Source organism: Pelobates fuscus, chromosome 1, assembly GCF_036172605.1.
Source record: "Pelobates fuscus isolate aPelFus1 chromosome 1, aPelFus1.pri, whole genome shotgun sequence".
Taxonomy (NCBI): domain Eukaryota; kingdom Metazoa; phylum Chordata; class Amphibia; order Anura; family Pelobatidae; genus Pelobates; species Pelobates fuscus.
In genome coordinates this window covers 131508961-131581049 of record NC_086317.1, presented here as the reverse complement: position 1 = coordinate 131581049, position 72089 = coordinate 131508961, and the positions used below count along the sequence as shown (strand labels likewise).

At 43.7% G+C, this 72089-nt stretch overlaps 1 protein-coding gene across 1 annotated transcript; it reads right to left on the bottom strand.

Annotated features, from left to right (window-relative positions):
* Window positions 1-21227: 21227 nt before the first annotated feature.
* LOC134588933 (transcription factor ETV6-like) lies at window positions 21228-54830 on the bottom strand. Its single transcript, XM_063444302.1, has 6 exons — window positions 54503-54830; window positions 39009-39138; window positions 32936-33100; window positions 32007-32132; window positions 29084-29254; window positions 21228-21885 (listed from the first exon to the last, which is right to left on the bottom strand). The coding sequence occupies exons 1-6, from the start codon at window positions 54545-54547 to the stop codon at window positions 21878-21880; spliced, it is 645 nt and encodes a 214-aa protein (XP_063300372.1). The 5' UTR covers window positions 54548-54830; the 3' UTR covers window positions 21228-21877.
* Window positions 54831-72089: the final 17259 nt, after the last annotated feature.

Genomic DNA, 72089 nt, shown 5'->3' with positions numbered 1-72089 from the left:
CGTATTCCCTTATAACACTCTGAAGCGCTGTCATCGACTTGATTGGGTTCGTAACTGTGAGGAGGACATCGTCTGCGTAGGCGGACACGGTAAATTCCTCCCCGCCGACTTCTACTCCATGAATATTCGGATGCCTGCGGATCGCCTGTAAGAGAGGCTCTAAGGCCAGCACGAAGAGGAGGGGGGAGAGAGGACACCCCTGCCTGGTTCCGTTAAGTAGACGGAACGGATTAAGCGGGGCCCCCGAGATCTGTATCTGAGCCCTAACGTTATGGTACATTGCCCTCGTGGCTTGCAGGAACTCATCCGGGAATCCCAGGTGTGCCAGCACCGCAAATAGAAAATTCCATTTAACCCTGTCGAAAGCCTTCTCGGCATCTATAGATATTATCAGGGAGGGTGCACTCGTCGCTACTTGTTTCCAGATCAAATCAACCGTTCGCCTGGTGTTTTCGAACAATTGTCGGCCTTGTATGAACCCCACCTGATCGGCATGGATAAGAGTAGTCAAAAGTGGGTTCAGTCTGTCCGCCTGTATTTTGGCCAGGATCTTCACATCGTGATTGATCAACGATATAGGCCTGTAGTTTTCAGGTAGACGTGCATCCTTATCTGGTTTGGGTAATAATACGATCGTAGCTAACGACATGTCAGGGCCCAAACGTCCTCCCTGTCTTAAGGAGTTAAACAGCGTCGCCAGGTGAGGCGCTAGCTCCTCCCGAAAGGCCTTGTAGTATGAGCCATCATATCCATCAGGGCCAGGTGCCTTGTTCCCCTTTAGGCTCGATATGGCCTTATCCACCTCCTCAGTACTGATTGCCGCAGCTAGGTTCCCGGCAGCGTCCCTTGACAATTTAGACAAGCCCAATCCGTCGAGATAGCGTGATATGCCTTGGTCCTCCTGGCCTCCCATTAAGTCTTCGTGCGGTGAGTGATTATACAATTGTTTATAGTATTCTTCGAATACCTTTGCAATGTCTGTCGGTTTCGTTTTTGTCGTACCGTCCGGGTGTCTGATGGCCGTAATATGAGTCCGTTGTTGCCTGGGCCGAAGCGTCCTGGCTAATAGTGTATCCATTTTATTAGCTTTGTCAAAATAGGTCCGTTTGGACCATGTCATGGCTCTGGCTGTGTCATCCAGTAGAAGTGTGCGTATGTCCCGTCTGACTGCTTCCAGTCTACCGAGTACCTCAGCGCAGGGCCGGCGCGTCCATAAGGCGGCACAGGCGGCCGCCTTAGGGCGCCAGAGGAGGGGGGCGCAAAAATCCGAATCTCCTGCCACTGGCTGGAGACTCGGATTTGTAATCTCACCTCTCTCCCTGCAGCCAGCACACAGCAGGAGCCTGGCAGTGAAGTCAGCCGTCCTCCTCTGATGATGTCAGAAGGGGGCGGGACTTCTGCTCCCAGACTCCCCAGCGGTCCTGACTGCAGCTCCAGCCGACCACCAGTTGAAAGGTTCTCCCTCCCTGGCCCAAGGTAAGCTTCTAGGAGGGGAAGGGGGTGGGGAAGAAGCATTTTTTTTTTTTTTTTTTTTTTTTTTTAAATCAAAACGTTTTTTTTTTCAGCCCCTTTCTACAGCCCCTGCCCCCACTATACTCCCCCTGCCCCCACTATACTATCCCTGCCCCCACTATACGGCCCCTGCCCCCACCATACGGCCCCTACCCCCACCATACTCCCCCTGCCCCCACCATACTCCCCCTGCCCCCACCATACTCCCCCTGCCCCACTATACGGCCCCTGCCCCCACTATACGGCCCCTGCCCCCACCATACGGCCCCTGCCCCCACCATACGGCCCCTGCCCCCACCATACGGCCCCTGCCCCCACCATACTCCCCCTGCCCCCACCATACTCCCCCTGCCCCCACCATACTCCCCCTGCCCCACCATACTGCCCCACCATACTCCCCCTGCCCCACCATACTCCCCCTGCCCCACCATACTCCCCCTGCCCCCACCATACTCCCCCTGCCCCACCATACTGCCCCACCATACTCCCCCTGCCCCACCATACTCCCCCTGCCCCACCATACTCCCCCTGCCCCCACCATACTATCCCTGCCCCCACCATACTATCCCTGCCCCCACCATACTCCCCCTGCCCCCACTATACTTCGCCTACTATACTATCCCTGCCCCCACCATACGGCCCCTGCCCCCGCCCCACCATATGGCCCCTGCCCCCACCATATGGCCCCTGCCCCCACCATACGGCCCCTGCCCCCACCATACGGCCCCTGCCCCCACCATACGGCCCCTGCCCCCACCATACGGCCCCTGCCCCCACCATACTCCCCCTGCCCCCACCATACTCCCCCTGCCCCACCATACTCCCCCTGCCACCTCTATAGCCCCTGCCCCCACCATACTCCCCCTGCCACCTCTATAGCCCCTGCCCCCACCATACTCCCCCTGCCACCTCTATAGCCCCTGCCCCCACCATACTACCCCTGCTACCTCTATAGCCCCTGCCCCCACCATACTGCCACTGCCCCCTCTACAGCCCCTGCCCTCCAAACTTCCCCACCATACTACCTCTGCCCCCTTTACAGCCCCTCTTTAGCCCCTGCCCCACCATACTACCCCTGCTACCTCTATAGCCCCTGCCCCCACCATACTGCCACTGCCCCCTCTACAGCCCCTGCCCTCCAAACTTCCCCACCATACTACCTCTGCCCCCTTTACAGCCCCTCTTTAGCCCCTGCCCCACCATACTACCCCTGCTACCTCTATAGCCCCTGCCCCCACCATACTGCCACTGCCCCCTCTACAGCCCCTGCCCCTCCAAACTTCCCCACCATACTACCTCTGCCCCCTTTACAGAACCTCTATAGCCCCCACCCCTCTATGTCCCTCTATAGCCCCTGCCCCACCATACTGCCCCTGCCCCCTCTACAGCCCCTCTTTCCCTCTAAAGCCTCTGCCCCACCATACTGCCCATGTGCCCCCTATACAGCCCATGCCCCCCTCTACAGCCCCTGTCCCCACTATACTGCCCATGCCCCCCTCTATTGCTTTTGTGCCCCCCTCTTTATCCCGTGTGCCTCCTCTATTTCCCTCTACAGCCCCTGCCTCTGCCCCCTTTCACACGCCTCTACTGCCCCTGTCTCCCCCCTCTACTTCCTCTACCCGCCTCAACAGCCCCTGTCCCCCCCTCTACTTCCCATTTACCCCCTACCATACTGTCCCTGTGACACCACTTTATTGCCTCAGTGTCCCTCGTTACAGCCTGTGCCCACACCATACTGCCCCTGTGTCCCCCTCTACTGCCCCTGTTTCCCACCATACTGCCCGTTTCCAACCACATTGCCCCTTTGCTCCTTTGCTCCCACCACAGCCCCTATACTCCCTTCTACAGCCTCTAACTCCCTTACTTCACATCCCTTCCACTCCCTTTTACACCCCATAACTCCAGTACAGCCCCTATTCCCTTACTTACAGTCCTTACCCCCACTACAGCCCCTCTGCCCCAATTGCTGCCCATATCCCCCACACTACAGCCCCTGTTCCCACTTGCAGCCATCAACCTACTTCAGTCCCTAACCCCCTACTACAGCCCCAATTCCCCACTACATTTCCTAAGCCCCCAATTACAGCCCCTAACTCTCAACTACAGCCCCTGTCCCCCTACTACAGCCCCTAACTCCTCAATTAGAGCTCCTATTACCCCACTGAAACTCACTACCCCCCCCCCCCCCCCAAAGATTAGGTTCTGGATCTGCCCCTGCTCTGTATACCTGTCTACATGTCTCTGTATGACTATGTCGGTCTATGTCTGTGTCTGTATGTCTCTATGACTGTGTCCGTGCGTTTCTGAATGTCACTGTATGCCTGTGTCTGTATGTCTCTGTATGACCGTATCCATATGTCTCTGTATGCCTTGTTCTGTATATCTTTGTGTGACTGTCTGTGTATATATGTCCCTGCATGCCTGTGTAAGTATGTATCTGCATGCCTGTATGTATCTTGTATGCCTTGTTCTGTATGTCTCTGTATGCCTGCATCTTCATGTCTCTGTATGTCTGTGTTTGTATAAATGTGTCTTTATTTATCTATATGCCAGTGTCTGCATGTCTCTGTGTGTGTGTCTGTATGACTGTATGTCTGTGTACCTGTATGTGTTGATTGTATGACTGTTTGCCTGTATGGCTGTGTTTGTTTGATTGTGTGCCTGTATGTGTGTGTAGCTATATATCTATGTCTATATGGCTTGGGAGGGAAAAGTTACACAAAGGAGCCTGAGGGGAAGAGGGACACACAAAAAACAGGCTGAGGGGAGAGACCCACAGAAAAGGGCTGTGGGAAAGAAAGACACACAAAGGGGCTGCGGGGGGGGGGAAGGAGATACACATGGGGGTTGTAAGAGACATACAAGTGGGTGTAAGACACACTAAAAGGGGGTACAATACACTACATGGGGATTTCAAAAGGCTGGATATGAGACACCGCTAAAGATACATCTTATTGGGGGGGGGGCGGCAAAATTCATCTTCGCCTGTGTAGCCAAAAATCCTTGCACCGGCCCTGCCTCAGCGTCCAGGGTAGCTTGGTGTCGCTGCTCAAGGTTCCTCAGCCATTTAAGCAGGGTTTCCAGGTGTGAGTGTTTCAGTCGTTTCTTTCTTGTGGCCAGTTTAATCAACTCCCCCCGTATGACCGCCTTGTGTGCAGCCCTGGAGCTCCTATCTATCGCCGGGCACGGTGTGGCATTAAAATATCCTCCCATAAGGACCATGCCATGCGGGAGCGCAGCGACCTTATCACGCAGTGTAGACCAAAACCCCGCATCCGGCTGATTCGGGGCGTAAATGTTGATCAGGTGCATGACATGAGAGTGGAGAGTTCCGGTAACTATAACGTATCGTCCCCCCGGGTCCGCATCCTGGGCTGAGAGCTGGAAGGGGCAGAAGCGTTTGATTACTATAGCGACTCCATTCCGTTTACGATGCGACCTGGCCTCAAAGGAGCCCGTGTATACATGGTCACGTAATTGGAAAGTGGCCTGTTTAGGCAGGTGAGTTTCCTGTAGGTAAACTACGTCCGAGTTCATCCTTTTCAGGGCCCTAAACATTAGACGTCTCTTTTTAGGGGCGTTGAGACCCTTGACGTTTAAAGTGGTGATCTTAATCGCCATCGTGTAATACGGTACCCACTGCTAACACTCTGCGGCCACTGTTAATATTAGGGAGAACTCCTTGAGCGTCAGGGATCAGTGTCGGATTGGTCCACTCGTCCGCCCCCCCCCCAGGAGCGATAGAGGATGGGAAGGGTCAGGATGGGAAAAGAAAAGAAAAAGATAGAAGGAAGGAGATAACGAAAAGAAGGGCATCCGGATACAATCCGATGCAGTGAAAATTCTGGTCTTACCACTTGCCAGAACATATTGGGTAGCGAGAGCCCTCGTCCCCTTCGCGATCAACGCTTGGAGGATACTGAGGATCCCTAAAGCCCCGCCCACCCGCGCCCCACATATTCTACAGAGACCTTACCAGTATAGTGTTACCCCACCCCATACCCATCTCGGATCCCCACCCTGCTCAAATAAACTATATGTCTTGAGTAGAAGAAAACTCATATTATCATATAACATATAAGGATTCAGGCTTCAAAACTAACCTTATCCCTAAACTAAGATATATAGCCCCCCCTATGCTGCTTGAACGGGCCAGTAACGCCAAGAGGGCCCCCTAAAAGACGTTCAATGAACGTCGGACAGGTGAACGTGCGACTTAGGGCACAGAGTCTTAGCGCAATAAATTGACACGCGTGTCACACCCAGGGTGTAACAGCGGCCACCCGTAGTAGATAATGTTACAATATGAAATAGGATGTACCCCTTACTGCTCGGTTGTCCGGCGTGTAGTTGCGTCATCAAAGTGTGATTTAAGAAAAATGTTTATATGCAATTGGTCTACTATTATTTTGATATTTTTAATTTTATTTTTGTTCTTTGGGGATTCTTAGATTGGTAGGGTTCAAATGCTAGAGTATAACCTATTGATATAATAGCGAAAAATATGTACACCCTCCACTGGCGCCCGCATTGACTAAAGAATGCCAACCCTGCCGTATGCGGGTGTGCGTAGGCGGTAGGGCTTTGGGCCTCGCCTAAGAAACCGACTGGGGAAAAGACAGGGGGCCACTAATATCATGTATTTCGCACCCCACAAGGGGACTCAGCCATCCCTCGACCCCGCCATTTCCGTAGCTTTCCCCCTCCCCTCTACAAAAAACAAGCCCAAGGCCTGTCTAGACAGAACTAATTAGCCGCATATGGGTCCACCCGGGAAGTATCTTACATGCGGATTTTAGGTCTCAGAACGGGTATAGATGTCGTATTAACAATATCCACATATAGTTTTGCTCTTTTGTTGCACAGGTTTTACCCCCCTTTTTGTATGCAATTTCTGATGAGTGAAATGTAGCTTGGCCAACAGCACGCAACAGGCTATCAAACCGCTTTGCACTTTGTCCCCTTTGCTCCAGTTTAACTATACAATTTTATCATCTACATATATAAAGTTTGTTTATGTTGTTTTTGTTTTTTTTTGTTTTGTTTTTTTTAAGCTAAGCAGGATGTAACTTGGCAGAGAGCACACGTCAGGCTATCAAACTAGTTTGCTCATTGTCCCCCTTGCTCCGGTGTCATCACACAATTTTATGATGAACGTATGTACAGCCGTGTGATGAGAAGTAGAACGCAACCGGGCGAACGGGACACATCAGGCCACCTAACTGCTTTGCACCCCTTCCCCTGCTCCAATTTTATCATACAGTTCTATCATTAACATATATACATTCTATTTTTTGTTATTGTTTTTTGTTGTTTTTTTTTTTTTGGCATGCAAAAATGTAACTTGGCAAACAGCACACGTCAGGCTAAAAGACTGCTTTTGCTCTTTGTCCCCCTTGCTCCGGTGTCATTATACCGCTCTATCATAAACATATATACATTTTGTGATGATAAGAAAGTGTAACTTGGCAAACAGCACACATCAGGCTATCAGCTCCGGTTCTATCATACAACTCTATCATGAATACATTTTGAATTATTATTCAGGGTATAACCATTACATCCTATATACCGCAAGGGTGTAGCCATCGCCTCCCCTACAACCCAGCCCTCTCCCAAACCCCCTCCCAAACCAACAGCAAACCCCCCCGGGTAAGAAAAACCTTGCGGTGACAAAGGAGGGGAAGGGCTCTCCACATACCACCCGTAACTCGAGGTGGGTGACCCCAGAGGCCCCAAGGAAATGGCCGGGCAGCAAATACAGGGGGGAGGGGACCAGGAGAAAAAACAGGCCCGACTCCCACAACTTTAGGCTCCGTCCCATACCCCACCCCAATGAATCATGACGGGCCAAAACCCCCACAGCCTTCCGCAAGGCACTCACTTCCCGGGATAGGGGGGGAAACGGCCCAGTGTTCAATGATAGGCCCCCCCAGACGCCCAAAGGGAAGGGCCATAGGGTGGATCAGGGAGGTGAGGGCAGGGAGAAACCACGACCCAGGCCGGGCAAAAAGGCCCCAAACAAGAGCCCCCACCCAAAAGGACCAGAACACCCACCCTCAGGCAGTGGCGTACATACCGGGGTCGCAGGGGTCGCGGCTGCGACCGGGCCCGGCCCACCAGGGGGCCCGGCCGCCCTGCGACCCCGGTATGTATGTCACTGGGCCAGCCTCTTCTCCTGGGGGGCCCAAGAGCCGGCCACCTCAGGGCCCCCCGAGGCTGGCCCTGCTGTCACCCGGCTGGCTGGTCCTGCAGGCGCGCGAGGGAGCACTGTCTCCTGTGTGCTTCCTCTTCAGCTCCCTCGCGCACCGCACTGATACCGGAGCCGGAAGATGACGTCATCTTCCGGCTCCGGTATCAGTGCGGCGCGCGAGGGAGCTGAAGAGGAAGCACACAGGAGACAGTGCTCCCTCGCGCGCCCGCAGGACCGGCCAGCCTGACTGCTCGCCGGGTGACCGGCCCCCCAGGAGCCCAGCAGCACCACTGGACCCCAGGGAATCCCCTCAGCTCTCCCACAGGTAAGGAGGCTGGGGGGATTTAAAAAAATGTGTTTGTGAGTGTTAGTGTATGTTAGTGTTAGTGAGTGTGTGTATGTTAGTGTGTGTTTGTGAGTGTGAGTGTATGTTAGTGTGTGTGAGTGTATGTTAGTGTGTGTGAGTGTATGTTAGTGTGTGTGAGTGTGTTAGTGAGTGTGTTAGTGTGTGTGAGTGTGTGTTTGTGAGTGTGAGTGTGTGTTTGTGAGTGTGAGTGTGTGTTTGTGAGTGTGAGTGTATGTTTGTGTGTGTGAGTGTATGTTAGTGTGTGTGAGTGTATGTTAGTGTGTGTGAGTGTGTGTGTTAGTGAGTGTGTTAGTGTGTGTGAGTGTATGTTAGTGTGTGTTTGTGAGTGTGAGTGTATGTTTGTGAGTGTGAGTGTGTGTGAGTGTATGTTAGTGTGTGTTTGTATGTTAGTGTGTGTTTGTGAGTGTTAGTGTGTGTGAGTGTATGTTAGTGTGTGTGAGTGTGTTAGTGTGTGAGTGTATGTTAGTGTGTGTTTGTGAGTGTGAGTGTGTGTTAGTGTTAGATTGTGTGTGTTAGTGTGTGTGTTAGTGTTAGATTGTGTGTGTTAGTGTGTGTGTTAGTGTGTTAGTCTTAGAGTGTGTGTGTGAGTGTATGTTAATGTGTGTGTGTGTGTTAGAGTGTGTGTTAGTGTGTGTGTCTGTTACTGAGTATGTTTGTGGGCATCTGTTAGTGAGTGTGTATGTATGTCTGTCACTGAGTGTGTGTCTGTCAGTAAATGTGTGCGTCTGTTCATGAGAGTGTGTGTGTCTTAAGCACTTACCTTTCTCCAGCGCCGGACTCCCTTGGCGCTGGGAATCTCTCCGCCCCGATCCGCCTCTCAGCTCCGAATGCGCATGCGTGGCAAGAGCCACGCGCTCATTCAAACCGCCCATAGGAAAGCATTATTCAATGCTTTCCTATGGACGTTCAGCGTCTTCTCACTGTGATTTTCACAGTGAGAATCGCAGAAAATCCTCTAGCGGCTGTCAATGAGACAGCCGCTAGAGGCTGGATTAACCCTCAGTGAAACATAGCTGTTTCTCTGAAACGGCTATGTTTTCAGCTGCAAGGTTAAAACTAGAGACCTGGCACCCAGACCACTTCATTGAGCTGATGTGATCTGGGTGTCTGTAGTGGTCCTTTAAGTGTATGTGTTTATGCATGCACTGGCGTACATACCGCGGTCACACAGGTCGCAGCCCTGCGACCCGGTGCCTGCCGCCATGTGTTGCGGCCCCAGCCCGCACAGAGTAAGCGCGCGGGGGGGCCCACGGATCAGTTTTCGCACCGGGGCCCCATGGGTTGTGTGTACGCCACTGCCCTCAGGGCCAGGACCATCAGGGGAAATGGTGAGGGAGACGATGGAAACAACACCATACCCTTCGGAGACAGCTATCGGTGCGCTCTCGATCCCGCTCCTCTCCACTCCGACTGCAGTAGGGGAAGGTCATCCGGGAACATCGCCACGCTGGGAAGATCCGGAGGTGGTTGGACGCCAAGGCCACTCAGCAAGCGATGAGGATCCCCTCCTGGCGTCAGGATATGCGCCCGGTCTCCCCGGAACACCATCAATTTAACCCCTTAAGGACCAAACTTCTGGAATAAAAGGGAATCATGACATGTCAGACACGTCATGTGTCCTTAAGGGGTTAAAGGGGAAACCCCAAGCATATTTGATGCCGGCACCCCGCAGGGCCTCCGTGATGGGACGCCAGTCCCTCCTCCTCTGCAGCGTGGACGGGGCCAGGTCATGGTAAAGGGAGATGATCTTCCCGGCATACCTTATGGGGCCCTCCCGGCTCTTCTTCATGAGTGCCTCTTTGGTGCGATAATGGAGGAAGCGGAGGATTACATCCCGTGGGGAGTTGGCGTCGGGCCTCGGACTCCTCAGAGCCCTGTGAGCTCTCTCCATATGCCAGTGTTCCTCCGGGACGTGCGGAAGCAGAGGCTTCAGAACGGTGAGTAGAGTCCCCTGTAGGTCCTCGTCAGTACCCTCTGGCAGGCCCCGCACCCGGATATTGTTCCTCCTGGACCTATTAGCCATGTCTTCGAGGGCTAGGTCCATTGCAACCATGTGGGCAGACACGCGGTTCACCCGGTCGACCACGGCATTGTGGGCCTGTGTAGAGGCCTCCGCACGTTCCTCCAATCTCGCGGTACGCTCCCCCAAGACCCCGATCTCAGCCTGGAGCACCGCGGTGGATTTGGCTATTTCGCTGGCCAGGAAGGACCGCACCTCCGCCAACTTAGCCAGGACAGAATCACGGTCATCGGGCGATGTCTACCTTTCCGCACGGGGGGAAGCTTGCGGGGACGTCCCAGCGCCATCTTGGGTCACCTGACGGGTCTGCCTTTGCGCCGACATAAGATCCAGGACGGAGCCGCCGGAGTCAGCACCCCGCTTGGGTAACTTTTTGGAGAGCCTCTTCTCCATGCTAGGGACCTCCGTGGGGGAATTAATAAGAGAAAAGGTCGCTTTTGTAGGCTTCTAGGGCGCGTTGGTCGGGAGCCTCAGTGAAACACGTCTAGTCTCATCGACGGTCAGACCACGCCCCCCCTTAAATCATTTTTTACAATACAATATTGCAGATTTTTTCCCCATTGTTTAACCTAGTCCCTCTATGAGGAGCATTAAACTGGAGTTTTTGAAATGTTGGCATTGCAGGAGGCAAATCTCAGTGCTGAAAAATAGGTAGGGGTCCAAGGTGGGACCCTGAATCAAAATAAAGAGGAGAATACTATAGTGTTATTCCTTTAAAGCAATGGTTCTAACCCAGTCCTGAAGATCACCAAAACTACAGGTGTTGTCACTGTGACAAACGCTCTTTACCATGGCTATTAGCCATGAACTCCTGGAGGAGTGTGGAAGCTGGCCTCCTGCCCAGCAACTATGCTCCAGGTCGGAGACCCCATTCGGGAGTTACCTCCCCAGCCGCCATTAGCAGCTTTCCCTGGCTGCCCCTGGTTCGGCACTTTCTCTTCATTCAAATGGAACCGAACGTTGGCTCCCTGGCGGACATTCACATTGTCAGGATCGGGACAGGGATCCAACACGCAGAGTACGAACAGGAGAGGAGTACGTATACCGGACCTTAGAATGGCCGGACTAACGTAAGGAGAAAGCAAAGAATGGTCAGAGACAAGCCGAGGTCGAGGGAACGAGAGAACAGGTAAGCGAGAGACAAGCCGAGGTCAAAGGACACGAGAGGTAAACAGGAACGATAGTACAAGCCGAGTCAAAACCAAATAGAACAATAGACATAAGAGCACTGAGGAACCAGACAAGCTAGAACCACGACAGGGCAATGAACCATTACACACATCCCTCTTTTATACCCTGGTTCTTTAATTGATGACTCCGCCCTTGCCGAGCCCTGATTGGTTGTTCCGAACTAGATTGACAGGTCGGGATGTGATTGCCGTCATGACGTCGGCTCCTGAGCGTCGTGTCATAAAAGGAAGCGGGGCTCTCGCGGCCGGCGTGGGAATGACTATGAGAGCTGTGAGGATTGGATGAATCAGCCCCGCTGAGAGAACGGCCGTCGGGAAGTCTAACCTCCTCCGAGGTAGAGACTTCAGGTACCCTGACAGTACCCCCCCCCCAGAAACGCCCACCGGGCGGAAGGAACCGGGGCGAGACGGAAAGCGAGCATTAAAAGCCCTGAGAAGGCGAGGAGCATGCACATCCTCCTGGACCACCCAAGACCTCTCCTCAGGACCATATCCTTTCCAGTCAACAAGATATTGCACCTTCCCCCGAGAAATCCGAGAATCGAGGATGGAATTGATCTCATACTCCTCCTGAACCTCAACCTGGACAGAACGAGGGGAAGGCACAGTGGAGGAAAATCTGTTACATACCAAAGGCTTCAATAAAGAAACATGAAAGGAGTTCGGGATGCGTAAAGCAGGCGGATATGCAACAGGATTTATCCGAGACAGAACCCTGTAAGGACCTATGTAACGAGGAGCAAATTTCATGGAAGGAACTTTCAAGCGGATGTTTCTGGTACTCAACCATACCCTATCACCCGGAGAGAATACAGGAGCCACCCTTCTGCGTTTGTCAGCGTGTCGTTTGGACACCATGGAATTATGAATAAGGATTTGTCGAGTCTGATCCCACAACTTCCTCAGATTGGCAACATGAATATCAACCGACGGTATCCCCTGGGAGCGGGAGGCCGACGGAAGAACGGAAGGATGAAAGCCATAATTCATGAAAAAGGGGCTAGAACGAGTAGAATCGCAAACACTGTTGTTGTGCGCAAACTCCGCCCAAGGAATCAGACCGACCCAATCGTCCTGGTGTTCAGAAACAAAACAACGCAAGAACTGTTCAACCTTTTCGGGAGAAGAGGGCAATTTGAGCAGAGGTACAAAATGAGCCATTTTGGTAAACCTGTCAATTACTGTGAGGATAACCGTATGTTTTTTAGAAACCGGTAAATCAACGATGAAGTCCATAGCCAGACAAGACCATGGTTTCACAGGAATTTCTAGGGGGTGCAAAAGCCCACATGGAAGCGTATGAGGTTGTTTAGTCCTCATACAGACATCACATGCCCCGATGAATTCCTTAAGATCCTTACGTAATGAAGGCCACCAGAAATCTTTAGAAATCAGAGAACATGACTTGCGTATGCCAGGATGTCCGGCAAATTTACTGTTATGAAAACACTGCATAAGTTCCAGTTGGAGTTTAGGAGGAACGAAGTAACGGTCCCCCGGAATAGGTCCGGGTGCCAGATGTTGTAACTTCTTGATCTCATCCAGCAACGGAGAGTGAATCTTGATGCTAGTGCTGGCAATAATATTACGCTTGGGAACTATAGAAGAAAAAACCATATCAGGCATAGTAGAAGGTTCATGTTGGCGGGACAATGCATCGGCCTTAGAATTCTTAGAACCAGGTCTATAAGTGAGAACATAGTTGAAATGAGTAAGGAACAAAGACCAACGAGCCTGCCTGGCAGATAATCGCTTGGCTTCCCCTATATATGACAAATTCTTGTGATCCGTCAAAATAGTAACCGGGTGTAAAGTCCCTTCCAACAAATGTCTCCACTCCTTTAAAGCCAAAATTACCGCTAACAGTTCCCTGTCACCAATATCATACCTGCTCTCAGGCCCAGACAATTTCCTGGAAAAAAAACCACAAGGATGCAGTGGTTTATTCAAACTTAACCTTTGGGACAGAATAGCACCTACACCTGTCTCTGAGGCGTCTACCTCGAGTAAGAAAGGCAAAGATGTGTCTGGATGAACTAATATCGGTGCTGAGGCAAACTGTTCCTTGAGAGTACTGAAAGCAACAAGCGCCTCCGGGGACCATGTCTTAGTATCAGCACCCTGTTTAGTCATGTTGGTAATAGGAGCAATAATAGACGAGTACCCCTTAATGAAGCGCCTGTAGTAATTCGAGAATCCGATAAACCTCTGAATGGCCTTGAGTCCCTTGGGCAATGGCCAATCCAAGATAGATTGGAGTTTAACAGGGTCCATCTTAAACCCCTCACCAGAAATAACGTAACCAAGAAAGTTTACCTGAGATTGGTCGAAGCTACACTTCTCCAACTTGCAATACAACCCATGCTGTAAGAGTTTGTGCAATACCCTTCTGACTTGTTTGTGATGAATCTCAGGCTCTTTAGAGTGTATTAGTATATCATCCAAATAAACTATAACACATTCATGTTGAAATTCCCTAAGAACCTCATTAATCAAGTCCTGGAATACAGCAGGGGCATTGCAAAGCCCGAAGGGCATTACCGTGTACTCATAGTGGCCATACCGGGTATTGAAAGCCGTTTTCCATTCATCGCCCTGCTGAATTCTCACCAAGTTATAAGCTCCCCTCAGATCTAACTTGGTAAAAATCTTAGAGCCTTTAAGGCGATCAAATAGCTCAGTAATTAGGGGAATCGGATAAGCATTTCTGATCGTTATCTTATTCAAGCCCCGATAATCAATGCAAGGCCGTAGTGTGCCGTCTTTTTTATCTACAAAAAAGAAACCGGCTCCGGCTGGAGAAGAGGATCTCCTAATAAATCCTTTGTCAAGATTCTCCTGAATGTACTCCTCTAAGACTAAGTTCTCCTTAGTGGATAGAGGATATACATTGCCCCTCGGAGGCATAGTACCAGGTAGGAGATTAATCTTACAATCAAAGGACCGGTGTGGGGGTAAAGTATCAGCCTTCCTCTTATCAAAGACTGCCTTTAAATCCTGGTACTGGGAAGGTATCTGTAAATCTGTGGGCTTGTTAGAGTTACTAGGTGTGTCCACTACGCACAATGGTGAGACTTTCTGTACACAACCTTTCTGGCAACCCTGACCCCAAGAGACTATTTCACCTTGCTCCCAATCAATAGTAGGGTTATGCTTTTTAAGCCAGGGATACCCCAAAACTATAGGAACTGAAGGGGATGAGATAAGCATGAGAGAAATCTCCTCCTCATGTAAAATACCAATGGTTAACTTAACTGGTATAGTTTCACGAGAAATCACAGGATCTGATAAAGGTCTACCATCTATGGCCTCAACGGCCAATGGAGTCTCCTTTAGCTGAGATGGGATAGGGTGGTTTTTGACAAAGGTTTGATCAATAAAGCTTTCAGCTGCTCCGGAATCTATTAATGCCATAGCTTTAAGTACTCCCTTTTCCCAAGTTAAAGAAACCTGTAGTAGTAACCTATGATCCCTGTAATCATATGTAGAGGACAAAATAGAAACACCCAAGGCCTGTCCTCTGGGGAAACTTAGGTGCGAGCGTTTCCCGGACGGTTAGGGCAATTTAGGCGTAAGTGACCGCCTACTCCACAATACATACACCGACCCTCCCTTCTCCTATATTGTCTTTCATTCTCTGAAAGGCGAGTGTTACCAATTTGCATAGGTTCCGGGAGAGCTAGTATAGTAGATTCAGAATTCTGAAATGCGGGAGTTAGTCTTAAGGAAGGTCTATAACCATTATCAAGAGTGTTCTGCCTCTGTCTCATGCGTTCATCTATACGAGAAATAAATGAAATTAATTCCTCTAAATTTTCAGGAAGATCCCTTGTGGCAACCTCGTCTAAGATCGCATCTGATAATCCGTTCAGAAATACGTCCATATAGGCTTGTTCATTCCACTTGACCTCTGCCGCCAAGGATCTGAACTCTAGCGCATAATCTACAAGGGTTAAACTATGCTGTCTAAGACGTAATAGTAACCTAGCTGCACTGGCCTTTCTCCCTGGGGGATCAAAAGTCCTCCTAAAGGTAGTAATAAACGCATTATAGTTATAGACTACTGGATTATCATTTTCCCACAGAGGGTTAGCCCATCTAAGAGCTTTGTCAATGAGTAGCGAGATTATGAATCCAACCTTCGCCCTGTCAGTAGGGTAGGCGCGGGGTTGTAATTCAAAATGAATCCCTATCTGGTTTAGGAAACCTCGACAGGTATCCGGAGCACCGCCATACCGTAAAGGGCAAGTAACACGGGAAGAAGTTCCCACTGTGGCTACCTCTAGGCCTGTGTTAGCAAGAGAGATAGATGGAGTACGCATCTCCTCTGCTTGATTACTCGGATGGGACAGTAATGCTTGCAGCGCTAGGGCCATTTGGTCCATTCTATGGTCCATGGCTTCAAACCTCGAGTCAGGCGGACCAAGCTGAGCGTTTGTACCTGCAGGATCCATGGCCCTGTCGTAATGTCAGGATCGGGACAGGGATCCAACACGCAGAGTACGAAGAGGAGAGGAGTATGTATACCGGACCTTAGAATGGCCGGACTAACGTAAGGAGAAAGCAAAGAATGGTCAGAGACAAGCCGAGGTCAAAGGACACGAGAGGTAAACAGGAACGATAGTACAAGCCGAGTCAAAACCAAATAGAACAATAGACATAAGAGCACTGAGGAACCAGACAAGCTAGAACCACGACAGGGCAATGAACCATTACACACATCCCTCTTTTATACCCTGGTTCTTTAATTGATGACTCCGCCCTTGCCGAGCCCTGATTGGTTGTTCCGAACTAGATTGACAGGTCGGGATGTGATTGCCGTCATGACGTCGGCTCCTGAGCGTCGTGTCATAAAAGGAAGTGGGGCTCTCGCGGCAGGCGTGGGAATGACTATGAGAGCTGCGAGGATGGATGAATCAGCCCCGCTGAGAGAACGGCCGTCGGGAAGTCTAACCTCCTCCGAGTTAGAGACTTCAGGTACCCTGACACACATGAACCAAACCCGTGAATGGTCCTCAACGGTACTTAGCCGTAACCATTATGGAACTAATTTCGGCATGAGTGGTACTTAGCCGCGAATGTTATGGAACTGTTTTCGGCATGAGGTGACCGTACGGTTCTCGGACAACTTGGTTCTGGGTTTTGAAAGACTTCTGCTAGGAGAGCAGTTTTTGGAGGGAAGGTGCTTGGGTCTAAGGGGAACAAATGCTACCTGAGAGCCAGGCGGAGCACCCTGTTTTACGGCCGCAGGAGCTCCTGAAATTTGACCGGCAAAAGCATAAGACCACGTGTATGGCTGGTCAGAACTTTAACACGGTGGCATTTCCCCTACACTGCATGGATCTGAGTGCTATTTGGAGAACTTGGGTGCCCAGATCTCGGCTATTTGGGAGTGTATTATTTGTGAGGTTATTGTATATTTTTATGCTGTTTTGATGTATTTTTAGGTTTTATATTTTTGTGTTTGACTCTCTGTTCCTGGGAGATAATTAGCTTACCAGTCTTTAGCTTAATTATCTCCCAGGCACAGAGATCTTTGTGAGGGGCTTGCATTGTATTGTGTAGAAACCCCCTGCTGGGGTTGTGTATATAAGTAGGCAACTTGACCATAATAAACCAGTTCCTTTTCACCCTTCACTCAGTCTGGGCTAGTGTTTGGGTGGATCAGCTTTACTCTCCGCAGGATAGCTTAATCACTTGAAGCTGTACCCAGGACCCTTTTCCAGGGAGGGAAGCGTAGTTGAGACCCCAGTGAAGCTGCGGCGGCTAGGGGCTGAAGCATTACTGTGTCCCAGAGCAGAGCTAGGAAGCAAGCTTGACGGAGGTACCCAGTAGAGGTGCCAGGCAGTCCATCACAGTCACTATGGTCATTAGAACAGAAATAGGAAATTCCTAAATCCTAGATTGTTGGTGGGTCATGAGTTGGTAACTGACTAGTCTACAGTGTGAGTTATTGGAAATTTAAAGTGAATTTCAAATTTTAGGCCCAAATAGCTTAGTTATCCTCCAGTGATCTCCTGCTTAACCAGTGAGTGTCAGACATTTTCAATATTAACTCAGTATCTCTTATAGCATGTTAAAGGGCCAACGCATTCAAAGGAATAGACGTGATAACTTAATTCATATCCAGTAGCACTGTGTGCAGAGAAGATATAATCTGCTGAGTTTTGACAATGGGGAAACTGTGGATGTGTTTATGGCAAGCAGAAGTATTTTCCCTGTACCTTACAGGACACCCAGCAACCATCTCCTAACCCAATCATTTGTTCACTAAGATTCAAGTTCACCCCCAACTACATTTAGTAAAATGGATATATTCTATACAATTCATACCATTGTTAATGGGTTATATACTGATTATCTTCAAAGACATTGGCACAAAGATTGAGAAAATAATTTAGTACTTAAATGGAGCAAAATATATCACTGCACCTTTATTCAAAAGAATAAATAAAAATGTACACATACAAACATGTCAAAACAATTAAAGTATAACCACTTAAAACATTATGAAAAACAAACATTATCTTGAAAAAATATTCACCACTGTTTTAATTGTTTAAGACACTCACCATAATTTCTTCATGTTTTATTTTAATCATCAACATTGAATTTTCTATTTAAAAGAGCTGCCATTTTAAGCTGTCATGGGTCATGATGCCATGATCAGCCTCACTATCCCCACTACTGCTCATTTACAGAGTGATAACATTACCTGTCGAGACTCTGTAAGATGAGCATTGAGGTGTCGTGAGTACACTAGTCTCAGTTTACAGTAGACCGTAGATCTCAAAAATGAATTCTAATCTGTGTTCAGCATAACATTAGAGTTCTAGTTAAAACACATGTTTAAAAAAACTTTCAAATGCTGTAAAGCAAAATTTTAAATTAATTTTATAGTTGCCGAACACTGCAGACAAGCCTACTATGTATATAAGCATGCCATGCATCTACCAAACTCCGCAGAGCACAGTATGTCAGACCACATTTGTGTTCCATTATAAAAACAATTATTCCTTATCAGGATATGTCAGAAAGGCTTTGCATGCATTATCTTTTAAATATCATTTACCCTGTCCCTCACATCGAGAGGTGTTTGCATGTATACCATTTTAAAGGAAAGCTACAGGCAACCAAAACACTTCATCTCAATTAAATGGTCTGTGTACCATGTGCCATCATTTTAACCCAGCACTTCAAAACATTGATGTTCTGCAGAAATGGCAATGTTTACATTGCAGGGATAACCTGCTTTTAGCGGCTTTCAATATGACAGCCACTAGAGGTGCTTCTGTAAAATAGTCTTTATATCCCCTAAACTACAACTTTCATACCCCTACACTACAGCCCTTATCCTCCACCCACCTCTATGTTACAGCCCCTATCCCCCTCTACACTACATCTATTTCCCTTTACACTACAGCTCCATTCTCCCACACTACAGCCCCTATCCCCCACAAATACACACTAACATTGTAGCCCCCTATGCTGTCTCAAACACACAATACAACCTCTATCCACACACAGACTACAGCCCCTATGCTGCCCCATATAAATATACACACATTACACCACAAACAGTTCTCTCCACTCACAACACCACAAACAGCCCCATCAACAAACTCTCCCATAGATATAAAATATCGCAAACGGCGTCCATACAAACATACAATACTACAAGCAGCCTACAAACACAACACCACAGACAGCCTATGCCCACATATGCAACACCTCAAATAGCATACTTTTTAGACATAGACAAGAAACAAAGCAAGCAAGTGTGACATTTTGAGCTCTTCACTAGGACTCTGTGCATGGACTGAATGGAGATGCCCACCTTGGAAGAGGCATGCATGTCATTGGTGATGCCAACATTTATTTAAAGCAAAATTCTAATCTAAGACCAAATTAGCCATAGGCAACTTTGAGAGTATTTACAGTTTTTACTATTTTGGCCTTAAATTTTAAATTCAGTTTCAATTCCTGACAATTCTCCATTTAGACAATAACCTTGTAAAAAGTACATTTTGGTGAATTTGCAAACATAATTTTATCAATTCACCTCAGCAGATATTATGGTATAAAAATTATATATATTATTATATTAATATTATTATTATTATTATTATTTTAAAAATCCTCAGTCAGGAACCTGCAATCTTCAAGGACTTGGAACTGGTTTGGGGAGAAGGGAGATATGCAAATAAAGGACTTGCACGCCCAAGCACCACGTGACCTTGGTACACCTCTGCAGAGAGCTGGTGAGAGTAAAACTTTTTTGTTTTTTTTGTTTAATAATGGTAATTAAATTGCTGCTCTACAACCCTGAGACTCTGAAGCCTTTAGACACCCCCACACCCTAAAGCCCCTTTCCAGCCTCTGGAACACACTGCAGCCCCCATGTACAAACTAGAGCCTCTATACACATACACAAACACACATATGACAGTCCCTAAACACATACATTTCACAACCCCTATACACACATTACAGCCCATAGATGCACACTACAGCCCCAATACATACATTACATACTCCAGAAACAAGCTATAGCCCCTATATAAACACGGTCCATTGATACAAAATGTATACACACATTAGAACCTCTAGATACAAGTTTCAGCATGTGTGTGTGTGTGTGTATATATATACACACACACACACACACACAATAATTGGATTCAATATACAGCCATTATACACACATATTACAGACCACAGATACAGGCTATAGTCCCTATATACAAACAGTCCCCAGATACTAGCTACAATCCCAATACACATACAGTCCCTAGATACAAACTACATCCCATATACACACACAGTCACAAGATACCAGCTACAGATCCTATACACACACAGTTCTTAGATAAAAAATACAGCCCCTATACACACAAAGTGCAGCCCCTAAATACATACAACAGCCCATATAGACACTCATACATCATAGATTTAAAAACAGTGTTAAGTATTTAGAGAAATACTCCAAGCACCATAACCTTTATAACTCACTGTAGTACATAGGTCCCACGGGCGTCCATGCTGCATCCAGTCTTCTCCTTCAAAAGATGCCGGATGTCTTCATAGAGCTACATCATGGCCTATGCAGTGGCATGATCATTGACTGAGAACACTCAGCTGACGCTCTCAGCCACTGAGTGCAGCCCTGCTTAGTTCAGTGGATGTTCCTCTAAGGACATTAAAATAGGGGCTGCAGGTTCGAGTATCAGATAAGACCCTGTTAAAGGACCACTATAGTGCCAGGAAAACATACTCGGTTTCCTGGCACTATAGTGCCCTGAGGGTGCTCCCACGCTCAGGGTCCCCCTCCCGCCGGGCTCTGGTGTGAGGAAGGTGTTAAACTTACCTCTTTCTCCAGCGCCGGGCGGGGAGCTCGCCTCCTCCTCCGATCCTCCCTTTCGGCTGAATGCGCATGCGCGGCAAGAGCTGCGCACGCATTCAGTCGGTCTCATAGGAAAGCATTTACAATGCTTTCCTATGGACGCTTGCGTGGTCTCACTGTGAATTTCACAGTGAGAATCACGCAAGCGCCTCTAGCGGCTGTCAATGAGACAGCCACTAGAGGATTTGGAGTTAGCCCTATTATAAACATAGCAGTTTCTCTGAAACTGCTATGTTTATAATAAAAAGGGTTAATCCTAGAGGGACCTGGCACCCAGACCACTTCATTAAGCTGAAGTGGTCTGGGTGCCTAGAGTGGTCCTTTAAGTTGTTAAACTATTCTAAAACAGTATGACAAGTTACACTAGGAGTTTGCCAGAGTAGTCCTGACACCATAGCCCTGCAGAGTCCTGTATTGGATATAGTGTTTGGAGTGTTCCTTTAATAAATATTCACCTTATATAAAATAAATCTAAAAATAATTACATAGTACTTTCAAGTGCTCACCCCTATGCTTCCATCCCATGTTAACGTAGTCTTAGTTATGGTCCATTAAGTTGGCCATATTCTCATTTTTTTTTTCGAATGTATCTTTCTTCATCATCTACATTTTGCATTCCGGTACCTCTATAATGGATAAAATAAGTACATTTCATAACTTCCTCTGTATCTCCCAGCAGCAACTATACACAATATCATGCACTTGCCATGATGTTTGCTCTACTTGCGTTCTGAAAACCTTAAGGGAATGAGCCCTATAATAGTTTCCAGTGAACTCCTCTCTCTGTTGGTTTTCTAAGGACGTTATATAGTATTGAACAGATGGATCCATTCTCACAAATCACAGATTTAAAAAAAAAATCCTATACAATTTGTTATTTTAATATGACAGTTAGTGTAAAAATCTATCTGCAAATCTGGCAGGTATTTTTCCCCGATACCTGAGACATTTTTCTCTCTTAGTACATATTGTAAATAAAAATATTTTTAAAATATCATCTCTTGAGCTGTTCTTTGCATATTTCATGCTTTAAAGAGCCATGTTCATATATAAACCATAACATGGTTAGTTCTTTAAAAGTCTTGGCTTAGAGTTTCAATCCCATCACCAATAGAGTCAGGTGCGTTCTGATCTTGAGATTCGAGAAGGAGCAAGTTTTCTGATTTCAATTCTAATATTTCCCCTGGTGACTTCAGAAACCTAAATTAAAAGATAAAACATGGGTTTATTATTAGTCAATCCCTATATGTTTCCAGTTATTGAATATCAAGGTATTTATAAAATTATTGCACTTAGCAATAGTTATAATGATCACCTTTATTTCGGCTTTTCCCTTTACGCCAGCCTGTGCAACAAAATGCACAGCAATGTTTCGACCTAACAAGAATATATTTTTTTATTCTTTATATATTTTTTATTATTTTTTTTATATATATATTTTTTTATTATTTATTATTATTATTATTATTAACTTTATTATTTATTATGTATTATTTATTTTTGATTCTTTATATATTTTTTATTTTTCTTTATCTATTTTCTTTCATTACTCGGATAGGCTTTCTTCATTAACCTTTTAGTTGTCTTCAATTAGCATTATTCGGTTATTTCCCAGTGGATGTAATGGCTATATTGCTGAGGTTCTTTTTTGGTGCATGTAATTAAGTGTTCTACATATGACCAGTTATTATATTGAGTTCTATTCGTGTCTTTGCTCACATGCTCCTGTTCTCCGTTCGTGTATTTGATTATATTGTAATACAATTATATTCTGTTTGTACATTCAGCCATTAGACTAAGTGCCTTTCGTGCACGTGTATGCATGCTCTGATAAGCCGTTCATTTAATTTAACACAAACTGCTACTATTTTTTTTCCAATGCTTGCCTGTAGGAAGGAAGTTCACTTCCTTGCGTTCAATGAATCCGATATGCGTTCGCATTATTCGGAAATGAGATATATTTGAACGCTTTGATAGGCGTTCTTACTTGTTTAATGTTTATTATTTTCTCTTTTCTTTTTCTTCTTTTTTTCATTTTTTTCGCTTATATGTTTTTCTCTTATATTCTTCTTTTATATTTCTTTTGCTGTCTCCTCTACATGGCACAAATGGGTAAGCTCATGTTGTGATTGTTACACTTGTTATATGATTATATGTATATAATACATCTTTTGTGTATTTTATAATAATTGTGTATTTTTGCATCAATTATTGTCTCTTGTTAATGAATTTAATGTATTGAGTGATTTTCTTTCTGACATATTTTGTGGATTTTAGAGTATTTGTGTATTTTGCACTAATTCATGTTTTTTTGTCAACGAATTAAGTGAATGATTGATTTCCTTTCTGGCACTGTTTGCTATATATGCACTTTATTTACAATGTGGTGTTAGCTTGACAAAGACCTCTTGTTAGGTCGAAACGTTGCTGTGCATTTTGTTGCAATAAATCTGCCTGTGTCTTTCACATTTGGAGTGCCTGTGAATTTTTCTTATTGCCTTATCGTATAGGGATTGCTGGTCCTGTTCCAGAGCACCCGTGGCCGTTGGGAGTGAGTGCGGTTTCTGCAACCAACCTTTGCCATTTCTCCATTATGTCAATCCCCCTATGTAAGCCTACTTAAGCTTTCGGTTACTGTGTCCTTAAAATCTGTGCTGTTTCAGTAATAAAAAGAAGTGTACTATGAATTTTAGGGCTAGATTAAATTAAAAGATACAAGTATACCTTGGATAATTACAGTTGTGCTTAAAAGTTGGCGTACCCTTGAATAATTGGTAATATTTTTAAAGAAAACACGAGTGAGCAGGAAAAAACACATTTCTTTTATTTCTTATGAGGTTCATATTCAGCTGTATGTTTTAACAAAATGGCACAATCATGAAACAAAATGTGGCAACAAAGGAAAAAAATTAAATGGCCCCTGTTCAAAAGTCTGACTGGCATTTTCAAGGCTTTGGATATCTTTTTATATCCTTTTCCATCTTTATAAAGTTCCATTACTTTGTTACACAGGTCCTTTGACACTTCTTCTGCTCCCCATGGCTCAGTATCTAACCTGCTTAGTGCATCCATGTGAGCGCAAACAAACTCATTGACTATTTATACACAGACAATTACAATTTAAAAAACCACAGGTGTGGGAAATTAACCTTTAATTGCTATTTTAACCTGTGTGTGTCACCTTGTGCATCTGTAACAAGGCCAATCATTCAAACTTTTGATCAGGGCAATTTTTTGTGATTTCTGTTTTCATTAGAATTTAAAAAGGAGCCAAACAACTATGTGATAATAAATGGCTTCATATGATCACTATCTGTCAATAAAAGACATTTTCTTTTGCATGATATATATGCAAAATATATTCTTGTTGAGTCATCTTTTCAAAATCAATGCCAACATTTCACAACATTTGAGCACAACTGTATATTGATAATGCTTAATAGAATTTAGCATTTAGACAAAAAAATACAGAACACTTTATCACAGGTTACCTAAATAGTAAAATCCGCCCAGACTCTCTTTTCGTGACACTAAATTTGTAGTATTGCATTGCTTGGGACATCTTTTCGTAAGTCATGTTTGGGTCCTCCTAGATGAAAAAAATGTGTTAACATATTTGCATTCTATTGAATATAAATTATACCTATTAGTTACTGTATTGTTTTTCCTATTTAAAGGGTTAAGCTATTACTAAGAATCTCAATAGAGGAAATCTGAAAAAAATGATTTGTTAGAACAAAAGAAAACTGAGAATAGCCAACCATATACTTAATAAAAAATAAAGTATAAGTGTATATGCACCAATTTGTCATGCAGGAATAAATAGTTATACAATAAATATTTATACCAACTTTGGAAACATGATAGAACAGAACTGTTCAAAAAAATGTTCAGCTTCATTAAGAATAAATGGAGCACAATACTCCAGATGGAAGAAATAAATAAGCAGAAAATGGTACTAACGCGTTTCAACCTCCTCACGGGTCTTTTTCAAACTGCATGTAATCCTTGAACTCATAAGTCCCCTTTTTAAATCATTTAAATTTGTATCTGTGTGCATTTACATCTGTAAGTGTGTCAGTGTTTGATACACGTAGTGACCCACATGCAGATACCCAATGCACACATACAGATGTACAGACAAACAGACACAAACATTCCCATTCAGTGTGTCTGTATCTGCATGTATTTCAGTGTTTGTATTTCTGTGTCTCTATATGTATGTGTGTCAGTGATTTTATATATATCTGCATGTGTGTCAGTGTGTGTATCTGTATCTGATTGGCCAGAGTGGCATTTGGCTCTGCCCTTGGCCCACCTACTTGGCTGAGATAATCAGAATTGACAATCTCAGTCAGTCCAATGCTTTCCTACGGGATTGAAGCAGTGAAACTGCAGGGGCATGATCTATACTCTAAAACTGGTTCGGTAAGCAAAAGTTGTTTTGGTGACTGTAGCCAGGGCCGGCCTTAGGGGTTTGCGAGCTGTGCGGCCGAACACGGCGCCATGGAGCAGGGGGCGCCCTGTGGCCGACACAGCTCACACATTGCCGGCTACCCGGGTGGAGGATTTCATTATTCTTCACCCAGGATTAAAAAAAAACAAAAAAACATTGCGGCGGAGGCGGGGTTTAGCATGTGGCGGAGGCGGGGCTTAGCGTGGGTGGGGCGGGGTTTATCGTGCAGCAGGGGCGGAGCTAGAAGTACCAGGTAATTGCTGCATGGGAAGCAGGAAGGAGTACCTGCTTCCCCAACAAACAGCCAGGAGCTGCACTACTTCCACCTCCATAATGAATAGAGGTAACTATATGTGATTATCTTCCTGTGTGTGTGTAACTGTGTGTGTGTGTGTGTGTGTTTGACTGTCTGCCTGTGTGTGTGTGTGTTTGACTGTCTGCCTGTGTGTGTGTGACTGCCTGTATGTGTGACTGTCTTCCTCTGTGTGTGTGCCTGTGTGTGTGACTGTCTGGCTGTGTGTGTGTGTGACTGTCTTCCTGTGTGTGTGTTTGTGTGTGACTGTCTGCCTGTGTTTGTGTGTGACTGTCTGCCTGTGTTTGTGTGTGACTGTCTTCCTGTGTGTGTGTGTGTGCCTGCCTGTGTGTGTGTGTGTGACTGTCTGCCTGTGTGTGTGACTGTCTGGCTGTGTGTGTGTGACTGTCTGGCTGTGTGTGTGTGACTGCCTGGCTGTGTGTGTGTGACTGCCTGGCTGTGTGTGTGTGTGTGACTGCCTGCCTGTGTGTGTGTGACTGTCTGCCTGTGTGTGTGAGAGTGACTGTTTGCCTCTGTGCATGTTTGTGGCTGTCTGCTTGTGTGTGTGTGTGTGTGGCAGTCTGCCTGTGTGTGTGTGTGTGTGTGTGGCTGTCTGCATGTAACGGTATATCTGTGACACTGTATTTGTGGCTGTATGTACGTGACAGTCCATCTGTACCTGTGTGTGTTTGTAATTGTCTGCCTGTAACTGTGTGTGTGTGTAACTGTCTCCCTGTAACTCTGTGTGTGTATGTGTGTGTAATGAATATTTATTTTTAAGTCATTATTAATTGAAGAAATCCCCTATACAATCACTACACTTCTGAAACAGATTGAAGATCCTTGCCTGTTTTCGTGTGGATATTACAATACAGCAGTTCGGGACTTCTAACATATTCCCTATACGAATACAAGCTACCGAATACCGGACCACCCTGCTGTTTCATTAAGTGGTTATTTTTCCTCCCTGATCGGCACATTCAGCTTTAAAGGGAAACGCACGAACGCGTTGTTTCAGTTCCTAGGTGCCCGCCATTTCGGGACTTTTCCACATGTTCGCGGCCATCTTAACTCCCGAACAGCGGTGTTTTGCCGTTGAGCGTCTGGAACTAAAATCGGACACTCGAGTAGGCAAACACCGCTGAGACCTCCATAACACCGGAACTTCGTGCCAAAACTACCGAACACCGTGCCGTTCGGTAGAAAGACTTAATAGCCTATGGGGATACTAGCGAACGTCGAGTTTTGCACGGATGGCAAGCCTTTCTGGGACTTTTAACACACGAACAAAGACCGACCGCAAGGCCAAAATTCATGGAACTATTTTCGGCTACTTTGCCTGTGCGGTCGGTCAAAACTTTAAAGTCCCATATCTCCCGAACCACTGAACCGAATGGGCTGATTTTTTTTATATGTTGGTCCCCCAGAATAGGGCTATCTAGGTATGTGGGTACATCCAGAACTTGGGGAAAAATGTGTTTCTGTTAATTGGGTTACAAGCTTATCTGAGGGGAGGAGATGTGTGGAATGTACCTTATGTTTTATTGGTTGTTGTGTTAATTATAAGTTCTTCTTGACCCTTCAAAACGTAGCCTCGTCTCGTTCTTGGAAGGGGATTTGCTGCATAATCACCTTGCTATTTTAACAGCTTTACCTGACTCTTCTCTGGGATCTCGTGGATGGGAATAAGCAACTCCACTACTGCACAGCAGCTTGCCGGGAAAAAGGATGTCTCCAACGGCTGATACCCTCTCATTACTAGGGTAGCCGTTTCAACTTCTATACACACACTATACATGGATGACAGGGGAGGGGGAACACTGCGAAGATGTTTCGCACAGGGCGCCTAAAGGCCTAAGGCCGGGCCCTGACTGTAGCAGAACTCCATGTACCCCGGCTGGGTACCTCCGCCAAGGACCGCTTCCTAGCTGGAACAGCGACAAACCCCAGCACTTTTGACCACAGTCGCCGTGGCATGACTGGGGCCCTGGAACCGCTCCTTCCTGGAGCTGAATGGGGAATTAGCTCTAGTCCTTACAAGGACTTTCCCCGTTGAATCCCCTGCAAGCTGGAATAAAATACACATGAGGAAATCTTCTTTCCCTCCAATAACAGGACGACACACAGTTTTGGAGTTTAAGCTGGAATAGGATTTTAATGGAGGCACACTGGCCTTTTATGCAAGTTTCCCAACAAGGCTGACACCCAGGTGGACCTTGTTGGGCACAGGGACACAAAGTGAATAAACCAATAAAAACAGAGTCATAGAGTGAGACACTCCCATACACAAACAATAGAATCCCTCCTCTGTGCTTGGGAGATAATTGAACCAGGAACTGTACATCTAACCCAATTATCTCCAAGCACAGAAAAACATACAATTTTATGAAACCCCAAAAAGTACCTTAAAACCACATAAAACCCCATAAAAGATACATATCCAAAAATTACGCAGATCTGTTCAGGGGTTCAGGAATTTCCTGGAAGTCATAGTTTTGACCGAATGTGCACATGGTCCTAGGCCCAAAACAGTTCCAGGGAAATCAGTGCTAACAGTCGGTTAAGTTTGGTAGTCTTTTACAGGTTTCACTGCAGGGCCCATAGTCCGTGGGCAGGAGGCTGGCAAGCAGGCTCCTCCAGGAGCTCGTGGCAAACTCACTTGGAGAGGGAAGTTTGTCACAGTGACTATAGTGTCCCTTTAATGTAAAGGGACACTCCAGACCCCTAAAGCACTTAAGTTTGCTGAAAAGCGTTATGTGTGAAAAGTGTGTCATCCTTTTTTCATTTTGCTAAATGTGCATATTTCAGTAGAAACTGGCACTTTTAGAAATTAACCAGGTTACACTCCCTTGGCTTTCAAGCAGACAACAGGTAATGCTACTTCCTGGTTTTGTTAGCTCAGTGAAGCTAAACTCAAGAGACAGCAATTGCCCAGAGCACCTGCCTTCTCATTGAGCTGCATTAGGAAGTCTGTTTTTATGTATACCCCCAATGAAAAAATACATAGTTAAATGCAGGCAAGTTTACATTTGGCATATATTTATTGAACAGTGATTTTTATTTATTTTGTATTTGAGCAGTGAAGTGTCCCTTTAGAACAGTTTTGTCCATTTGGGATCCTCATACAGCAGAAGATGTTTAGTGCCTAAATAATCAGATTTGACTGAACATACAGGTTAGTTGTACGTGTCCTGCTTGTAGAGAGACAATAATTGTTCTGCCAACAAAACTGTTAGGGGAAATACTTAGTTAACCTAGTTTTATCTGCCACTCACCATATTATAGCAGCAGCCTGCAGGTTATGGTGATCTGTGTCTTTGTTTGTGCTCTATGTTATTGTTACAGCTAGAGGTTGACTGTTGTGGGTTCTAGCCAGCATGAACTGGGTATAATAAAAACATGAATAAAGTGCTATTGGCCAGCTGATGTTCTGTAATGTTATAGATCAATCTTGTCACTATCTAGTGGAATTCGACCAGCTGGCATCTCTAGTTGGGTATCTTGAATTTTAATAAAACTTTTACCTTTAGCATTTATATTATTTTTATAGAAAGTTCAAGGTGTGGTTTTACGCAGTAGGGTACATAGTACTCTCCAGAAATAACAATAACCTGTTTATTGACTATATCTCCTTCAATCCCATGGTTTACCTGGTTTTGAGCCATTGTATTGATTCACATTTTCCATGTAGCATACAATTTCTTCATCCTGGTCTTTGCTTACTCTGTTTGATAGGTTAAGAGGTCCATCTTGATAGTGATTTATATCACTGATTGATGATAACATTGTAGTTATATCGCTCGTATGACTTGTTGCTGCGCCTGAGGGAGGTATATACTCATTCAGTAGTGATTTTAATATGATCTTAATGGACATCAATGTAATGTTATAAAATATTGGATATTTTGGCTAGATTATCTTGGGTTCTTATCTCTCAATATTGGATTTTGATCAAGGGAGTCACTTTTTTCTTGTTAGAACTATTTCAGCTTTTTCACAGTTTTTTTTTTTTTTTTTGTAGTTCGTTGATAACAACACTGACAGGTAAACACATTTTATCATAACCATATAAACGGTAGAAATATAAAAGCACATGTCGAGATTACTGCACAATTTTGCATCTGCTCATCTAACTAGAGAATACCAGACATAGAACTGCACTAGATATGCATAGTAGTTTGGTAGTTATTTCACAAGTTGCAAAATAAGGCGATTATATGCAAAGTAATAAAAGAAAACGAGCGGCATTAAAACATTAGCGTAATGGAAATAAAATGAATGTAGCTCAAATCTAAGGCTTTGAATAGACAAATATGTAAACCACAGGGAGGTTAGTCAACTCGGGTTTGCAATGATGTAGAGGCCCAAGGGGAGATTTAAAATCACAAAAACACCTAAATAGGCCGATCAAAAGGACACTCAAGATTAATAGTCATCCTATGCCCCTATTGGGTAAGAGTAGGGAGATTACACAAGTCTCACACAATGGCTACAGGAGTAGTAATGGACCCCCAAAAACACGCCATGCAAGCCCCAGTCCTGAAACGGAACCTTTACATAAACAGTGTCCAGGTCTTTTTGCCAGCAGAGTGATGCTGCATATTTGCAGGTGCAGGCTGGGCCAGGGGGCAGGGAGGCAATTGCACCCCAGACCGCCCTAAATCATTTGAAAAATTACTGCTGCAGGGCCTTCTGGTGCCACGCGGAGCAGGCTGATGGCCTGCCACAGGGAGCCCAGATATTGGCCAGGTGGTCACCTAAAGACGCACCATAGCAAGTCAGAGTAGGCACCTGCATGTCCCCAATGGCAGGTGCCTACTCTGCAACAATACATCGGCCAGGTGAGGAAGGAGGCAGGAGGTGGCGAGGGAGCGCTGACTGTGCTGATGATCTTCCTGCTCACTCGCGCGCCCTCTCTGGTGATGCCGGGAGCCGGAATATGACGTCATTCCGGCCCCGCATCACTAAACAGTGCGAGGGAGCAGAGAAGAGCAGGAAAATCATGAAAGCCACTGGACCCCAGGGAAAGAACCCAGAGGACTCCTAAAGATAGGAGCAGCAAGGAATAAAATTAATTTGTGAGTGCGTGTGTGTGTCTGAAAGTAAGTGTGTCTGTCAGTGAGTGTGTGTGTGTCTGTCTGTCAGTGAGTATGTGTGTGTCTGTCAATAAGTGTGTGTGTGTCTGTCAGGGCCGTCTTCCCGCATGGGTATGCTGTGCAGTAGCCCGGGGACCCCACAGGCATGGGGGCCCCATCACGCTGCCCATCGTGCCCGGCTGACAGGGGAGATATTACATCCAATGTTATACAGTTGACAACTCCTTTAGCAAGGACATGATTCATACTGGACACAGGAACCCACATCTCAGGCATTAGGGACCAAAGCATATGTTAACTTAAAATGTGGGGTGCTAGAATGAAAGTTCTCCCACCCCTCCAGGTGTGTAATGTTGTGTGTTTTATATAAGAAGGTCAAAAAGACCCCATTGTCTAAGGGTAACTACTGCCAACTCTTCATATGTATAATTGGCTTGTATATTCTCCAATAACTCTTGGAGAGCTTTGAGCTTTTCCAGTTGGAGGCAATATATCTAGTTGTTAATAAAATTTGGTTGCTGATACCCTATCCGAGAAAGCTATAGTTTTGTCCATCTGTAGACGAGGAGAAACCTCCAAGGAGTTAGAATGGTGTGTAGAGCACAGGAAGCAAATAACACTAAACACCCATGACCAGAATGGCTGAAGTGTTGCACAGCTCCACCATATGTGCATCATGTTGCGTAGATTGACACCTCCAACATAGTGGCGATGTCGAGGGGAATATCTTATGGACCCTCTCCAGAGGAAGGTACTTTGGGTATACCAGATTTTGGTGGGCCTCTACGTGGTTGTAATAGGCACTGATTGCTTTGACCTATTCCTGAGCTGTGAGAGCCCGGACACCTTCAATTTCCCATTTAAGCATATTGGACTGTTTTTAAAAGGGAAACATCCATGTATTAAAGTGTAGCATTTCATAAGTAGCTTAGATTGTGTGAGAGTGACAAAAATATATATATTTCAGTAATAAACTCTTCAATTGTAAATAATTATATATTTGGTTTTTAAAGATAATTTCTGTTTAAAATATTCAAATTAGAGAATCGCCCTGTTGTGTATCACCTGTGTAAGATATGTGCTGTTTTTAAAAAATAATTTAGATATATACGATATGTAATTGTTTAAGAGACTACTATTTCACTAGACACTCGTGCTTCCATACATTGTGGCTAGCAGAACATAGCATGTGAAATGAATTTCCAATCAAAGCAATGTGTAGGATGTATATACATATATAACTCCACAGGGCACACACTCAGTGCTTCAGTTTGTGTTTGCCAAATGTGCTATCTCCATCCCAATGTATAATCCACAGAAGGAGGTCTTACAAATATTTGTAAATGTATTATTCCACTGAAGATCAACATTTCGGTCCTTAACAGGTAATCTTCCATTACTAACTTAAGAGGTCACAAATATAGACTTTAGCATGATCTTAAACTTGCATGGTGCTCACGTGAATTTTAATACTTACTGCTATTAATGCACACATTTATTTTCTCTTGGTGCATTTGTCTCATTGAATGCCTGAAGAATGGGTGACTTAACAGTGATTTTCTGTGTGTTTTGATGCATGATAATAATTCATACAAAACATCCCCTACAATGAAAACAAAACTATAACACCCATATTTATTTCTTCTACAAGACATGAGAAGTGCATTTAAAATACACACAAATACACGTTTGGGATAATTCTGTTGTTCTGGGGTAAAAACTACAACATTGGCAAGTCTGTGTATCTAACAAAAACACACAAAGATATGGCATGAGAACATAATACATATATGGACTTCAAGAACGCAGTGTAAATATTTGTATCAAGATCAGTATTGACGTACGAGTGAGTTCAGTGATTTGACATAAGTAATAAAAAGTGAAAGTGCTGTAAGATTAACTGGAATGCTGATATATTTTAGATAATATTGTTCTCAAATCCATGGCACAGAGCCACGGTAATTGCTGCTTACTAGTGTGCCTTTTGTGAAATCCCAACAGACAGAATGTATATATTGTACCACAGTTTGAAACTAACGAGACTAACCGATCCCTCTGCATCCTCCCAATAAAATATTGGGAAGTGGAGGTTATAGCAAAAACCTTGCTTGTTTAGTTTGACAAGCAAAGTTTTTGCTATAACCTCCACATGCCTGATTATAAGACATATCACAACATACATTGCCATAATAGAAAATATGAAATGTCTACAACTAAATAAATATAACTAAATAAAAAATACTACTTCTCTATTTAAGCAGTTCCCGATGCACCCGAGCTAATTAGTATAACCATTCTAAAATAGTTTGACTACTTACAATATTCTGACATTAAGGCACCCTGGCACCATAACCACTACAGTGTCCCTTGAACATTGCAAATAAAAATTGCTATTCTATGTCCAACCTGAACTTGGAGACCGGTTCTTAAAATCACTCTTTGTAAGAATGCAGAGGCCCCTTCCATTCATTACAAACTTGCTGTCATCAGTCCTCCGCAATGAATATTCTTCCTCGGCCCATCTTAGCCAATGGATGACATCCTCTTTACTCCACAAAAATGGATGAATTCCTGAATGATAGACAAAAGGAAAAACTGACTCTGTACATAAAATGAATAATTTAAGAAAGAAATAAGCAAAATTTGAGCATTCTATCATCTTCTTGCTAAACTACTGCCACTCCGTTCGTAGGTGAAGGTGATGAGGGTTTTGTAAGCAGATTTCAAACTTATGAATTTCGATCCGTGTTCTATGATTCCCACTTTCCTTATCCTTCCTCTTGTTGGTTCTTTTCCAAGATACACAATAAGAAAGAAATGACATCATATGTAGACATATGAGTAATTATGTACAAAGAACACACCTGAAGCTAATTCTAAAAGTAGAGAAATCCGCAGTAACATTCCTTTGGTTTCATGGTGATTGATACATGTGTAAATCTTTCCTCCAGAATTGCTCTTACCAGAAATGTTAATTAACAGGGTTGATCCATAAAGTGAGAGAATTCAAAGTGAATTTCAAATTTAAGGTCAGAGAAGCCGAACTAAAAGCATAGCTGAATTAGAGAATTTTTTCAGTTCGGCTATTTTGATCTAAAATTTGAAATTCATTTATTCCTTGAAATCTCACTTTAGTAAATAACCTTGTAAGACGTGCAGGGAAGAGTTCTTAACGTTTTTTTTCCTTTTGGTTTTTGTTTCACAATGATTTCACCATTAAAAGGAAATTATTACAAAGCATGTTCTAGGAAAAAGTTACACTCCTTGGCCCTAATTCTTTACACATATTTAAAGGAACAGTACAGCTCTAAATTAAGTTATGCTTGTACTAAAGAACACTTATATGCAAGTTCAACAGGAGCTTTCACTAAATTGTGAAATGTTGGGAATTCAAAGTGTTTTTCATATTTACATAGCTGACTTTATCCAAGTTGTCTACTGTTGCGTAGCATTTTATATTCAATTTGAATTCATGAAAAATTTCCTGCATTATTATTATTATTACTATTATTACTTTTCTAATTGGGGCCAACACCAATGGGTGCACATAAGTGGGGGCTGGAGGCACAAGACACCCCCTCCCCCGTGTACCCTACATTAGATCCACCCTGGGATTTTACAGGCTCCATTCCATTCTAGTGGGTGGGCAGTAAATAAGTTGCAAATTTGCTAGATTTAGACATTCAATAGATAAGCATAGAGAGGTTTAAAACCTAATATGGGGAGAAGGGGTTCAGGGCCTGACTTCCAAGATGGCCGGACGTGATTTTACTGAGCTCCTGAAATATTGAGCTAAAACTCTGATTGAAACAATTCTGTTTTAAAGGGTCCTGAGCCACAAGCACCTGGACAGTTAATCAATTTCTACTAGACATGTGCAATTTGTTTCGTTCCGGATGCAAATTAGGATGAATGTCGGAAATTTGGACATTCAAATGCTTCTGAATGTCCAAAGTGGCGAAGTGTTGATTTTCGGAACTGCTTCGGATTAGGGGTTGGCGTAGGGTTAGGGTAGGGTTAGTGGTTGGGATAGGGTTAAGTTTGGGGGTAGGGGGGCGGGGCCAAGCACCAGGACGGAGCAGACGCCATCTCTCAGAGCTCCGGGCCCAAAACTGGCTAATCTACCCAAAATCAATCGACTCAGGCCCCATCGACAACCGGTGAAAGGTGAACTAGGTGCATAAGCACACAATGAACCCACTCATGCCCTTCACATACGACTCGAAGGCCAAATCAGCCCGCAAGCTCCGGAAAACGCCCAGGCCTCAAGACCTGAGGAAGGCCGCGGAATACGCCGAGGCCTTTGCAAACTGGGCCTGGCACTCACCTCCGTCTGAAGCCGACTCGCCTACAGCATCGATGGGCCGCACGAAGCCCAAAACACAAACGGGCCCGCAAAAGGGGAGGGATATCGGCGAAATGCTCTCCGGCCCGACAAAACAGACACCCGCAGAACGGGCGGACGAAGAGCACACCACAAACCCATCAGAGGACGAAAATGGCCGACCCCCCAGTAGGTCTAGCGGCTCCCTCCGGTCGCTGCCAGGGGAACCAGCGCACACGCAATCCTCCGATCCCTCGACCAAGCAGGATATCTCAGACCTCTACGATCGCATTAAAAAACTATTTGATGCAGACATCGCCCTAGTGAAAGAAGAAGTACAAGCAGTCACAGAACGAGTCCGGGTAACAGAGGAGGATGTAACCGACCTCAAACGAGGCCTATTAGCCCTGGAGGAGACAACACAAAAGCTGCAAGCTGCCCACAGCAACACGATCCTCAGACTGGATTCCTTCGAGGATAAAGGCCGAGAGAAAAACCTGAAAATCCGGGGGGTTCCAGACACAATAGCGTCAGAGGAGTTGCCCCACCTTATTAGACGCCTAATAGCCTCCGTGTTGCCAGCAAAAATGGCTAAAACAATAGAGCTAGACGGTGTATACCGCATAGCGAAATCACCCAGGGCACCCACAGCCTCCTCGAGAGACATCATACTTCGCTTCCACGCGTACGCTGACAAACGAAGACTCCAACAGGCACTGCGGGACAAAACACCTCTCCACTTTGAAACACACAGCCTGACCTTCTACCAGGATCTTACCCGCTCCACACTTCAATGGCGGCAAGCCATGAGACCCATCACGAAGAGGCTCCAAGAAGAAGGCATAGCATACCGCTGGACTGCCCCAAGGGCCCTAACAGTGACAGTGGAGGACAAAACCTACAGAGCTACGGCACCAGAGGAGGCACCACAGTTCCTGTCCTCACTTGAACTGGTGAACAGGCCCCCAGAGGAGCAGAGACGCCATCCCGAGCACTCATGGGACATTTCGAACATCAGGCCGTTCGTCCCGGCCGGAGACCGAAACGCAGGGACCTGACTCGTAACATGCTAACTCATACCTGTTATATAAATATGTTTTAAAAACCTGTTTATCTGTTGACCCAGTTTAACATGTACCCAACATACGACAAACAGGACACCCACAGGCCACCGACACACCACAGAGATGGAATATCCCACACCAGAACGAATAGCACCGACCATAGGGAACTACACAGACGGTATACCCAAGAATAGGCCCACACCTAATGCACCTAATGCAGCACTCCCCCCCCCCCCCCCGCTATCCCCACGTTAAGGGGCCCACATGATGACTCACACACACGGCGCACAGGACACACACACCCCCTCCCCAATCCCCTCTAACCCGGACCGCCCAATATGTCAACTAGGGCGGAAGGGTACACAATGACCGAGAGACCTACACGGACCTAGCCCACACGACGTACTAGCACAAGAACTCCCAGGACTAAACCCAGTTCTCAGGGGAGCACACCCGCTACAAACGCCCTGTCCAGCCCACACCATCAGGCTAAATCAGCCACTCAAAACCCACATCTACGATCACCAAGCAGTCTCATATAGGCACCTTCCCAGACAAACACTAGACCCAAATGAGACTGACCCATTACTTAGACTCCTGTCAAAAACCAAAAATGTGAAGCCTGTAAAGTACAACTGTTGTAACGTTTATAAAATGAGGCTGTCATTCTAAGGTTTACATGCAACAATTGTACAATCAAATATGCATTTCGCACGTATTTCATGCATTAACCCTTTTGTTTCACTTTCTGTACTAATTAATCTTATGCCTCAATAAAAACAAAGACTGACAAAAAAAAAAGTTTGGGGGTAGGGTATGGTTGGGTTAGGGTTAGTGGTTGGCGTAGGGGTAGGGTTAGGGGAAAGGCTAAGGGTTAGGGTAGAGTTAAGGGTTGGGGTAGGGCTAGGGGTAGCATTAAGGCTTGGGTTAGGGGTTGGGTTAGGGTTAGTGGTTGGAGTAGGGTTAGGGTAACCCTAACCCTATTCCTAACCCTAACCATAACCCTACCACTAACCATAACCCTACCCCCAACCATAACTCTACCCCTATACCTACCCCTAACCCTACTCCTAAACCAACCCTAACCCTACCACTACTCTTAACCCTACCCTAACCCTAAAACTACCGTAACCAAACCCTAACCCTACCTCTGACCCTAAACCTACCTCTAACCCTACCCTAAACCAACACTAACCCTACCCCTAACCCTACACTTTCCCGAAGTAACGAACCGAAGTCCGGAATTTTAGAATGCCAAACCGAATATTTTTCCCATGCACATCCCTAATGTCTACTATGCTCGGACCAGAGTTTTTTGTGTACCGGCAAGCTGATTTGTGACTAAGGCCTATTGGAGCAGGTGCGCGAGCGGTGTGAAGAAGCCGCCCATCTCCTGAAGCTGGACATGGGCATTGTGTGCGTTCCGCAAGCCCTGCTACCACCCTTTGGACCAGCAGGAGTCATCCCACTGGGTCGGTCTCATCCTACATCCACAGCAGGAAATCTTGTGGCCTTTTGAAGCCGCATGAAGCAACCAAGATGGCCGCTGTAGAGGAATCTCACAAGGGGCCAAATGAACCAGGAGGGCCAGAGTTGGAGAGGCCTCTTCAATATTAACTTTAAGGCAATCTGCCAGCACTTCTGGGACAGAATTGCCTGCAGAGCCCACTCACCTGCTCCCCCAGCTGCAAAGCCGATCCCAAGAGCTGCCTCAGCTACTCTTTCCTCTTTTGAGCAGAGAGCCTACTTGGAGATCACTCCTGGCAGGGTGCTGGACTTTATGTCGTGACCCACCTGTGGCATTGGTTGACCGAAGCTGATGGCTACATGACATATTCCTAACATTTATGTAGTTCGGATCTCTGATTTCTTATTTTTATGTATATATTACTATCTTTCATCACTAAACCTAACCCAGTGGCACTTTTAGCGAGGACATGTCTATTAATTTAGATAATGAGCTATCATCCTTGTTACAACATGCATTTATGCTTCGCTATCTTCCTATAGTGCTGTGCTACTTATTTGATCTTTGACCCATAGGCATCCACACCTTGTTATTTGACTGAACATGTTAGCTTGTCCTCTCTTGTTTTTATCTTCCTTTTAATACTAATCGATAGATCTAGAAATGCTTAATTCAAGCTTGTTTACTTTATAAGATAAACTGCAGATTGTTAGTATGCTCAATCTAAATATTACTTATGCATTATCACTAATTTACAATATAGCTTGCTTATTTTTGCCTAACCATGTGCTTAGTCTGACAAAGATGTAACAAAAAAGTGCAGAATCTACGCAATGCCAATCAATGTAATGCTTTGTTTTACCTTGTTTACTTACATGTGCTGTTGGGGCACTGCAAGCTAACTTGTTATATCCCTGTGCACAGCATCAATAAAGAATTATAAAAAAAACTAATATGGGGGTCTTGTTGAACCCCCTAGGCCTTTTAATTATTTATTTTAATTTTAAATGTGGCGGTTGTCTAGCAAGCGCTAGCCAGCTGCCACAGGGTTGACCTTTGCACTTCCAAGGGTTTTTAACTATTCATCTGCCAACTGCTAGCAATACCAGCATGCAAGCAGTTTAGATTTTTTTTTAATCCAGACTCAGATTTGAAGCATTCGGCATTGGATTTAAAGCATTCGGCATTGGATTTGAAGCATTCGGCATCGTATTTGAAGCATTTGGCACCGGATTTGAAGTATTCATGTCCTGATTTCAGTAGTCTTTTTGGTGTTTGGTCTGACTTTAATCAGAAAAAACTAATTCAGGCTCATTTGCGAACTGCGTAGCAAAAATGCAGACATTGTTGAATGGCATGAACAATGTCTAAATTGTGCAAAGAAATTGTCAGGAATTCAAAGATAGTTCAGAGAAAAATGTTTCAGTTCAGTTAATATGGCCTTACATTTGAAATTCACTTTCTATTTCTCACAGTTCTCACTTTAGTAAATAGTCTTGACATTGAGGCGGGTTTCCTAACTGTGCACAGCAAAACAACAACAAAAAAGCAAAAACAAACAAACAAAAAAAAACTCTGTTATAATTAACAAAGTTTCTACAGATTATATGCACTAATACTCACTCAGACTTCCAGGTACTTTGAAAATCACTTCTTCTGTAATGGAGCAGTGCCTCCTCGTACAGATGAGTGAGGGCTTCTGCACTAGGGTACGTTCTAATGATTTAACGGATGAGCACGTTGGCAGCATTTCCTGTAAATACCAATATCATATGTCATATTGGGGAAAAAAGCTGAATGTCTTTAAAAATACTACGGGAAAAATGCATTTCTCATAAAAACGTTAAACAATGCTAAATGAGATATAAATAGAAAAATGCAGTTGAATGAATGATAAGGGATGGAGTGAAAGTATACAAGGTAGGGAAGAGTTAAAGAAGGGTGGATTAACAGGGACATTTGTAGAAGCATTTTACATTTTTAATTGAAAAAAGGTAGATTTGCCTGACTTTCTTATAATTTAATTAAGAATTTAGTTAAATTCTTTCCATCTTTCATTCATATCACATAGGCATGTTTTAAAAATCTCCCATAACATAGGGACATTTATTATCATATTTAACTTAGAGCATGGTCTAAAATTTTTACTCAAAATAAATTGAAGCAAAATAAAAGTAAAATGTAATACAATTCAGTCTTATTAAATCATTTCTATTTGCTTGTGTTTATATCTTTTTTTTTACTAGGGTAACTTTCATGACATGCTTGCAGGGCTGCCATCAGAAATTTTGGGGCCCCTGACACAGTTCAAAGTCTGGGCCCCTTGGACCCGCCCCCGAGTCTGCACACGGGGCCCATCCTGAGTCTGCCCACAATGATGCCCTGTCTGTGTGGTGTGTAAAATGGATATAGATTGCACATTTGTATAATGGATGTAGATTTGTGTGTTTGCTTGTATAGTGAATGCAGAGTGTGTTTGTGTTGTGGTTTTAGTGTGTGTATGGTAAGTGCTGTATATGTTTGTGTTGTGGTTTTAGTGTGTGTATGGTAAATGCTGTGTGTTTGTGTTGTGGTTTTAGTGTGTGTATGGTGAATGCTGTGTGTGTTTGTGTTGTGGTTTTAGTGTGTATGGTGTATGCACTGTGTGTTTGTGTTGTGGTTTTAGTGTGTGTGTGGTGTATGCACTGTGTGTTTGTGTTGTGGTTTTAGTGTGTGTATGGTGAATGCTGTGTGTGTTGTGATTTTAGTGTGTGTATAGTTAATGCAGTGTGTGTTTGTATTGCGAATGCAGTGTGTGTTTGTGTTGTGGTTTTAGTGTGTGTATGGCGAATGCAGTGTGTGTTGTCGTTTTAGTGTGTGTGTATGGTGAATGCAGTGTGTGTTTGTGTTGTAGTTTTAGTCTGTATATGGTGAATGCAGTGTGTGTTTGTGTTGTGGTTTTGGGGGGAGGGGAACCTTTTTAGTGGTATTTACATTAATTTAATACACAATTTTATTCGCCCCCACTGCTGCTTACCTGGCTAGGGAGGGAGGAGATTGCATCCTCGTGGTCTGGTAGAGGGAGCCAGCCGCTGTACAATGTAGACAGGGGCCAGCCAGCACCATCTTACCTTTCCAGCAGCTCCTGTGTCTGTAACTCTTGCGAGCTGTGCCCGCATGCTGCGCTGAGCGTTGCCATGGTTACCCGTGACAACGCTCTGCCGGCCGCGGAGCTCGCGAGGGTTACAGGCACAGGAGCTGCTGGAAAGGTAAGATGGTGCTGGCTGGCCCCCGTCTACATTGTACAGGTAGCCAGGGCCCGCAGGCAATAATCGCTATCTATATGTGCACATATGGAATGTGGGGCCCGGGACTCCCAAAGCAGTCTGGGCCCCCCAGGACCCCCCATGACAACCGTTATGGTTGTCATGCCCTGATGGCGGCCCTGCGTGCTTGCACTGCGTTTGCTTGTGACTTGTCTCTGGTGTCTCCATAAGTGGGATACCAATGGACAAAAGGGCCAAGAGAGCATATGTTGCATTTATTTGGAGGCTGCTTGGGCGATTCCTTGTGTGTAGAGTGAGCTGATTGTTGTGTGTGTTAATGGTTTAATTTCTCTTGTGCTGTGTTTGTGGTGTAATATATGTGGCTAGAGGCTGTATAGATTGAGAAAGTGTGTGTGTGTGTGTGTGTATAGGTGCTGTAATGTGTGTAAGGGCTGTAGAAAGTGTGTGTTTACATAATGTAGTGTGTGTTTGAATACAGTTGATCTAGTGTGTGCATAGGGGATCCAGAGTGTGTATAGGGGATGTAGTGTGTATGTCAGGAATGTAGTGTGTGTAGGTGGTGCAGTCTGTGTCTATAGGGGATGTGTCTGTAGGTAATCCAGAGTGTGTATAAGGGATATAGTGTGTGCTTTGGTGGTGCAGTGTAGGTCTAAAGGGGATCTAGCTTGTGTAATTGATCTAGAGTGCGCATAGAAGATCTAGTGTGTGTGTAGATGGTGCAGTTTGTGTGTAAATTGGATCTAGTGTGCATAGAGTATCCAGTGTGTGTGTGTGTGTGTCTGTAATGTAGTGTGTGTAGGTGGTGCAGTGTGTGTCTAAACAGGATCTAGTGGGTTGTGGATCCAGAGTGTGTACCAGCCCGTAAAGGCTCACAGCAAGGCTAGCACTTGGATAGCGCTGGCTCTGCATTGGCTGGCAAGAAAGATGTTGTGAACTCCCCTGATGGCCTTGCCCTATGACCATCGCGTCCCACCAAGCATTTGTCATGTTTGCCAATGGCCAGTCCGGGCCTGGTCACAAGTTATGGATCTTACAAATGGTTTTCTACAAATCTCAGTGAGATAGGGATTGTAAGACTCCCTTTATAAATATATTTTTTTCCAGGAGACTTTGCTGTTAAAACAATATGTTTTTCGTAGTAGAGCAGGTCAGGTAAAACTATGTAAAACAAAACAAATCTGTAAAACATCTCACTAATGAGGCCTAAAGGAGGCAGGGCCAGTCGTCCAGGGTTACTGCATTTCTTGTGCAGAAGGAACTTGCTGGCATTTCGAATCTGAAATGCCCTTATGGGTGGGGTCAGTCTGATGTGCAAATGGTATAGGATCTCTCTGTAGTGGCACAAGTGAGCAAAAATGTTGTTTTTAAGACCTGAGCAGGAACTAACAAAAGTGGAAGTTTTTGCACATATCAGAGTTCTCTTACTTTCTGTTTTTGCTTCACTTTATATAGCCTACGAAATTTAATTTGCTATTGAGTTAAATCTGACCTATTATACTGTAAACACTATTTTTATATTTGATTCTGTGGTGGAAAAGTGATTTAGATGAGTTTTATGTTAAAAAGAGAGATAATATAACTAAACAATGCAAGCCCTATGGCAATTTTGGGAAGGTATATGGATGATGCTTGTGGGGACAATGTTGTTTGGGAGGTAAATATGACTTTGAGTGGGTTGTATGGATATATGAAGGCTGTGGGAATATAGAAAGATGTGGACTATAACAAGGGTAGCTGACAAAAACAAACTACATTGTGGGAACTTGGGACATATGGGAGCATGGAGAGACACTGTATAGTAAAAGCATTATCACTCTGGACCCCGAAGACCTGATACATGCATTGTGTGACAGTGGTTCTTGAATGAACTGGCAAAGAAAGGTCATAGAGAGGGGGTATCCTTAGTTATAATAGCGTGTCAAAAACATGGATCTAAAAGACTGGTGAAGATACCAATGAGTGCAGGGCTGGCTGTACTAAACTATGTGGAACACTAAAGTATAGGCATTCAGGAACAGATGAAACAAGATTTTTTTTATTCTTTCTTACTTAGCACAAATTACACTGTTTGCCCTTAAGATTTATATAACGGAAACCTAGGGACTTTCCTATAGCTGTTAATTTAAAAATAAACTTTATTAAGAAAACCTCAATAAACCAAGTTGCAGTGGGGACTTTACATATCGAAAAGCATTGGCCATAATTATTAGAAGGACCTGTGGCCACAAAGAAACTCAGCTGAACGACTTGCAGTTGGGAAAATCTTTGATGTAAAAGAAGTGCTCAGCCATATTTCTTAAAACCAATGTTGCTACCCATAGCTTTATTTCAATGCCTATTGCCGTAGGCACAGTTCTGTTATAGATGACATTGGATTTCTACTTTGTATTTGATTCTGGAAAAATTGTACGGCAAATTCATGTTTTCAATTGACTTAATTTTATGATTGTTGTCTAAATGACAACTGTAGGGTAAAAGTTGCACAACAGTCATATGGGAAACAGTGGAGGCTTTAGATCAAGTAGTAGCTCAGGAATGGTTTATTTAGAGCATTTTTTTCCAACACGGGTAGAACAGAACAGAATTTAGACATTCTCCAGTTCTGTTTCCATGAGAATACTGACAAATCAGAACGCCTTGGGGACAGGATTAGGAAACAGGGGCTTAGAGAGCTCAGTATTGGCTACTCTTGCTGCAGAATAACTGATCACAAGCCATATTTCTTAAAATCACTGTTAGTGCCCGAGGTTGAGGGAGTGCAATTAAAATATTTCTTTGTAGTCTGTTAGACCACCTAGCATAAGAAATTATATTTGAGGCTACTATGCTGTAGTTGGGTTGTACTGGTCGCTAAAAACGTCTCTAACTCTTGACAAGTATCCTTCTCTAGCTTACCAGAGTAACCCATCAGGTCAAACATCTTCAGATTCTTGACACTCTTTGTGGTTTTAGATAAAACAGCATTAATTCTTCAAACTTTTGTTTGGATGTGTCAAGTTTCATTATTGTTCCAGACACGCAATCTCAAGTTCAGGCATCATGTGTACTACAAAATCTGAAGCTAACGCACTAGCAGCATTGGATTACCAGAAAACCAACAGATCATAACTAGTTAAATAACCTCTGCTTAGTCAACTAGAACAGGGAAGTAGAAGCATGGCTGATTTTCACATTGATTTATTGTACTATAGTTGGAGTCACAGGACTGACACAATGTTTTTTGTATTTCCTTGATGGGAAATTACACTCAACAAAAAGTTTTGCATGAGGAGATAGAATTCTCCATGACTGTCTTAATGTTTTTTTTTTTTTAAGTGTCCTAAAAGCTTGGGATCTTCTTGGAACTACACTCCTCTCACCATAATGATCATTGAAGTGATGAAAAACAATGTGAAACAAGGGGAATGAATGTACTACCTCAAAAGTATAAATCACTGTCAGCTTTGCATTACCTATAGAGGCCCACTAAAAGATTTAAAGGTATACACAGGTATGCCAACTGATAAAAAGCCAAAATGTTATAACTATAAAAAAGGCAAGTAAAAATAAATCTATAAAACCCATGTGAAAGTACTCAGCGTGGCGGTGGGCAATGGTGTGATGGTTAAAAAGTAGGTACTTGGTATGGGAAAGTAATTTTTGATAGTAAGGGCTTAGCCAACACCAAGCCGTGTACTAGATGTGGGAATAGATGGGACTCAAGTAGAAACTCTACTCCCACTCATCTGGGGTTTTGTTTAACATTATGTAGCAATTTTCTTGTCCTAATGGAAGAGTAAACCAGTAGATGGGTAATTCCATGCTTTTTCACTTGGAACTTTAAACCATCTCAGCCTGTGGTTAGAGGAAATTATTAGTATTGTTGATGTTGTTGTTTTTATTATAACTTACATTTATATAATAAGCCCAATCTTGACCCTAACTCCCCATCCAACTATCGTCCTATCTCGCTACTGTCTTTTGCTTCCAAGATCCTTGAAAGAATTGTGTACGCGAGATTGACAGACTTCCTAGAGTCCAACTCTCTGCTAGACCCGCTTCAGTCTGGTTTCTGCGCTAAGCACTCTGTGGAAACGGCACTGACCAAAGTATCCAATGATCTACTCGCTGCAAAATCTCGTGGTCACTACTCTATCCTAATTCTCCTTGACCTGTCTGCGGCTTTTGACACTGTTGATCATCAACAGCTTCTTCTCATCCTCCGCAATATCGGTCTACAAGATATTGCTCTCTCCTGGTGCTCCTCCTACCTCTCCCAGCGCTCTTTCAGTTTTTCTTTCTCTGGCTCTGCTTCTTCTCCCCAACTCCTCTCTGTTGGTGTCCCCCAAGATTCAGTCCTTGGTCCCCTACTGTTCTCCATCTATACTGCCTCCCTTGGTAAACTCATTAGCTCCTTTGGCTTCCAATATCATTTCTATGCAGATGACACGCAAATCTACCTGTCCTCTCCTGATCTCTCCCCATCCCTCTTTACTAGTGTCTCTGACTGCCTCTCTGCTGTTTCTAACTGGATGGCTGCCCACTTCCTTAAACTAAACTTGACCAAAACTGAAATTCTGGTCTTTCCTCCCTCAAGTGTTGTTACTCCTGTGTCTGTCTCCCTCCAAGTCAATGGTGCTACCATCAGCTCCACCACGCAGGCTCGCTGCCTAGGTGTTCTCTTTGACTCCGACCTCTCCTTCAAGCCTCATGTTAAATCTATCGCCAAATCCTGTCTTTTCCATCTCAAAAACATTGCGCGCATCCGCCCCTACTTAACGCCAGATGCGACTAAGGTGTTGGTCCATTCCGCTGTCCTTTCTCGCCTTGACTACTGTAATCCGCTTCTCAGTGGTCTTACGTGCTCCCAACTTGCACCATTACAGTCCATAATGAATGCGGCAGCGAGGCTCATCTTCCTGTCCGCCCGCACCTCCCATGCCTCACCCTTCTGTCAGTCCCTACATTGGCTTCCTATAAAATATAGAGCTCAATTTAAAATTCTGGTTCTTGCTTTCAAATCTCTACATAATGTTGCTCCCACCTATCTATCCTCCCTTATACATAAGTATGTCCTGTCTAGGCCGACTTACGTCTATCTTCTGTCCGTACTCCCACCTCTGATGCTCGCCTTCAAGATTTCTCAAGGGCTGCACCATTCCTGTGGAACTCGCTTCCCTCCTCCGTTAGATGCTCACCCAGTCTCCACTCCTTAAAAAAATCGTTAAAAACCCAGTTCTTCATAAAAGCATATCAATTAAACTGTTAATAGCTCCCAACTGATTCCTCTTCTGCAACTGTCACTAGTCTAATACTATCCTTAACTTTTGTGTCGTTTTACCCCACTCCCTCTAGCATGTAAGCTCATTGAGCAGGGCCCTCAGCCCCTCTGATCCTGTGTGTCCAGTTTGTCTGGTTACAACTACATGTCTGTTCGTCCACCCATTGAAAAGCGCTGCGGAATTTGATGGTGCTCTGTAAATATCATAATAATAATAATAATAATATAGCTCCAAATAGTTTAATACTCTTAAACTTTACAAATTATTTATCTACAGTAGCTGCCATTAAAAACGATGGGAATTTTTATAGATAACTCGCTTGGTAAGTTTTGGAAATTGTATTAATTTGAGTCCATATTCAGCAGTGCTTTACAATTTGAATGAAGGGATGTAATGAAAAGCAAATAAGAAGACGCTGGGAGATCCCAAATCATGTGTATTGCTGAATACGGGCTTGGTTGGATGTCACAGCCGTTTAACAGGGCAACAGAGCACCTGTAATATCGGCAATGCTGGGAGAAAGGGAGAGCTTGTTACTTCTTCCCAGCTACAGGAGGAGCCCACGCGGGAGGCAGAGAGGAGGCACAGACAGCAGGGTGGGGGAGAACATGGAGAGAGAGAGAGAGAGAGTCTGCTCCAGCCGCACACTCCCATCAGCCAGCAGCAGGACCAAAGACAAGCCATTCTTATGCATATAAAAGGTACGTTAACAGGAAGTAGCTAAAAATATAACACTTAAGATATTTATGTGTATATACATGTGTCAGTGTGTATATCTGTGTGTCAGGGTGTGTGAATGAGTTAGTGTGTGCGTGTCAGTGTGTATCTGAGTGTGTTTATGTGTTAGTGTATTTAAATGTGTGTATATAAATTTTAATTTTTTTAAATATATGTGTATTTATATCTACAAAAGCAAGGAGAAGGTGCAAGTAAACCTAGAAGGTGCATGCATAAATGTGATAATACACCTACAGGGTACTAGTATAAGGTCAGCAGTCTCAGAGTTAAAATATAACTTTTAATAATCAATTTAAAAGTGAGTAAATGTATCAATAAAGAAAAAATAAATAAAACAAATAAGGACAAAAATTGGTACCAAGGGGCCTTAGACCAGACATCCTACTACCTGATAAAGTTAAAACAGAAGAACAGACTGCAGAGTGGAATTCCATTCTGCTAGACTGTTCAGCAAGGATAATGCAGTTCCTGACCAAGTTGGAACAAGAAAGCCTAGATAAGACCAATGGAGAGCTAGACAGTGAAATTAAGAAAATTAAAATATTTGACAAAGATCCTAACTTTACAGCCATGGAAACTAAGTTACAAAAAAACAATGTCAAGAGAAATATCAGGCACAAAAAACACTACAAATTTCAAAGGGACTTCAGGGACTTTCAGGAAGGCAATATTTTTAAAAATAAAAACAAACGGAACATTAGAAACAGCAATGTGGGAAACAAAGGGTTTTCTTCTTCTGAGGAAACCGAGTGGTCTGATTCAGAAACAAGATGGCGTCAGAACAAAAGACCTGGGTTTAATAAAAACTACAATAAATCTCCCACAGGTCAAACTAGAGGTATCCTTAGAAATACTGATAAAAATATCGCCTTTGCAGGCCTTCCCCCTGTGACTGTGTCAGATTCTAATTCTAGACAAGAAACTCCTCTAGGCTCTTCTCAATCTTCCTTGACTTTTTTAGATCAGGAATGGCCCCAACCACAGCGAGAACGACTCAGAGAAGAAAGAAATGGGGCTACAAGACACACAAGTCCAATTACCAATGATCAATGTTTCACATGAGAATAAAATAATTAACTTGTCTAACTTTGTTTTAAAATCCAGACACGTTTCTCTGGTACAAAAAGGGTTATCCTTTGTACCAACACCATCCAGGAATATGTTTAACTGGGCCAAGGATGTTAATCTTTTCGGTCGAAAACTAGCCTTGCATGAATTTCATGAGAAAATAAACCTTAGAATTCTAAAGGAATTAGGTCACTCTTCAGAGGATAATGCATTATACAAACTCCTCACAGACCTATACTCAGAACAAGACATGCTAGATTCACTAACAGATTGTAAACCACCTAGTTGGTTCACTCCTAATCTAAAAGATTTCCCATGTATAGATCTGTTTGTTCAGATCTGTACTAAAGAATTAGAATGTCAATTTACCCAACAGTCCCTAATCCCTAATCTAAAGTCAGAAGAAAGACGGGCTTTACAAGAATTACAATCTGCATCGGAGGGGGTGATAAAATCCTCAGACAAAGGAGGAAACATAGTCCTGATGCAGAGAAGCCAATATATTGGTATGTGCATGACACATCTATCAGACGAGATGGCCTATCAAACTCTAAAAGAAGATCCCACGAAAGGATTTCTTAGGGATTTACAGACATTGGCACAAGGATCACTAACAGATAAAGTAATCACTCAAAATGAGTACAGATATATTGTGTCTCAGTCCAATATCACCATAGCCAAGTTCTATTGCCTCCCCAAGGTGCACAAGGATTTGAGGAACCCTGCTGGAAGACCCATCGTTTCAGGCAATCACAGCTTAACAGAGAGAGCAAGTCAATTTCTGGATAAGCTGTTACAACCTATAGTACAAGGCCTCAGATCCCATATACGCGATACTAAACAGACCTTGTTGGTATTGGAAAACCTTACAGTGCCACCTTATACGTCCGTGGCAAGTTTGGACTTGGTGGCACTGTATAACAATATCCCACATGACAAAGGACTATTGGGAGTGTCCTACTTCTTTGAAAAGATCAAAACTTTTAATGAACTAGAACAACGGTTCATTTTGGCACTGTTAAAATTTGTATTAACACACAACTATTTCACTTTTAATGGCAAATACTACTTACAGCTTAGGGGCACTGCCATGGGTTCGTCGTGTGCACCCAGCTATGCAAACCTTTTTCTAGGGTGGTGGGAAGAAACTATGGTTTTCACTAACCCTAATGAAATTTTCACTTCATCTATATTTAAATGGTATCGCTATATAGATGACGTATTAATCTTCTGGTTGGGCTCTTTCCCATTATTTGAGGAAATGGTGGATACCTAAAATGACAACCAAATTAATCTCCAGTTGACTCATGTCATACATGAGAGTCAAATGGTCTTCCTGGATCTAATGATCAATATTCTAGATGATGGGCAAATTACCACATCATTATTCAGGAAACCCACAGCAACGAATAGCTTGCTTCACTGGCAGAGCTTCCACCCCCATCACGTGAAGGCCAATATACCATATGGCCAATATTTAAGAGCTAAAAGGAATTGCTCCAACCAGGAAGATTTTGAGAAGGAAGCCAAATAACTAAGATTAATATTCAAAAGTTTAGGCTATCCTAATAGGATTCTAAAGAAAGCCTATCAAAGAACAAAGGCTGTGGACAGATCAGAGAGTCTACATAGACCCCCCCAAGAATACTTCCACTACCCCTGGTACTACAAGGCTTATTGGCACATACCATAAGAACTGGAACCAGGCACTTCAGGTGCTGACTAAAAATTGGCCTGTACTACAATATGATACTAGTCTTAAAAACACCATTTCTACTCAACCATCCATGACATTTTGAAGAGCCAAAAACTTGGCGGACTACTTAACACACAGCCATTTTAAACCAGCACATACTACCCCTACATGGCTACAAAATAAGGGTTTATTCAGGTGTGGTCACTGTAAGGCCTGTGATTTCATTTTACCGTCTAAAACAGTGCACAATAAAAGAACATCTAAAGACGTGGTGGTTAACACATTTATTAATTGTAGCTCTACCAATGTAATATACCTTATAACATGTGTCTGCGGATTACAGTACATTGGAAAGACATATCAACAATTACGTCGACGGATTCTACAACATGTCAATTCCATCATGAATCCCCATATGGATACACCCATTGCAAAACATGTACGACTCAATCATGCCTCTCAATCCAGTGTACTGAAGTTTCAGGTGATCCAAAAAATCTTTCAGACTCATAGGAAGGGGGGTATTAATGTCTCCCTACTGAAAGCTGAGTCCAGATGGATTTATTCCTTCCAAACACTATACCCCAAAGGATTAAATGAGGAATTTAACTTTACTCCGTTTATTCATACCTAAAGGGTATTAGTGCTATTACAATTTTCATACATGACTGGATAATAATTTGAGACATGGTCTTTGTCTATACCTGAAAGAAGGACTTTAACAGACACATTGGAAAAGAAAAAAGTTTAAACTTTATTAGTTTATATTTGACACCATCATTGCCACTTGTCTGTATAGGTCGCTATTTAATTTAACTATTTCAACTATCTGATCCCTTTAAACCAAGGGACAATACACCAAATCTATGATTTGTCTTAGATAACATTTCAACATGAAAAGTGATTTAATCACTCTAAGCACATTGGTAGCACAAATATATACTACAACGAGCACTAATATATTAGTTGCAACTTAGTTGCGTCAATAATACCTTACCACAAGAGTGACACTGTGTCAATAATTACAGAAGTATCAACTTTGGCAAAACAGATGAGGGCTTGTGTGCTCTAGTTTCAATTCTTTGTGTATTCAGTGCTCTCTATGTATCACTTTTGTTTCAGCTGAATTACTCATTGAAATATATAACACCTTATAATAATACTCTTTGTTCATCAAACTGAGTACTTATCCGTGTATACACTTTTTCAGACCCGAACTGGTTTAATCACGGAGGAGACCAGTGCCCACCCCCTCTCTTGCGTAGGCAACAAACTTTCAGCCAATCACAAGAGAGGGAGGGATATTTAAACGACGATCTCACTCATACCCGGTTCCCTTGAAGAGCCGTTAGTTGGCGAAACGCGCGTCAGGACTAACAGAGGGGGAAGGTGAAGGTGACAGTTAGGGAGGACGCTCCTGTGTGATTAATAGAATTATACCTACTCACCCCCCTCGAGACCTCTCTAACCGATTTGTTCTTAGTTTAGGACAGCAACTCATTGAGCAGGCAGTGATTTCTACTGCAAGGCTGACGATTGCAGCTCACGACTTAGGAGTTAGTTATTCCGTCAGTGTGGGGATCTACCAACTTTGGGAAAGTGAGGGAACGCTTGGGTTTTTTGGAGTTCAGATTGTCTCTATTTACCCCCTCCCTCCTGTGCTTTTAGTACTTTGCCACCTCCTAATGTGTGGCATCTTTCTCTCTATGATTTAGTAACTTGATCTCCTCTCTCCTCACTAATGCGAGTTATGTCCTTATTTGTTTTATTTATTTTTTCTTTATTGATACATTTACTCACTTTTAAATTGATTATTAAAAGTTATATTTTAACTCTGAGACTGCTGACCTTATACTAGTACCCTGTAGGTGTATTATCACATTTATGCATGCACCTTCTAGGTTTACTTGTATTCTCCTTGTTTTTGTATATATTTCATTCAGTAGGGGTTATCCCCCATTCTATCCCAGCTGTTTGACACACTCTCTCTATATAAAAAACTCTTTTTCTATGGTGTATTTATATCTGTTTAAGTATGTATGTATGCATGCTGCATTATATGTGTATATGTGCATATATCCCAGCAATTAAACGCTAACCCTACATGCAAACACAGCCCAGCAATCCGTTCTCTGTATGTAGTGTGGCCGAGCGGGGACCGGGATAAAGGAGCTTGTTTACCTCTACCCGGCCTGTCTGACACGAAGTAAGTGCAGACAGCGCCAAATTCTGCTTCTTGTCAGTCCCAGTATAGGGAAACAAGCTCCTCTACCGCAGTCCACGCTCAGCCATGCTACAACATGGATGTGAGCTGGCACAGAGGAAAGAGGGCCAGTGGTTAAGTAGACTCATGGATGGAGCTGGGGGATTTAGAAGACACATGGATGGGGCTGGGCGCTAAGGAGACACATGGGTGGGACTGGGGTTATGGAGCCCCAGGGAGGGTCTAGGGAGGTCAAGGAGACGCGTGGAGGGGTGGGGGGCTTAATCAGATACATAGATGGGTCTATGAAAGGTCTGGGGGGTCAATGAGACACATGGAGGGGGTGGGGGTTAGGGAGAAACATGGATGGGGCTGAGGGTAAAGGAGACAAATGGAAGGGTAATGGACTTAAGGAGACACATGAAGAGGCCAGCGGATTAAGGAAACACATGGAGGGGCTGGTGGGATTAATGAGACATGTGGAGGGGCTGGGAGGTTAATTAGACACAAGGAGAGCCACACAGAGATCTGGGGGAGAGAGCCACACAGGGTGCTGGGGGGAGAGAGCCACACTGGGTGCTGGGGGGAGAGAGGCACACAAAGGGCTAGTAAACCAAAGGGCTAGGGGGATGGACACAGAGGGCTGATGGGGGAGAGGCACACAAGGAGCTGAGAAGGGGAAGAGGTGCACAAAGGGCTGGGGGGGGCAAAAGGACACACGTAGGGATAGAGAGAGAAAGAGACACACAGGTGCTGGGGAAGAGACACCCAGAGTGGCTGGGAAAGGGGAAAAAAGAGAAAACCAAAGTGGTTGGGGGACAAAGAGACACATGAAGGGGCTCTGGGAGGACAAAGAGACAGAGAGGGGCTAAGGAGGACAAAGAGACACAGATGGACTAGGGGGACAAAGAAACACACAGAGGAGCTGGGGGATGACAAATAGACCCACAGAGGAGTTGGGAAGTGAAAGACAAAGAGGGCTGGGGAAGAGACACACAGAAGGGTTAAGGAAGGGGAGAAAGAGACACACAAAGGTGCTGGGAGAAGAAAGAGACACACAAAGTTGGCAAATTTCATTTTTTGAGGGGTGGCGCATATATTTGGCGTTGCCTATGGCGAAAAATAGTTTTGCACAGGCCCTGCATAAAAACACACCCCTGCATTCAAACACCATTATTATATGCAACCACACCTCTTCATTCAAACACCAGCACTATGCACAAAAGCACACCTGGATTTAAAAGCCAAACTCTACATACAAATACACCCCAGCATTCAAATGCAAACACCACACATAAGTACATGACTGCATTCCAATGGCAACAGTACATACAAATACAGCTCTACATGCACACACATGCTCTGTACATAAACATGCTTTCAAATGCACGCACCCTGCTCACTAATACAACCCTGTCAGGAAGGTCAAGTGTTAGATCCCCAGCTCGCATAGCATTGTGGGAGTTGGAAAACGGATGGGGACTCTTGCACTAGAGGAGTCCTCTAAATTCATGCACCAGGACCCTCTCTACATTAGTTCTGCCACTATAGAGGAGGTCAAGTAGAAAAACTCAAGAGTGTAAAAGTGCAGGAAAGCAGTAGTGCTGGAAGGAAGGAGAGTGGAATGGACTGAGCGTGTGCCCCTCTAGGCTAACAGCAGTCATGAGAACCCCTATTTGATAATTCCTTTAAGCACTCCACATCCAACTCAATGAAGTTTACTGTATCCCTGCTGTTGTGACTTCGTGTAGACCGACACATTGTTTATTCTCTCTCTCAAATGTAGCATGACGTAATTCCAGATCCGGAGTATCTAATGGTCTTGGTAATTAGATGGCTCTTAAGACCCAATGCATTGTGATTTTTTTTTAACTTAATGCTTTTTTTCTGATATCTGCAAAATGATAATTTTTTTAAATTTAAATTTACAGCAGAAAAGCAAGAAAGCTAAAACCCCAGAACTTCTCTTTTTTTTGTACTAAATTTAGTATGTGCCTCTGAATTTTTTCTACCCAGAATCTGAATTAGAATTTCAGGATAAATTCAGAATTTATTCTCAAATTGATTCATCTAAAAATACAAATAACCATAAACAACCTTGAAAGTACATTATTGCATATTATTTAACACTTCTGTATTGATTAAAATCGATCATCAGGTGTTATTTTCTATCATGTGTGGGGGAGGGTGATGTTTTTTATTTTAATCACTTGCTGCCTATATACCGCATTGGATGAAGTTAGTCTCACTTCTCTGTGTATGTTCTTCAGTCACTACTACGCTTCCCTAAATCTAACCTTGCCAGCCACATGTTATGTTAAATGGAATTGTTTCAAAAGACCACTAGAGATCAAGGTTTTATCAAACTTTCTCATACGAAAATACACCCACTGTCATCTATTCATTTCCAGGTACAAGTAATCAATATGTTCCTCGGTACCATAATACAGAATATATTTCCTAGTAATAAACATGATCAAGACCAAACTAGCTAAAACATTAATGATTTTGAGTTTGTTTTCCCAAGTTGTCTATTTTAGCCTAAAATTTTCAATTCCTTGGGAAATTCCCAATTTAGGGAAAATCCGGATATTTTGTTCTGCATATCCGAATTACTTCCTGATTTTACCTTCAGAAATGTAGTGCCATATAGAATGCTGCAGGGATTTATTTGCTAAACTGGGAAATGCGTAGAAATGACAAGGGGACTAAGATTTTTTTATGTCCGCATTTTTGTCTGCAATTCAGCTGTTTTCTCCTAAAATTTGCAGTTCCCCTGCCAATGCCCTGTGTTTCACAGTTTAGTAAATAAGCACATTTTAGAAGGTTAAATGCCTGAAATGAAGCCCATCATAAAATAACGTAAACAATCAATAATAACTTACGTGTTTCCCAGATATTGGATGACTAAGTTTACCGTGAGCTGACATGTTCACAGGAAATGTTGGTGTTTTATATTCCAAAGCCTTGCAAGCAATCAGTGAGAAACGAATCTTGATGATCTATTTGAACACTAACGAAACCATTGCGAAATTTCAACAAACACTTCCAGACTATCCAACTGTCTGTTTGTTCCCATTGAAATGATCTTAAAAGTCCCCGCAAATAAAGAATCCGAAATAAAAAGACACAATTACTCTTTGAATAAGGAAACTTACTAGCCTTGCGTAAAGAACTGAAAGCAAATGTTTGTTACAGAGGGCAGATAGAATAGGATAGGATAGTGTTGAAAGTGAAAGCAACAGTGAAACTATAATTAAGGCAGGAAAGGAAATCATATGAATAACACTTCAATGACAGTTACGGAGCCAAGTCGCTCTACAGGAACATCAAGTTTATCATTTTTTTTTTTTTAAAGGAATTTGATTAAAAAAAATCAGTGCTCTAAGGTCTATTCACTAAACAATAAGCTCATGTTGACAGCGTTGCATAATTGCACAATACAGCACAACACACATAAAGGAACACTGTAACATTAGAAATGCAAACCTGTATTTCTAATGTCAAAATGTTCTCTCTACTTCAGGACTTCCCTAGTAACTAGGGCGTTTTTACTCACCTTTAGCACACCTTTAGCACACCTTTAGCACACCTTTAGCACACCTTTAGCTCTCGATTCTACACACCTGTCTCACTGCTTCCGCTGCGCAGTGGCTAAGCTCAGTGAGGATGATTTCAGACAATCCAATCAGACTAATGCACCTCTATGCAGAGAATTAAGATGCCATGAAGATGCCAAATGTCTGTCCTTCAAGGACTGCAGGATCACAGTGACATCCACTAGAGGTGGCCCTAGGGGGACAAAAGGAAACACTGCCCTTTTCCAGAAAAAAAGCAGTGTTTACCATTGTCAGACTGCAGGGACTGTCTCTTTGTATCCCAGAACCACTACAATAATTATTTTCTGGTGCTTAGAGTGTCCCTTTAAGAGAACTCTTAAGTATTGTATTCATCCATTACCAGTGTGACTAGAGCAAAATGGTCACTCTGCTAAAATACAATTGTTGACACTGATTTCATATCTCTAAACACACACACACACAAACACACACACAAAAGTCAAGTGAGTGCTTTCCCTTGCTGTTGTGTACTTCCAAACTGTGGCATTTGTTGTATTGGAGAAGTCAAGTGAATGACATTGGACTTATTAGATAGACAGATAGACAGATAGATAGATGCGTATGTATGTACAGTATGCACAGTGCAGGTAGTGAAGGGGTGAACACTGTAATCTGCATACAAAGGTAGATTATTTTGTAAACCTTTTAAATTACCTAAACTATCTAAAGTTCTAGCATACAATCTAGTGTATAGTGTTTATTTACACTATAAACCTTTATTATAACCAGTGTCGCCATCAAGGCATTAAAATCTACACTCTACACTCAGGTTGCCTGGGAGTGCCAGTGTGGACTATTTGGAAAAGTAGAAATATCTTTCCAAACTGGACCTAATTTCTCAGCCACATCAGACCAGGCCACTGGCAAGAATAGCTAGATTCCTCCCTCGTGCGGCAGCACCAGGACTGGGATTAGAGAAGGCAGCTGTCAATTTGCACCAGCCCCGGTGCCCTCTCCCCTAGATTGCAGGAAATCAATTCACCTGCACTCAAAATACAGGATAGCAGAAAAATATATTTTTTGTTTATTTCTGTATGTGTGTGACAATTTAAGGCAAAAATAGCCAAACTAAAAGCAGAATTGACTTAACTTTGAATTCCTGGTAGTTCTCACTTTAGTGAGTGTGTCTGAGTATGTGTAAATGTTTATGAGTCTTTACAAACATTTACATTGATCACCCAGTTCCATAATATTACATTGTGCATGGAGGAAGCAGCTATAGCCCATCCACCTTTCAGTTTACGATGTGTATATGCCCCACCTTGCAGGAGTACACAAGAGTTCGGATATTTTGTTTGGAGAAGGACACAAACGATAGGCGAAGTTATAAGATTTGTAGACATTTTCTTAGACAGCCTCTTAATTCTTGCCGAGTGCTTTGACTTTAATGGTACAAGGCAAACCAGCAGTGGGGGTTTTAAATGCCCACCCTGCTACTGGTCCAACTATATTGCTGCCTAGCTTTGCATATTGAAGAAATAAAGAAAGCTCCTCTGTTTCAATAAATCTGCCTTTTGCAATATCATTAGTGCTTGGTGCTTGGACCTGACTTTCTTCATATCTGCTAAATTGGGATTTGCCAACCCTGGTCCTGGATTGTATGCAAGAGTGCGGGATCCTTTTGCATATTCTACTAGCTTGGCATATTTGCACGAGCGAAATGCATGCCAGGTGCATCCTTCTCTATCCCCGTCTCTCTATGTAATGTATTCAAGGCTAACTGGCAAATATATAGGTGTCATAAATGGTTGATTTTTTAGGGACTAACTATGTCTTGCTATGCCATTTAACACTATCAGGGTTATTTACTAAAGTGAGAATTTAAGGTGAATTCATAGTGAATTTCAATGTTTTTATTTTTTTTTAATTTTAGTCGTGCATGAGTTAACAAACTTTTCTGCACAGCCACAGCAGCTGGTGCATTGAGATTAAGGTACAGTAAAGTACAGTAACATATATATGTGGCTGTAGGTGGTAGCACATTTTTGGTATATTAGTATGCGCATAGAAACATGTAAACAGTTACGATTTACTTATGCATTACACAGCTTTTAATCTAACTGGGGTGAAACTTACGCTAGTGATTTGTGTGGAAATCGTGTGAGTTATGTGGCCCGTTTTTCCCTTTGAAGTGGCTAGGTGTTACTAGTATTCGCCTGTCCCTTGCTTTGTAGACGGGCTGCTAATTTGGTGCAGTGTAGATCATAGGTCAGACAGTGTCTGATTTGTCAAAAGTGGGGCGGTGCGGCTAGACCACTCGTGTGTAGTTAGGCTACTTGGTGTGACTGTGAATGGCCACAATGTTGTGTATGTTTTGCGCCTTGTGATGGCAACAATATACGTGGATGTCGGCTTAAAGTATAAGTGTTAGGCGGGGGGAGGGGGGGGGTAGGAAACTGCGGTCCGGGACCGTCTAATCGTGGGTGTGTAGCGGGTGTGTACCTGCAACTTGGGTGGAAATTATTATGCAGTAAGATAATGATAACTAAAAGAAGAAACTTATAGACAATCTATCAGCAAGACATCTGCAATACATCTGGGGCGTCCCAGCGTGTTACAGCCTGTATTCTTTATCAAGTCTGTTTCAGGTAGCCTCTGCTACGATCAGAGCGTCCTTGGGTGTACGCGGGACAAAGGGGGTCACCCTGTCCAGGTTCCATTGGTGCTTCGGCCCACTTGGACCTACATTCTCAGCAGTGTGTAGGGAGTCTTGCGGTAGTCCTAGTGTGGACAGTAAGGTTGCCGCTTCACGTATGTCGTGGATCTCATGCTTATCATTCCCTTGTTGTATCTGCAGCGTTCGGGTCTGGAGCCATTTGTATCTCAGTCCGTTCCTCTGTAAAAGTGCCGTGAATGGCTTAAGTGACCTCCGCCAGGCTAGCGTGCCCCCTGTGAGGTCTGTGTAGAAGGTTAATTCCATCGATTCGAACCTGAAAGGCGTACAATCCCTGGTTGCCGCTGCTTCTGCTACTTTGTCAGCGTGTTGCTGGAATTTTACTATGACATCCTGTGGCCCCGATTTCAGCGCTTTAGCTGGTTTCGGGGCTCAAAAGAAGCCATCTAGCTGGACATTTCTGACTTGCTTCGGGTTCAACAGGGCCCCTAAAAGGTGCCTCAGGACATGTGGCATCTCAGTTGCTGGTGTATCCTCTGGGATGCCCCGGATCTTCAGGTTTTTAGCCTGGCGTGCATCCTCCAAGGCTGCAAAGCGGCGTTCATGCACCATGTTCTGCCGTTTAACCCCTTAAGGACACATGACATGTGTGACATGTCATGATTCCCTTTTATTCCAGAAGTTTGGTCCTTAAGGGGTTAAGCTCCTGGACCTCCTGCTGTAGCATGGTGAGAAGGTCTGAGTGCTGGCTGCAGATTCCAGGGCTCCCATTTGGCCCGTCAGGCCATGTATGTTGGCCCGGAGCGTGGCTACATCGGTCTGGAGCGCCCTCTGTAATTCGAGGAGCGATTTCAGGACTGCTGTGGTCACGAGTGAGTTGTCCGTTTTCTGGACTAATGGTGTCAGTGTCTGTGTCAGAGGTAGGTTGGTCTCTTCTCCCTCTGAGGAGAGATCGTCCGATAACTCAGAGTAGTTGTCCGGATAGTCGGCCATTTTGGGCCCTGTTGCCTCGCGTGTTTGTCGCAGCATCTCTGCAATATTTGGTCCGTGTCTCGGTTTGTCCGGTTGAATTTTTTTGTTTTTCGCCCCATCTTGTCCAGCAGCCGCTGTCCACTCCAGGTGTGGCCCTAAGAGCAGTTTATATGTGTCAGGGTACCTGAGGCCTCTACCTCTAAGGGAGGTAGAGACTTGGTGGTGTATCCGTCCAGGCGAGCTGTTTCCTCCGTTCCTCGCGGTTCATCCAGTCACTTAAACACCGGCCGCGAGGAATCCACGTCCTTTTCTAGCAGGACGCTCAATACGTGACGTCATGACGCTAGCACGAGCTATCTATCACTCAAGTGTCCGATATCCAATCGGTACTTCTCAGAGGCGTGATTTCCATCCAGAGCCAGGGTATTTAAGCTTACTCCTTACTTCAGCTCATTGCCCTGTCGTGGTTCTAGCTTGTCTAGTCACTCAGTGCTCTGGTATTCTAGTTTGCTCTTTTGGTTTTGACTCGGCTCGTTGTACTACCCTGTTTCTCTGTTATCCCTTGACCCGGCTTGTCTCTCGCTTATCTGTCTTCTCGTTCCCTCGACCTCGGCTTGTCTCTGACTATTCTTTACTCTCGGTACGTTAGTCCGGCCATTCTAAGGCCCGGTATACGTACCTTTCCACTCTTTGTACTCTGCGTGTTGGATCCCTGTCCCGATCCTGACATTACGACAGGGCCAATGGATCCTGCAGGTACAAACAGTCAGCTTGGTTCTTCGGATCCCAGGTTTGACGCCATGGAACATAGGATGGATCAGATGGCTTTGGCATTACAGGCACTTTTGTCTCGTGCTAGTAATCCACCTGAGGAGACACGTACTCCTTCTATCTCTCCTGCAGTCTCAGGTCTAGAGGTAGCCACTGTAGGTGCTTCTTCCCGTATTACCCCACCAGTACGTTATGGCGGGTCACCGGAGAAGTGTCGTGGCTTTCTAAACCAGATTAGCATCCATTTCGAATTACAACCCCGCTCTTATCCTACAGATAGAGCAAAGGTTGGATTTATTATTACCCTGCTCATTGAAAAAGCTTTGAGATGGGCCAATCCTTTATGGGAGAATGATAATCCACTAGTCTATAATTATAATGCCTTTGTAGCTGCGTTTAGAAGAACTTTTGACCCTCCTGGCAGAAAGGTCAATGCAGCTAGATTAATGTTGCGCCTTAAACAGGACAATCGAACACTTGTGGATTATGCACTAGAGTTCAGATCCTTGGCGGCAGAAGTTAAGTGGAACGAACAGGCTTATATAGATGTGTTTCTGAATGGGTTATCAGATGTAATTCTTGACGAGGTCGCTACTAGAGAACTTCCTGAAAATTTGGAGGATTTAATTTCTTTTATATCTCGTATTGATGAACGCTTAAGAGAGAGGCAGAACACTCGAGATAGGACCCGTAGACCCTCCTTTAAACTAGCGCCTACCTTTCAAATCTCTGAGTTCGAAGACTTACGTATTCCTGAACCTATGCAGATAGGCAGTACTCATCTCACTGAAAGGGAGAGACAGTACAGGAGAAGGGAGGGTTTATGTATGTACTGTGGAGTCAGGGGTCATTTACGCCTAAATTGTCCCAATCGTTCGGGAAACGCTCGCACCTAAGTTCCTCTAGAGGACAGGCCTTGGGTGTTTCTACTTTGTCCTCTATTCACAACTACAAGGAGCTCAGGCTTGTGTTACCCGTTTCTTTAAAGTGGGAGAAGGGAGTAGTTAAGACTATGGCACTAATCGATTCTGGAGCTGCTGAGAGCTTTATAGATCAGGGTTTTGCTGCCAAGCATGCTATTCCATCCCAGTTAAAAGAGACACCTCTGGCTGTCGAGGCCATCGATGGTAGACCGTTACTTGAGCCTGTTATTTTCCATGAGACCATACCGATTAACTTGACTGTTGGCATCCTGCATAAAGAGGATATATCCTTAATGCTCATTTCTTCTCCGTCTGTTCCCATAGTCCTGGGGTACTCCTGGCTGAGGAGACACAACCCTATTATTAATTGGGAATCAGGGGAGATAGTTTCGTGGGGAGAGAATTGTCAAGAAAAATGCTTGCGGAAGGTCTTACCTCTTGGATTAACTAATACATCGAATACCTCTGACAATCCTACAGAGACACAAATTCCGTCTCAGTATCTAGATTTAAAGGCAGTATTTGACAAAAAGAAAGCCGATACCTTACCCCCACACAGGTCCTTTGATTGCAAAATTAACCTACTCCCTGGTACCATGCCTCCCAGAGGTCATGTATACCCATTATCTATAAAGGAGAACTCAGTCCTAGAGGAATATATTCACGAGAATTTAGACAAGGGATTCATCAGGAGGTCCTCCTCCCCTGCCGGGGCTGGATTTTTTTTTGTTAAAAAGAAAGATGGTTCTTTGAGACCTTGTATTGATTATCGAGGCTTGAATAAGATAACCATTAAAAATGCCTACCCGATTCCCTTGATCACCGAACTCTTCGATCGTTTGAAGGGCTCTACAATTTTCACCAAGTTAGACCTCAGAGGGGCATATAACTTGGTGAGAATCCAGCAGGGACATGAGTGGATGACGGCATTCAATACTCGATATGGCCACTATGAATATACTGTCATGCCTTTTGGGTTATGCAATGCGCCAGCGGTATTCCAAGATCTGATTAATGAGGTTCTTAGGGAATTTCAGCAAGAGTGCGTCATTGTATACCTAGATGATATACTCATTCATTCTAGTGACATTGAGATTCATCACAAGCAAGTCAGGAGGGTTTTGCACAAGCTTCTCCAGCATGGCTTGTACTGCAAATTGGAGAAATGTAGCTTTGATCAAACCCAGGTAACCTTTCTCGGCTATGTGATCTCTGGGGAGGGATTTAAGATGGATCCGGATAAGCTCCAATCCATTCTAGAGTGGCCTTTACCCACAGGTCTTAAAGCCATACAGAGATTTATTGGTTTTTCCAATTATTATAGGCGCTTTATTAAGGGCTATTCTTCCATTATTGCACCTATCACTAACATGACCAAACAGGGGGCTGACACTAAGAATTGGACTACTGAAGCTCTCCTTGCGTTCAAGACTCTCAAGGAGCTTTTCGCTTCCGCTCCAATTTTAGTTCACCCTGACACTTCTCTGCCTTTTTTGCTCGAGGTAGACGCATCAGAGACTGGTTTAGGTGCTGTTCTATCTCAAAGGTTGGGTGTTGATAAACCATTACATCCATGTGGATTTTTCTCTAAAAAATTGACCGGTACTGAAAGCAGGTATGACATTGGTGACAGAGAATTACTAGCGGTTATCAAGGCTTTGAAAGAATGGAGACATTTATTGGAAGGTACATTACATCCTGTTACCATCCTGACAGACCACAAAAACTTGTCCTATATCGGAGAGGCCAAGCGTCTGTCCTCCAGGCAGGCTCGTTGGTCGTTGTTTCTTACCCATTTCAATTACGTTCTGACTTACAGACCTGGGTCAAAGAATTCTAAAGCCGATGCGCTATCTCGCCAATATGAACCCTCTGCTTCAGTTGAACCACTTTTGTCTTCCATTGTACCCAAATGCAATATTATTGCTAATACCAGTCTCAAAATTCATTCTCCGCTACTTGACCAGATCTTGAAGTCACAACATCTAGCTCCCGGAAACACTCCTGAGGGAAGAAACTTTGTTCCTCCTGAACTTCAACTGGAGCTCTTACAATGTTTTCATGAAAGTAAAATAGCTGGTCATCCTGGTATTCGCAAGACATACTCTCTGATATCCAAGGATTTCTGGTGGCCTTCACTTCGAAAGGATATTGAGGAGTTCGTCGCAGCTTGTGAGACTTGTGCCAAGACTAAACTACCTCATGCATCCCCATGTGGCCTGTTACACCCCTTGGACATTCCTGAGAAACCTTGGTCCTGTTTGTCCATAGACTTTATCGTTGATTTGCCTGCTTCCAAAAGACAGACTGTTATTCTCACGGTGGTGGATAGATTTACTAAGATGGCCCATTTCGTGCCATTACCTAAACTTCCGACTTCTCCTGAATTGGCGGAGATTTTTGCGAGAGAAGTTTTTCGCCTACATGGGATTCCTTCAGAGATTGTTTCTGATAGAGGTTCTCAATTTGTCTCACGTTTCTGGAGATCCTTTTGTTCTCAAATGGGCATCAAATTGAACTTTTCCTCTGCCTATCACCCTCAGTCTAACGGAGCTGCTGAACGCACTAATCAAAAGATCGAACAGTATCTGCGTTGCTTTGTTTCCGAACACCAGGACGATTGGGTCGGTCTGATTCCTTGGGCGGAGTTCGCACACAATAACCTTGTTTGCGATTCAACTCGCTCTAGCCCTTTCTTCATGAACTATGGCTTTCATCCTTCGATTTTTCCTTCGGTTTCCTCTTCTCAGGGGATACCGTCGGTTGATGATCATGTCGCCAACCTGAAGAAATTATGGGATCAGACTCGACAAATTCTATTACATAGTTCCTCGCTGTTCAAGAAACACGCTGACAAACATAGAAGAGCGGCTCCTGTTTTTGTTCCTGGGGATAGGGTATGGTTGAGTACTAAGAATATTCGCCTAAAAGTTCCGTCCATGAAATTTGCTCCTCGCTACATAGGCCCTTACAGGGTTCTCACTCGTATCAATCCGGTTGCGTATCGCCTTGCTCTGCCACCTGCCTTACGCATTCCTAACTCTTTTCATGTCTCCTTGTTGAAACCCCTCATTTGCAACAAATTCTCCTCTAAGGTCCCCTCACCTCGTCCTGTTCAGGTGGAGGGTCGGGAGGAGTACGAGGTCAGCTCCATCATTGACTCCAGAATTTCAAGGGGAAAATTGCAATATTTGGTCAACTGGAGGGGATATGGTCCTGAGGAGAGGAGTTGGGTACCTCAGGAGGACGTCCATGCTTCTCGCCTTCGCAGAGCATTTCACCTCCGCTTCCCATCTCGCCCCGGTTCATTCCGCCCGGTGGGCGTATCTGAGAGGGGGGGTACTGTCAGGGTACCTGAGGCCTCTACCTCTAAGGGAGGTAGAGACTTGGTGGTGTATCCGTCCAGGCGAGCTGTTTCCTCCGTTCCTCGCGGTTCATCCAGTCACTTAAACACCGGCCGCGAGGAATCCACGTCCTTTTCTAGCAGGACGCTCAATACGTGACGTCATGACGCTAGCACGAGCTATCTATCACTCAAGTGTCCGATATCCAATCGGTACTTCTCAGAGGCGTGATTTCCATCCAGAGCCAGGGTATTTAAGCTTACTCCTTACTTCAGCTCATTGCCCTGTCGTGGTTCTAGCTTGTCTAGTCACTCAGTGCTCTGGTATTCTAGTTTGCTCTTTTGGTTTTGACTCGGCTCGTTGTACTACCCTGTTTCTCTGTTATCCCTTGACCCGGCTTGTCTCTCGCTTATCTGTCTTCTCGTTCCCTCGACCTCGGCTTGTCTCTGACTATTCTTTACTCTCGGTACGTTAGTCCGGCCATTCTAAGGCCCGGTATACGTACCTTTCCACTCTTTGTACTCTGCGTGTTGGATCCCTGTCCCGATCCTGACAATATGATCGAAATTGGTAGTTTTGGGCCCAAGTTAGCAGGAGCCATTGTGCCATGCGTCTGTTCTCTTTAGTTGCTAAGCTCCGCCCCCGAATTTCAAATTTAATGTCAGAGTACCTGAATGGAAAGCATAGCTGACATAGAGAATTTTTCCAGTTTGGCTGTTTTTACCTTAAATTTAAAATTCACTTTTAATTCAGCTTGAGTTCTCACTTTAGTGAATAACCCTGTAAGATTAGACACTCTTAGGATAGTATAATTGCCCTCTTGTGGCAGGAATAGAAAATACAAGCTATAGGGAGATTGAGTTTGATACAATTATCTAGCAATCTCATAAGTGGCCTAGAATGGATTCTGTTATTGAAACAGTAATATAAATATTAACATCAATAATAATATACTATACATCAGATAAAACACTATTCTAACGCCTTCCCTGCTCCTATCCTTGGATGCAGACAAGGCATTTGACAGAATTCACTGGGACTATCTGAGAGAAGTGATGATGAAGATAATGCTACCTTTAGCATTTATTGATGCTGTTTTTGCATTGTAGGGCAAACCTAAGGCAAGATATATGCATCTGGTTTTATGTCAGATACCTTCTCATTGTCGAATGGTACCAGACAGGGGTGCCCATTATCGCCTTTGCTGTTTATACTTGCTAAGGAATCCCTGGCTGAGACTATAAGAGAAGCAAAAGAGATTAAAGGTATTGAGATAGGTGGACGTGAAAACAAAATAGGGCTGTTTGCTGATGACCTTATTCTTTCATTTTCCAATCCTGATTCATCATTAGGTCTATTACAGGAAATACTCAAAAATGTTGGTAATATAGCTTATTATAAAGTAAACACCAACAGGATGCAAGCATTATCATTTTTTATTCAGGGACCTGTGCTGGACGAATTAAAGGCAAGATATAGGTTTGACTGATACACATATTTGGGCATCAATTTAACCAAGAATCTGTCAAAAATGCATATTTTTAACTTAACTAAAGTTTGTCCTGAACTCAAAACTGAAATGGAAAGATGGGCCAATCTTGATATATCTTGGCTTGGTAAGATATCAATCAAAATGAACATACGCCCTAAAATTCTAGATTTTATTAGAACCATTCCATTGACAGTCCCAACGTCTTTCTTTAACAAAGTACATTCTGACTTATTACAATTCATTTGGAGAAAAAAAATATGCAGGGTCAAGTTGACAACTTTAAAATCAATAATAATATACTCTGTACAAGGACTTGTTAGTAATAAGTTGATCTTTTTAGGGAAGAAACTTTTATTGAGTATTAGTGCAACATGTCTTTAGTGTTTAGAAAAAGTTACGTTTTAATATATATGTGTTTGTGTGTCTATGTATAAATTTCCTGGTCAAAATGGCAGCGCGGCAAATGGGTTAAATTTCTCCATTCAGCATACAGAACAGGAAGTAATTAACAAATTAATTTTAAGAAATACTTTTTCCCGGTCCCTCCAGCAGCAGAATTTCCCCCTCTGGGGTACAATACATTTTCTTTGGTGGCTTACCTTCCAGGAGTGTCAATGCAATCCCAGTTATTCAGCCTCTTTCCCCTGAAGGGTCCAGTAAACAGCATGTATAGCAGGACTAACTAGACCATGAAGATATAAGTACTCTTATATCTCTAAATATCTGTAACTCGATTGGAACTGTAAGTATGGCTTTATGCCAATATACTGTGGGTCCCCAGCTGACTTAGCTCTGTCTTAGGATGTACCTTATGCCTCGGGGGGAGCTTTCTTGCATGATTTGTTTTCAGCCAGGTAAGCAGGGAAACTCCACTGATAGGTTTTTCTTTTGGCTTGCATTCCAAGACTTTTTCTTGCGCCATCGTCCTCATAACATGTTTGTACAATTCGCAAAAACAATTTGCAAAAACTAATTTTTGGCAGGAGATTTAAGAGACCAGTTTTTCCTGTATACTGTGGCTATAGACAGCTAGCTAATTGCATGGACCATTGTCCCCTTTGTTGCCTGAACGTGCTGCCCTCATCTGCCAAGATGGCCATTCCCCCTGCTTCTCATAAGTCAATCTCTAGAAGAGACAGGTAAGGCACACACTATAACTTGGGGACCTCAGAGTGCAAAAGTAGATAGTAAATAAGTAAATAGTAATAACTATATGGCCATTTTTTTCAGCCCTAAGAATCTCCTGAATCTCCTGCCAAGAAGAGAAAAAATAAAACTAACTACTGCATGGACTGCAATCTATTGCTCCCCCAGGGAAAAAAAATTATGTCTGCAGTGCCAAAGGAATGTTGCGGATCCTCCTCCAGCTATAGACCCAGCTCCAAGGAAGCTTAAAAACTGGATTGCTCCGGCAATAGTTAAGGGTTTTCAAGCTGAAACTTCTCAAGCTCCAGCAAAAAGGAAGAGAGAGATGGAAACTGTGTGTATCTCATCCCATGAAGGAGATTTAGAATCTGATTATTCAGTTTGTAAAATCAAAACATCATCATCTAGTATGAGATGTATGGAAGCAAAGGGGGAAACATTAATAGTAATAATAGAATAGAAATAATATGGTCAGAAGATATTTTAAAGAAGTAATGAAAATTAGCCCACCACAAAAGACCACTACACCTCACTTGGATCTGCATTCAGCCCTAAGGGATTTACTCAGAAACCTTTTGAGCCTTTGGAATAAAAAGTAATAAAAATATACAATAAAATCCTTACTGGAATGAAAGCGTAGGACCTAGACCTATTGTATATTTTATTACTTTTTATTTCATTTTATATTAATAAATCAAATTGTTACCTACCATCCAGATTCCAGTTTGGTTCCTGGCTAGAAGGGGTGACTACTAGGAGGCTACAGCATCCCATCAATTTCAGGGGAGGGCACCTTGATAACGCCTGCAAGTCCACGTTTGTGAGTGCAATTTCTAAACATGTCACTTTATCCACCTTTTAAACATTATTACACTATGTTTATGTAATCAATTTTTTTAGGAATATCAGCTGTATCCCAGATTGTGTATCTTGTATTTCCATTTATAATAAGACTGTAGTCTCTGGGAAGGGGGAGGTATTTATTAAAAATAATTAGTTAATGACTTCCTGACCTCCAAACATGACGAGTTGAGTTGATGCCAAAGAGCTCGATTTTGGTCTCATATGACCACAACACTTTCACCCAGTTCTCCTCTGAATCATTCAGATGTTCATTGGCAAACTTAAGACGGGCCTGTACATGTGTTTTCTTGAGCAGGAGGACCTTACAGGCGCTGCTGGATTTCAGTCCTTCAGGGCGTAGTGTGTTACCAATTGTTTTCTTGGTGACTATGGTCCCACTGCCTTGAGATCATTAACAGGATCCTCCCGTGTAGTTCTGGGCTGATTCCTCACCATTCTCATCATCATTGAAACTCCACGAGCTGAGATCTTGCATGGAGCACCAGACCGAGGGAGACTGACAGTAATTTTGTGTTTCTTCCATTTGCAAATAATCGCACTAACTGTTGTCACCTTCTCACCAAGCTGCTTGTAGATGGTCTTGTAGCCAATTCCAACCTTGTGTAGGTCTACAATCTTGTCCCTGACATCATTGGACAGCTCTTTAGTCTTGGCCATGGTGGAGAGCTTGGAATCTGATAGATTTATTGCTTCTGTGGACAGGTATCTTTTATACAGGTAACAAGCTGAGATTAGGAGCACTCCCTTTAAGAGAGTGCTCCTAATCTCAGCTCATTACCTGTATAAAAGACACAATGGAGACAGAAATATTGCTTATTCATAGGGGATAAAATACTTATTTCACTCATTGACATGCAAATCAATTTATAACTTTTTTGACCTGCGTTTTTGTGGATTTGTTGTTGTTGTTGTTGTTGTTATTCTGCCTCTCACTGTTAAAATACACCTACCATTAAAATGATAGACTGATCATTTCTTTGTCAGTGGGCAAATGTTTATTTGATAACCGTTTCTCAGAGTTAAAGAAGAAACATAAAAATAGACATCTAAAAATAAGTATAAAAAAATAAATCATGGAATCATTCTCACTTTTGGAAATGTGTTTATATGTATAAACCACCCTTGCAACATTTGATCTGAGGCTACCTTAGTGATATCTGAAGGCTTAGTGACATGAAAACAAATAAAAAAAAAAAGTGATAGGTGATATCAGTTGTAACCATTGTAACCTAGTGAGCAAAATCTCCATGGCTGATTAGATATGCATTGTAAACAACATGGTATTGACGAGTTAATAAATAAAAGAAAACAAGCAAATGGCCAAGCAGGGTAGTTACAAAACATAAGGGTGTGTTAGAGATATATTACGTAATCTGTGAGCTATTGGCTTTATGTTTACAATGGTTTCATTCTAAAAATTTAGGTTGGTTGGCTTGTTGGGAGGTTTAACTCTTTGCACCTTTCAAGATTGTCTTTTTTTTTCTTCACTATTTGTGTTTTGTTTTCATCGTCACACCTCATACCACTAACATGAATCCAAATATGACCATACTGTTATTCTTAATAACCTTTTTCTCACTCCAATTTTGTTCACATCACTACCGCCATAAGCTCACACCTCAAACTGGAAAACAAATTTCTTCCCCAACTCGAATTAATATTAAAAGCCAGAACCATACCTTGCTCGATTGGATTCTCTCCAGTTGTCCTGACAGACTCCAGGAGGCGGGCTTTCTCCCAGACAGATTCAGTGACCACTGTACTGCATACGCAAAATAAAGGCCACCAAATCCCCTACCAAGATTATGATCACCAGGTCTTTCAAAAAATTTAATCTTAAATCCTTTTTAAATAATCTCAAGAACATACCATGGCACAGATTAGGTCTAATACCAGATCTAGACTTTGCAATTGCATTTTTTCAGTCCGAGTTCTTGCATGTTTGGAATTTGCATGCCCCTCTGCATAGAGTGCGACTAAAAAGGGACACACCTGGCCTGGGTTACAGCTGACCTCATTGTAAGGACATGAAGGGGTGCTGCCCTGCGACAGCACTGTCCCTTTAAATGTGGGAACCAACTTAGCAGAGAAATAGTGCAAGGACACGATGAATGGAGCAATCAAGAAATTATGTATTAAAGAAAACCAAAGGATATAATATACAGAAACAAAATATGTACAATGCCACAAATAAATATATATACACACACACACACACACACACACACACACACACACACACACATATATATATATATATATATATATATATATATACACATACACACACACACACACAAAAATAAAATAAAAAAATAAATACAAATAGAGCAAGCACAGCACACGTGATAGTCCTTAGGCAAAAGTAAAGTCCTTAGGCAGGATCGTGCAGCCACCACAGAATATAAGTGGGGCACGGATCCTAAGCCACCAAGCACTAAAAAAACACCAAGGAGCAAAGCCCAAAGCAGGTCACACGTAAATAAGGCAGCAAGGTCAGAATCACTGGAAATGAAGTATAGGCAGGAACACTGGAACGTGAGGCACAGGACAGAGGACTAGGCAGAGACGAGAATGCAGGACCATAAGGACATTGGAATAGGAACACAGGATCAGGATACAAGACACAGGAGCAAGGAGTCAGAATCACGGGAACCAGGAAACAGCAGGTACAGGATGAAGGATAATGATCTGACAGGGAGTGAGGGGAGAAACCAGAATATATAGGTGCTAAACAAGGGCCAGGTGTAGTGCTTAACGAAAAGAAATGAGAAACAGTGCCAAACAGAAACAATGGTGAGTGTGAGTACTGCACAAGGGCATATTAACTAAGGAGTGTCGTGACACTCATTCAAATGTACCAGTTTAGAGATTCACTGTGGTCAAAGTTCAAGCGTATTGGCTCCATGAACGATCACTGTACTTACAGATAATGGCGAAATGCATGCACAAATAAACAAAAATGGCAAAGGCCCAATATTTCAGTGAATATTTGAACAACAGCCTATCAAACCCAAGAAACTTCTGGAAAATCATAAATAGCATACAAACCCCTGCAATCCACTCCCAACCCTCCACTGTCAAAATGGACAACCAAACACTGCAACACCCCCTAGATGTTGCAAATGCCTTTAATAATTATTTTGTTTAATGTGCTACCACCCTGGTTGCTAAGATAACAAATGACACTTATTTTCAGACCGCAAATAAAGATCAGGCCCTGCCAAATCTTCAAAATCCTCATATAGAGAAATTCAGTTTTAGACCTGTGCCTGTTGGTGTCGTTAATAAACATCTCAATAATTAAAAAATGAAAAAAACAGTGTGGACCAGATGAAATCCCAGCAATGTTGCTGAAGCTCAGTGCGCCAGCAATTGCTAAACCTGTCATTAACCCTTATAAATGAATCCCTGGTGTCTGGAAGACTGCAAAAGTAGTACCTATCAATAAAAGTGGTGACAATACTTGGTATCCAACTATCGTCCGATATCATTTCTCCCAGTATTGTCAAAATCTTGTAAAAATGCGTCCACACCAGTGGTGTATCTTGGTTTTGTGCTGCCCTAGGCAGGACAAAACTCAGACACCCCCCCCTGCACGCCACCCCCACCCAACCCTTCCCCCCTGCCCCGCCTTCTAAATACACACACATTCACTGACAGATACGCATACACTAGCTAACAGACACACACAGTCAGACACACACACACACTAACAAACACACACAGTCGGACACACACACTAACAAACACACACACTAACAGACACACACAGTGAGACACACACACTAACAAACACACACAGTCGGACACACACACTAACAAACACACACAGTCGGACACACACACACTAACAAACACACACAGTCAGACACACACTAACAAACACACACAGTCAGACACACACACTAACAAACACACACAGTCGGACACACACACACTAACAGACACACACAGTGAGACACACACACACAGTCTGACACACACACTAACAAACACACACAGTCGGACACAAACACACACAGTCGGACACACACACACACTAACAGACACACACAGTGAGACACACACACTAACAAACACACACAGTCGGACACACACACTAACAGACATACACACTAACAGACACAGACTGTCGGACACACACTGTCGGACACACACTGTCGGACACACACAGTCAGACACACACTGTCGGACACACACAGTCGGACACACACAGTCAGACACACACAGTCAGACACACACAGTCAGACACACACACACTAACAGACACACACACACTAACAGACACACACACACACACTAACAGACTAACACACACAGTCACAGACACACACTAACAGACACACACACACACTAACAGACACACACACACACACTAACAGACACACACACACACTAACACACACACACACACACACTAACAGACACACACACACTATCAGACACACACAGTCAGAGACACACACACACACTCACATTAACACTTTTTTTTTATTTTTTATTTACTCCTACCTTTGGGAATGCTGGGGGTTGGGGGGGTTCTCCCATTCCCTGGTGGTCCAGTGGCTGCAGGAAGAGCTCCCTCGCCGGCCGCCCAGCAACCAGCAACCAGCCCAGCATGTCTGTTAGCCGCAAGGCTAACAAGACATTTGCCTTGGGCATTTGGGGGCGGCGTTTTTTGCCGCCCCCTGGAAAATGCCGCCCAAGGCAAATGCCTTGTTTG

Coding starts and splice junctions, on each gene's coding strand:
- LOC134588933 (XM_063444302.1), bottom strand. CDS start 54,547: ATGTCAGCTCACGGTAAACTTAGTCATCCAATATCTGGGAAACAC. Junction 32,133..32,935: donor GAACCGGTCTCCAAGTTCAG/GTTGGACATAGA, acceptor TTTTCATTGTAG/GGGATGTTTTGTATGAATTA. Junction 29,255..32,006: donor AAATGTGTGCATTAATAGCA/GTAAGTATTAAA, acceptor TACCTCCCTCAG/GCGCAGCAACAAGTCATACG.